The following is a 50,503-nucleotide window of genomic DNA, read 5'->3' as shown; positions in this document are numbered from 1 at the left end:
GTCAGTTAATTCGAAAGAATTAAATGTAGAAAAAAACATTGAATAACGTGAACTAGGAAACCCCATACAGCAAAAGTGGTTTGTAAGCACGTTTTCAAGCCCGTAGGATCAAGTCTAGGATAAAGTATCTCTCATTCAGACACCGTATATTCAGGCACGGTCCCCGCATCAGCTGCGGAGGGGCACATCCGAATTATACGGTAACCCCTAATGTCAGTCTCAATCACCCAACAGACGTCCGGTTCCTCATACACGTTGCTCAGCCCTCTCGACATTGACGGATATTTCCGTCTCCCTCCCAATTTAGCGCTGTGGCGATGCACGTTTCCCCGCAACGCATCCTGATCCACTTAACGATCGGCTCGAAAGATAAGGACCGCAGGCCGTATAATGAATGCACTGCGTGAAATACAGCAGTGAGCGATTGTGTGATAACGAACATTACACGGTCGCTAAAACAAGGTTACTCAGGAGCCGGTAGATGATGCACGGCGCGCGTGCATCAACGGGGCAGCGACGCTCTGCAACGCGGAACAAGCGGAGAATGAACCACGCCGATGGTTCATTGAACTCATTACGTCCATTAAGGAGATGCGCGCGTCATTCGGCCGCTGAGCTCGTCATCTTACTGCTGCCCGCGAGACCGTGGTGTCATTCTCGATTCGTTATTTTTGCGCGTGCGCTGTTGTTATCGGGTGGTATGGGCAGGCCGTTTATACAGCTGCCCGCTTCCGCATAATGAAGGCGTTGTTAACACGGGCCCCTCTTTGTCGTCCGGTCAGAGCCCTTCGTCGGCGGTAATTATAATCACTTTGTGAAGCGTTCCACGTTTTGCTGACGCTGAATGATCCTTCCTTGTTCCCCCGATCGTATACGTGGCACCCTTCATACGCGAGGGTTGGGCCCTCCTTTCGCGTGTATCAGCGTTGCATGGTGCGCCATCAGGAGACCTGTGTTATAGCGATACATGTAAGTATAATTAAGCGTAACGTGTTTCTGTTACGTAGAAGACGTTACAAAGTCTCTAGTCAACAATATTGACGGGATGATCAGGAAGGTGTGTACGTCGAGCCTGGCTTGAAGTGGTACCCAAGTAATTGATTGATATGTAAGGTTGAAACGCCCCAAAACCACCATATGAATAAATGGTACGTAAGTGCTGCTTCAGTTTTTAGTACCTATAAAGTAGGAATCTGCAACCTTTCGAGGTCGGGGGCAGAGATGTATGAAACCGACAGGGGAGGGGTAATAAAGGGAGCGGGGCGGACGCGGGCTAGAAACAAGTTAAATGTGGCTGCAGAACGCACAACTTAATGACAAGCTGTTGAAATGTAATTGGCGTGGCACTTTAGTCTGACCATTCTTTGCCAGGAGAAATATACCAGATAGCCCTCACGCTGCATGTCTTGCTGATATATGACTCCCGTCTGCTGATATATATCTCCCTGAAAGGCGTGCCTCATAGTTTCTACCGGTCCATAAGGGATACCCGAAACATCTATGGCTGAGAATCACTGAATTAAACGAACAAAACGCGAGCGCGTGACTACAAATTGCGCGACACCGGCCGAGGTGTTCTTGCTTTTTTTGTCTTTTTTTTTTCTGAAGATTGAGTGAGTCACCTGTACAGTTCCCGTTCCCTGTTGATAATGCTGAACATCCGGTGCACACTCTTTAGAAGTTAGAGGTTATTCTCGCACGTTTCTAAAACTGAAATTCGAAGCCTTTTCACTATAATTTGAGGATACATAGCCAGTGGCTTCACGATCTCTATATGCGTCAAGAGAGAAAGGGGCCCCACGATTGGTGAGAAGTTTCACCGCAGAGTATCGAGGCACTTGTGAAAGAGGCTTAATAATATTGTGCCGGAGGCGAGATATAGATTTCTTCACATCCATCAGCCAGACGATATGGCCGATGAGCACCGCGTGGAGGCGCTTCACATTTACTCGTCGTCTTCATCTTTTGCGACCACCGCACTGGTTTGTGTCCATGTTGTACTGTAACATCATGTGGCTTTTTACGTCCCAAAACCACGACGTGATTATGGGAGACGACGCTAGGGGAGGACTCCAGAAATGTTGACCGTCTGGCGTTCTTTAAAGGGCCACTGAAACGGTTTTTTTTTTTCACGTTCCGTTTTTCATTAGACCACTACTGGAGCAAATAATTGGCATCAGAGTTAAATCGAAACACCCATTATTAATGGAGCTAAGAGTACTGAAAAAGGTGCCCTCCTCCTCCGCTCCGCCTTTCACCCTCAACTGCCCTCAACTCTTCCTTCGAGCTCTCGGGGCTATAAGATACGCCTTCACGGCGCCTGCGTCACGATGTGTCGTGACAGCTCATACGCGTGAATCCCGCCGCCGATCCAATACCGGCAGTCAGTGCTGCGCGTTCCACAGCCAATCAGATCAGCTGGAAACGATGACGTCAGTGGGGCAGAGCGTGTCGCTTGTTGTATGGGCGGTAGAAAACGTGTTTGGTCGAGTCGCAGCGACCTGCAGCGATCTGGAGCGATTCACAGCTTTAAGGCGTTGTAATAAATTACACAGTTTACGCAGAGAGCTCAAATAAGTCTCTAAATTCCCCTTGGGACTTGGTCTACCGGCCCAATGGGTTTGTGATAAATTGCCAAGACCGTTTCAAGGTCCCTTTAACATGCACTGCCATCGCACAGTACACCGGCCTATATAGCATTTTACCTCCGTCTAAATGAGACCACCACGACCGGTATCGAACCTGTGACCTTTGGGTCAGCAACCGAGCACCAACGAGGTCGACTGTGAAAAAGGCTTCGCAGTGGAAAGGCGCCCCTGTGGGAAAGGGATGCACGGACAAGGTGTGCCATAAATTGTTGTGCTGCGCCCCATTTTGTTAGTGGTCATGATGCGCGCCTGAATCTTTGGTCACATACATCTCTGCCGTAAAAATGAAATCGTTTCGTGACATAAGTTTCACTTGAAAACGCAAGCGCCGTGACAGAACATTTCGCACTGTCTTGGTGGTGGCAGTGGTGATGATTTATGGTCCATACTTGTCAAAAAAAAAAGAACATAGTCGACATTACGGGAATGCCTATACCTCCACATAGGTGAGAGTTTTGTAACCGTCTCCGCGAACGGCGCGCGTGCAACGTTCTCTAACGGTGCAAGGTTCGCTGCAAGAGGGATCCGACGTTTTCTTCGACCCGCAAAGAATGCGAAATGACGCTGGTATGTGGACTTACACGATTGTGCCGCCCTTGCTCAAAGCTCGCCGCGCAGGAATCGAGCACTCTGGACATTCCTCACGCTCGACATAGCGTTCCCAGCGGTCGCGAACATGCTCAACTCTCCCGCAGTATCCAAGTCAAGAAAGGGAAAAGAGAGAGAGAAAGAAAATCGAGCAAGACAAAGAGCATGAGTAAAATGAAACAGAGAGAAAGACGGAATCTCGCTCGACATACCATTCACAGCAGTCGCGAACGTGCTCAACTCTCAGGCAGCATCCAAGTCAAGAAAGGGAAAAGAGAGAGAAAGAAAATCGAGCAAGACAAAGAGCACGAGAAAAGGGAAACCAAGAGAAAGAACGAAATGAAGGGATAAAGAAAGAAAGAGCCCCAGTATAGACAGACAGATGCGCCGTCGTCATGAACTAACTACCAAGTTTGGGCGTGCGTCGCACTTCTTGCCGAGGCAATTATACATCGGTCGCGTGACTTTGCTCTGCCGCCGCCCATAAGATGAGACAGAAAAGAACACAGCCAGAAATGGCGCGCGCAGAGACTTGTGCGGTGAAGACAGGTAGCGAACAACAAGCGGTGCCCCTATTCACAGACGGGAATGCGCCTCGGAGAATTCTTCTCGACGCATGCCGCAGAAGGAAGACAAGCAACTGGTGCTCTCGGACCGTGGCGGTGGAACTTCTGTGTTTTTACGTGCAGCGCCATGTAGAACGTCGCGACTATTGCAATCGTCTTGGCGGAACGCGGTATACGCGAGTACAATAGCGTGCATGGCTCTTGATGAATAGAAAGCGGTGTATATAGGAGGAAAGAAGCGAAAAATGTGATTTGTTTTGCTCATCCGCAAGAAGCCTGCAGCTCGCGCCTGCGTGATGTTGTTGTACCGAAGACTGCGGAACCAGGTTTGCTGTACACGCGATAACTGTGGAGCGAAATAAATCAACAAACGTCGCACGCTTTCAGTGTGTTGTCTTGTACGGCTTCTTGACTCGGAGCTTGCTGCGTCGCGTTTGTTGTCGCCGTGCCATGCATGCTGTGTGGTTCTGTGCTGGTTTCTGGAATTCACCACATCCCGCGTGAACAATCTATTTATTGTGCGTGATTGGGCGGCAAAGTTCTGCACCGTAAAGAGCAGATACGTTTGAAACTGTATGTGCGTTCGTGTTGTGTAAAATCGTAGCCTGCAGGACCCACTGTACGAAATGATGGACGACGAACGACAATTCGTTGTTGATTTATTCACAAGTGCTGGCACGAGGACCACCATAATCAAGACCTCCGTATAATGACCTACGATCACCTAATACGTTCTCACGTCCCATGCGTTCATGGTGAAAATGTGCTCGTAGGGCATGATAGCTTTAGCAGCGGTACATGCCTTTGAGAATGGAGCGGCGTCTGCGCCGTATCGTGCACTTACGAGGACGCGCCCTTCAGCGGCTTCTGTCGGAGCCTTGTCCTGAACCTGATACGGCGCTCTAGGTGAACAACGACGGAGCGCATATGTATTACGTTAGGAGGAGAAACAGCTACGTGAAAACTCAAGAGACAGACAGCGGCATCAGCCAATGCAGTAACCGGATACACGCTTTGTGCTGGAATATCAGGAAAAAGGTGAATAAAAGGTTCCAGACAAAGATACGATCAATGTGGACAAAAAAGAAAAAAAAAGTTCGGCAGATTCCACGTACCTGAGAATCGACGTCATGCGAAGCATGCGGAAGGAAGGTGACCATGTTGCAATATTTTTATTGAGCAACACGTCATGAAAAAACGATAAACATATGTACAAATGTTGCACACACAGAGATATATGTTGAAGAGTTGCAGAGGTTTATATAACCAGTTGTTTGCACTTGCGCAACGATGTCAACTGGAACATGCGTATTAGCAACACTAGAAGCTGATATGGAGCGCTGATGCTCGCGAAGATGCTGGCCCTGGACACTGGTACATAAAACAACTTCGGTGCATGGCATTTAACCACAATTGACGTTAACCCGACATGATGGCTGTATCGAAGGGGTACATATGCAATGTTTATAAAATTGGGTTTGCAGCACTGCAACCACTTTTGAAGTTACACGAAGATTAGCGTTTAATTATTTGAAGAGTAGTTCCGACACCTGGCATAGCTCTGTGGTAAAATGCTTCATTGCCACGCAGAATGCTTTGGTTCAATTCCAGCTGGGTACGTACTAAGTGTCAATCACCTGTGGCACATACCGGCATACCAGCGGCACATACCCGCCCGTGGGTATGTGCCACTGTCTGGTGGTGAGTATTTGACGACGTACGCGACGGGATTGTGACATTATGTCTTGATCAGCGCGTCATATTTGTCAAACCATCTTACCTCCCATGCTAAATTTGGTTCAAGCCAAGTTAAGGAGGTGACCACGAGAGTAGTAAGCGGCTAGAGAGATAGGTATACGCTCAAAGACACCGAAGTTCGCTAAGAAATGCTTCGAATTTAAAAGGTGGAGTTTTCACTAACTTATGCAAGGCTTGACGTTATGAAAGTGCTCAATTATGAAGTCAAATCTGGTTGCTTATGCGCTACTGCGAGGCTATTGCTAGATCATGATAGGATGTTCCTATTGTTTGTTTCTAGATTGTTAGCTATAGAGAATGCTAAGCGGTTGCTTCTCGGCGCAGAAAGTTTCGAGTCAAATCGCAGTCACAAAGGCGACACAAATGTACAAACTTCAGAGCATAAACAGGCACTGAAACTGGTACAATAATTGTAACACAAGCAAAAACGTTTAGGTCAGGTTCAAAGCCAACCTGTTGATGCACAGCAGGAGCAACGCTAGGCGTTTCGCTTAACAAAAAAAGACACCACTGGCTGGGACTGCACCGGTAAACGTGTGCTTGCTCATCAGCCAAACAGAAGCGCTTACAGCTTGTCAGACTATATATATCAAGCTCCAGCGGTGCTGCCGAGATGGTATACGACAGCGACGACCAGCCTTCGGAATCCGCAAGTTTGCGGATCGGAAGGTACGCCATAGAGGGGTGCTAGGGAACAAACAGAGGGACGAAAGCAACCACAGAGGTAGCAAAGCAGACGGCACAAAGGCTAAGACTACTGAAAGCCAAAAAGCGAAACCGAAAAAAGACAAACCAGGGCGAGACAAGTACGAATGACGCCGCCGACGACAGCGCAAGTTTTCGCCTCGCCGTGCCAGAACAAATGCGTGCGCAGATTGAGGCCAGCCGGAGGCGTTTCTTGCACGCTTGTCTTTCACTTGGGGAGGAGCTTTTTTTTTTTCTCTCTTCGCGTTCGCGTGTGTCTAAAGCCAACGCCGAAAGAGGAGCGTTCGATTCTTTTTCGCCAATGTTGACACGCGCCCGAGACTGCGGAATGGCGACGACTCGGCGCATCCATCGCCGGGAGCGGTGACAGTTTTCTGTTCGGGCACGTCGCCATTCCAGTTCCAATGGAACAAAAGCCCTCGACCGCCTATATACTTTGGTGTAGCACAGAACCAAGTCTCATAGTCGCTCGAACTTCGTGGGAAATTTCTTTTTGCTCGCGGTATGCCTCACAGCGAGCGTACAGGCTGCTCTACCACCGTGGACGCCGGCCTCAAGGAACACGCTGCAATCGATGTGTTCGTTCCTCCGTGGTTCGCGAGTTAAAAAAATAAACGTGACCCCTCCCATTCCCCTTCCTTTTTTTCTTAGTCTTGCAGTAGAAACACGTACTTTTGCGTGGTTGTCTGCGGAGCGCAGGCATGCGCACGTCTGTACGCACAACACGAGTGTGTGTGTATGCGCGTGGCCCGTCGGGTTGGCGTGATATTTCGGCACCGAGGAACCCAACTATGCTCGCAGCGTGTGCCGAGCGAACGCGGAACCAACTCTTAAAAATAGATCGTTTCGTTGCCCCCCGTGCGATATAACAGAAGGGCGTTGTTGCTTATTTTTAAGAGTATCCCAAGCGTCCAATGCGGGGCTGTATAAGACAGCAAACTTTAATTTAAAGACTGTAGAGACGAGTGGTAGCAGGTGTCGCTTCGCGAAATGTGGTGGTCCTGTGGCGAAAGAATGTGCGCAGGTTGATATTGCAGACCCTAGCTCTGGTTAAAGGGTTAGCTGAAATAACTTTTACGTTGAAATAATTCGGTGCTGTGGGGATTGTAATATCTGTGTCTAAGTCGACTAGAGAGGTGAAGTCACGAACGGGAGGTGCATGATACGAAAATCAGCAGACGTAATGCTTGGTGTGATACAATTTATAACACTTATAAGAGCAGGGGTGCGTGAAAACTTATCGATGAGTCGTCCTAAGAAACTGTCCCTATCTATCTATCTATCTATCTATCTATCTATCTATCTATCTATCTATCTATCTATCTATCTATCTATCTATCTATCTATCTATCTATCTATCTATCTATCTATCTATCTATCTATCTATCTATCTATCTATCTATCTATCTATCTATCTATCTATCTATCTATCTATCTATCTATCTATCTATCTATCTATCTATCTATCTATCTATCTATCTATCTATCTATCTATCTATCTATCTATCTATCTATCTATCTATCTATCTATCTATCTATCTATCTATCTATCTATCTATCTATCTATCTATCTATCTATCTATCTATCTATGTCAACTTAAATCCAGTGTCAATATTTAACATTGTTATTCTTAGCAATGACCATTAAACCTTTTTCTTTTTTTATGGTTGTCATATAAAACTTGATTTTGAAACATAGAATAATATAATATTCATATCTACTTTGTATACCCCTGCGCCACGGTACTGAAACAAATTTATAATAGTGTAATCATTCCTTATGAGTCATGACTCGCTTGTTGCTAGGCCGGTTGATTTATTATTAAGAGCGAAATAATGTGCCTCCTGCTTCCTTCACTGTTTACTTTGCGTTGTATCTAGCCTTCCCTTTGTTTCCTTGTAGAAGGTTGCAGACGTGACGTTCAAAAATAGGAAAAATAATTTCGTGTTCTATCCGGTCTTGTTTGTCCTGAAAACAACGTCGTTATTATTCCATCAGAGACCGCCTCTGCGTACCAGGTATTTGCATTTTTGTGAACAGAGTGCCTTGGATGCACGGATGAACTTTCATTTTCAATAACTCCTTTGAAATTTTTTTTATCTCCCTGCCAACATATGTATGAGCCCCGAGAGCTGCCAGGCATACGGGCATGCAGACCTGTTCGTGGGAGCAAACTGAAATAAATGACACGTTCTTGAGCAGCTGTGCGGCAACACAGGAGGATGTAATATCTGGCGCCGTATGTACGCCGTAGCAGGGCCTGGTGAATTATGGCCTTCACCGGCAAAACGGCCATTTTCTGGGTTTAAACTTCCATTTTAACTCGGAGCTCCATCGCTCTTCTCTCACATCAGCATACGGGCTCTATATCCTTGGCCACGCGAGTTCTTTTAGTAAAAAAAAAGGAAAAATAAATATTATGAATTGAAAAAAAACTGAACGACGTAGCCGGAGTTAAGTGTATGGTCTAGGACCTGTTTGAATTGTGGAGGGGCTTGCAAGTTTCAGGAAATATTTACTGCGATGATGTAGGAGGATGACCTGCTTGGGACATGCGAGCGTGATTACAGGAGCTGCCTGTGAAAGCCTAGTTAGTACCAGCATTATTAGCAATATGTTTTTTATCTACTCAAGCTTTAGAGACATAAACGCTGAACATTTTTTCTAATTTTCTGTTGCGAAAAGACTTTACAGCACATTCTGTATTGGCTACACCTGGTGCCGCGGTCTATGTGTATGGTACTCGACGGCTGGAATCCCGGCCATGGCGACCGCATTTCTGATGGAATCAAACATGGTTGAGGCCCGTGTGATTGGATTCAGGTGCCCGTTAAAAAAACCCAGGTGATCGAAATTTCAGGCGCCCTACAATACGGAGTTTCTCATAATCATATATGGTGGTCTCGGGTCGTTAAACCCGAAGAACTATTATTTATCTAGCCATAATGTACAGAGACAATCGCGTGTCATTACACCAGCTCGCTTTAATCGAAGAACGATTTCAGAGGACAAAAATAGCCTCGAAATGTCAATCTCACACTCCTAAGTCATTGTAGACAGGCCTGCCGCGGGGGGGGAGGGGGCTGAAGTTTGAGCCCTTCTCAAAATTTGGATGGAGGTTTGTGTTTTACCGAGAACATAAACAAAAATAGGTGCTTTTCAAGGCCTTCAACAGGTGCCCTCCCTCCTCCACACACACACATACGCACACAAACAGTTTTCTGGCTACGCTCCTGCAGGGAGGGCTTAAGAAGGCACTGTTACAAAAACAGGCCTTTGTGTGTATGTGCATGCGAAGGAACTACATGTATGTTTGACATACCCTATCATGCACTGCAGCAACTATATGACGCGGATAAAAATGATTCCCATTGCCATAATGTCCGGTATAGGTTTGTTGTGTTGTTATAAATTTACAAGAAATACACAATTAGCAAGAAAGCAAGTGAAAAGCTCTGAGGTGCGCCAGGAAAGGTTAATATTGAATCTGCCACGCGGTCGCTTCCGAGCAAATCCGTGTGGAGAAAATGCCTTTCAAGAGATTCGTTGGTTGGTAGCGTCATGCTAGTGTAGTTATCTTCAACTTACTGTATTAAGTTTGCTTCTCTTCTGTTTCTAGATTCGTGTTCGAGGCCAGCTTGCGCAGTAGTGTGGGTCATCTCTAAACGATTACTTAATGATATTTATTTCCTCGTATCAACGGTTCACTTGTGCCACTGAAAGAACTTTCCACTGTTTTTTACTGAACGGATGATGTAAGAACCACTGATAACTAGAATTCTGAAAACACACGTTCCTCCTTAAGAACTTCATGTGGCAAATCTCCTCCTCAATTCTTAATGGACTGCAGTTCTTTATATAGGGGCGGCATGTTCCATAGCGCTTGACAGCGCAAGCGTTCCACTATATCCACTACTTTTTTTTTTATCTTTTTCTTTATGGCACCTTCCTCGTATACTACGATGATTAGACTGCCTTGTCCGTCAGTTCGAACCCTCAATCCAATGCGTGAATAGCAGAATGAGTCGCGTCCGAATCATGGCAACAGGGCGTTTATAGAGCCGCGCTATACAGGGTGGCACTTTATTTACAAAGACGCACCGGCTCTCTGGCACGCTGGCATTGGCCGCGTCTTTCCCTCTTAAGATTCTATCTCGCTTAGGCACCCATGAATTGTGGCTTCTTGAAGTGCGCCGACGCCGTCGATGGGTGGGCCTGATACGGGGTTAAATACGGCCTGCCCCTCCCCCTCGTCTCCCTCCTACGTCGAGCGCAGTTTTCGCGGTCGCCCGCGGCGAATGAACCCTCTTGCGTACAGTGCGGGAGTTCACAGCACTGGCTTTCGCGCAGCGCGAGACGCACGCACTCTAGCGGCGAGGTCGCGAAGCTACCGGTCGTTCGACGCGCCGGCGCGACGGTGCATGTTGCCGCTGGCGGTCTAGACTACGGCGAGATAAACTGTTTCGGGGACGAGTTTTCGGGGATTGGGTTGCGGAATGGCAGACATTAAGCAACAACGGCAGGCCCTTGTGTCAGATACTACGTGGAATGCCATTCCTGGCGTGACTTTGTGCATGTATGTTTGTGAGATTTCGGTGAGCGAAACAAGAGATATGACGAAGACAGCATACGAATGTGTTTAGTAGCGCGGGCAGATGCGTTCCGAAATTAACACCCGGTGTCATTACACGCTCTGATGACGGTGGTTTCTAAGTGTACTAAAGCTAAAGTTTTCAATTAAGCCATGAGCGGAAGTTCCATTCGGGTGCCATGCGTGCAAGGCCTCGTCTGTGGTAGCAGTAGTATTATATATAGGATAGCGGTACTATGATACTCGAAGCTATTATTCAGGTTTTGGTAATAGTAAAGTAGTACTCTCCTGATCTATGTCAATCTATGTCAATCTTTGATCGCGGTTGATATGCCCCTAATAAAATCAAGCGCAGATATTTGCGTATCCTTTCCGTTTTATACACTATTACCTTCTTGATGACGATGATGCTTCTTCATTATCGCTTTTTACTCATTTTGGCGGATCGGCCAAGAAATCAATATCTGAACATTTCGATGCCACTTTAAAGAAAACGTAACAATAAAGCAAGAAAATAAGAGGAAATACATCACAATAAATTGCACAACCAGATCAGATAGCTTTATAGGTAACCTTAGCAGAACAACCTATAATAAAGATACAAGCGCTTAACACTTCTATTACAATTTACTCTCAGAATTTGTCCTTCTTTTATGCTACCTTGTTTTATTTTTTAAATTGGGATCAACATTTTTATTCCTGCTTCACCTTTAATTTCGCCTAAGTAGGCGCGAAATGCAACTCACGCGCCCATAAAATATCTATCTACGGTTCTCAACAGATAAGTTAGCTTTCTGCTGTCCGGCGAGCTGGTTGTTCTGAGAATCGCTGGATTTCTTTATTGTGGACACACAGACAAACTAAGGTTAATTGGTCAGCCTTTAAGAAAATTTTATATCTTCTTATTCCACTCGCAATGCTGCGTGACCGTTATATTTTTCTGCTCGTAAGCGGGTGTGCACAATGTATTTTAAAGTAGTTGTTGCTCACCTATTGATCGTGGCGCATACCCACTATGGGGGTAATCATCGTCGTCATTAACATGCGCGGCGCGTGAGGTCACAAGCACCGCGTGACCTCGTGATACCTACTCGCGATAACCGCAGAGCGTTAGGCCTATCGCAACTGTATCTTCCGACGAATGTGGTTCGCGCCAGGAACTGATAGTTGCCTAGCTTGTCCGAGTGTTTTACCTGCGTGCATTCAGCTTTTCAGCCGAGGCGAATGGACAAGATCGTCAGGTGGGTCATATCTCATGTTTTTATTGCGAAGTGGTTTTAGTGCCAGACTTCACAGCCTCATGATACACGCTGTGTACACTTGTCAGCAAATTTAACGCGAACGCTCCGCAGCGTGTCCCAAAGCAGTGAGATCTACGCTAGTGCCGCGTAGCTTTGGGCTTGGTTGCCGAGATGTTACTCGTGCATGCCAACATACAATCGAAGTTGTCCGAGCATATCGAGCGGGATCAAATCCCGGCATCGGCGGTTGCTTTGCCAATGGAGGCGGAAATGTTGTATAGCCCGTGTGCTCAGATTTGGGTGCACGTTAAAGAACCCCCGGTGGTCGAAATTTCCGGCGCCCTCCACTACGGCGTCTCTCATAATCATATGGTGGTTTTGGGACGTTAAACCTCGCATATCAATCAATCACCCAAGCATATACAGATAATAGACAGATTTAGTTGCGCGTCCGCAGCAGCAGTATGGAAGCAACCTCTCATTGCGAATGCCTGGCAGGCTGCCTCCGTACGACTGGTGCGGACGCGCAACTAAATCGGCCTATTATCTCGACAACAGATCCCAGCGCTGCATGGCTGGCATCACTCATAGTAGTCTAGTTTACGTGTCGGAGCATTCGTGTTAAGCTTGCTGACGACAGTACAGTATAGCCCATATCAAAGGTGAACAGTTTATTAGTGTAACAGAATAATTCACACTCAGCGTTGCCGCCGTAGTCAACTGCATCTTCACTGTTCCGTGGCTTAGGAAGCGCCCGGCCTTCGTACCATCTACACACGAGCGACGATTCGCACCCTGATTTGTGTAGTTTAACGTCCCGAAACCACCATACGATTATGAGAGACGCCGTAGTGGAGGGCTCCAGAAATTTCGACCACCTGGGGTTCTCTAACGTGCACCCAAACCTGAGTACACGGGCCTACAACAATTCCGCCTCCATCGGAAATGCAGCCGCCACAGCCGAGATTTGATCCCGCGACCTGCGGGTCAGCAGCCTAGTACCTTAGCCACTAGACCACCGTGGCGGGGCACGATTCACACCCTGATTTGATTGATTGATTGATTGATTGATATGTGGGGTTTAACGTCCCAAAACCACTATATGATTATGAGAGACGCCGTAGCGGAGGGCTCTGGAAATTTAGACCACCTGGGGTTCTTTAACGTGCACCCAAATCTGAGCACACGGGCCTACAACATTTCCGCCTCCATCGGAAATGCAGCCGCCGCAGCCGGGATTTGAACCCGCGCCCTGCGGGTCAGCAGCCGAGTACCTTAGCCACTAGACCACCGCAGCGGGGCACGATTCGCACCCTATATATGGCTATATGACTCCTCGGAATGTACCCTGCTTCTGACACCATGTAACAGAATAACGTGCATACACCTTTGCAACCGAAGGCAGACTGGTCGCTTATTGGGCGTGCGCCATAAGGGACTATTGCGAAGCGCAGTGCTGCCAGACCTATAGGTGCTATAGGTCTGCCAAACCAACTAGCCCGGCTCTCCCTTTTGCTCGCATGCTTGCTGTCAGAAAATGGCTCTGAAGTGTCATTTCAGTGATTAACCGAATTAGTGTTGTGAAGAAATATGACGTGACTAACTGTGCGGAATTCGAAAAATTACTGGGTTTATCGACCACACGATTAAACGTCTTGTAAGGGATGTTTTCCACGCGAGATGGTATAAACGTTCTAGGTTTAGTGGCTTGAATACCAATGATGGGGTCCTTTAGATGCGGCCGACACTGCGATATGCGCACACGCCCTTTACTCTTGCAATTACTGTGCACTGCTGGCAAAGCGAGCTATGGTAAATGGAGCATTGTTATCTATAGAGTTCTTATCTAATTCTTCTGGTTGAGGTAACGGACGATCACTTTCGTGACGCCAATACCGAGCTTAACGAGGCGCTCGGCGTGGAACGTTTTGGCGGGAATTCCGAAATATGTTTAAAATATAACATTTTGTGAACGCCAACCAAACTAGCCCAACTCTCCATTTCGCTGCAGTACTTGCCATCAAAAGATGGCTACAAGCTGGAATTTAAACGGGTAACCGAATTCGTTTTATGAAAAAAAAGCATGGCACGACTAACTGTACAGTAATTAAATGAATATTTACGCTGGAATCTTAAATGGTTGTTAAGGAATTCTCTAACTTTCTTTCGTCTTAATCTGCCGCCAAAACCGTAGCATCAAACTGCTACAAATTTCACGCATTTGTCGATGATCGAACGTAAAGCGTGTCGCAAAAGGACTGGCCTCTACGGGCGTTAGTGCTCGCGATTGTATACGAGAAGGACTTTCACGTGCAGGTTGGTGTTGCCGGCCTGCGTGCTTGGCTGCCTGGTGTTCGCCGTGACCAGATGCGAAGCCCAGTCGATCGACATCAAGCGTGAGGCTGCCGGCCGGCTGCAATCCATCACGAACACTACGGTGGAACTGATCGGGCCATGGATCTACATCGCCCGCTACCTCATCTACCTGATGGCTAAGGAGCCCGTCACACCGGGTAATTAAAAACGGCTGCTATATATTTGGTAGTTCTGAATAGACTTTGAACGAATTGTGCACATTGCACACCTTGCTTACGCATTTAACACTCTAGGTTCGGTAAGACAAGTTGGGCATCAGTGTAATATTTGTGAGAATTTAACGTCCCAAAATAGTTGTGTGATTATGAGAGACGCCGTAATGAAGGGCTTCAGAAATTTCGACCACCTGTGCTTCTTGAACCTGCACCTAAAATGATGCACACGGACCTCAAGCATTCTCGCTTTCATCAAAAATGCGGCCGCCACGGCCGGTATTTGATCCCACGACCTGCGGGTCAGCAGCCGAGTGCCTTTAGCCACTAGACCACTGTAGAGGGTATAAAGTCAGTGACCTTGCGTGTATGCTACAGTGTTTACTTGCACATTGCCAGTGCTATTGCTTATTATATTGGACATGACGAAAACTATTGGCTATAGCGTACGTTGGGGTAAAAGAGACATGGGGCGAAATGCCACATTTTGACTTCGCCGACCTCTGTAGCTAATACAAAAACTACTTTGCTTCGTTCCCCTTTCTCGCGATAAGTGCTGATACTTTTATACCTTTTCATGTGTAAATGTTGATGATTGCTCACTGTGCTCGCGCGGGAAAAATTACGCGGCCGGTGTCGGTGTGTTCGTCACCCGTCAAAAATGGGTTGAAGTTCTGCTCGGCCAAATTTTCGGATCCGTGCATGAAGCTACTCCTGCGTGAATACAGCAGCGTAAATATTTTCTTTGCTACTTTAGACTACGTGGTGGGCCAGGACTAAGCGGACTTTTTTTTTTTAATTCTGGCATATTAGACATCCATGGCATCCTTTGTTTTTTCCGTGGGTGTTCCCAAAGATGCTCTGAAGAGACGCATAAAAAAAGTGGAATCTCCAAGTCAAGTGATTCTCAAACATGTCTTGGGATTGAGTTTTAACTACGTTTCTTCAATACCGTGATTGAAAAAAGAACAAGCACTTGAAAAACTGAATCTGTACCATAGTTTTAAATTCACTGTCTCACTAAGCCCAGTGAACGAAATTAAAATCCATGCAACGCTTGAGCAGTTCTGCATCAAAACGGCAAATTGAAGTGCAGAAGATACGTCAAAACATATCTAGCCTCCGAGTGTTGTATAATACAATGAAGTGCAAGCGTTCTACAAAAGACAACATTAGCACAAAGAAAGACTGGCGGTATTTGTTCTGCAAGGAGTTTTGGAGCAACACAACACCGCGTTCTGTTCAATGCGTGGAGTTTAAAGACTGAGCTCTTTAGGACTGCGTAAAGGCCCATAGTGAATTGCAAGTCTTTCTACTGAAAAAAAAAAAAACTGAAGGATTTAACTTGTTTTCACACTGCCTCATTTTGCACCACGCCACGTCTCGTTTTGCCGTGTATGTTGGGGAAAAACAAAACATCTGGTGCATCATTTATTTTAAAAATGTTCTTTTGAACTGTAGCAGCATGGAAATATTTATGTAGCACGTACCTTGTACCCCCCCCCCCCACACACACACACAAAAAAAATGTTTCTGCATTGATGTTTAATTGTAAGGAGTGAGCTAAAAATAAATATTCACTATTTAAAAATTTTGGTCCCATATTCTCCCACCATACCCTACTCTTATATGATCTCGGCTAATGTTAGCTGTTGTTTGCGAATGCTAGTTACAAAAAGATGTCACAATTTCATTGCATTTACTGCTTGATCATCGTTCAGCTTTTCGAATGTAGGTCCGTCTAAACGTAATATCTGCAACTTTTCACCATAACCTGTTTCTGTTGCTGGCGACACACGTAACAAATTGCACCCGTTGTACCATTTTACACACGATGCAAGTGTAACTTCATACTCATATCTGTACTGTCATTAATTCGCAACAGTCGAAGAAAGTGAGGTTGTGAGCACTTATTTAGCGCAATGTATTTCTACAAGACGCGACATAGCCTGCGGGAAACTTCAGATATTACAACAGTGACAACTCTTTCAGGTAACGAAACACATGACTGATGTTCCATAAGCACCGATGCCGATTCATTTACTTCAAATGCAACATAAGCTGCCTGTTCAGCGACGAGTGAATATTTGTATTTCAGTGTACGTGCTAATAACTGTTGTGTACGCTGAGACAACTACTATATATTATCTATCTTCCTTTCGCAGATTTCTTCTATGACTTCCTCGAACAACGAACTCAGCCTACATTCAAGAACCTTATCAATCAGGTGAGATAAGATCGCACCGATGCCGCGTTAAGTCTGACTGCGTTGTATAAAATTAAGGGCCCGAGTTTGAAAACTCCTGTAGCGCTCGCATCTTTCGTAAAAATTTTTTCAGGCAGTCCTGACGCTTGACATATCATTAGTAAATGCGCCGGCTAACAGTACAAAATGTTTACCTGAGAAAAACTTTAGAAGCCTTTGCTTTTAGTTTAGCGTGGGCTTTTATAGTGCAATATGATAAATTCCAGCATATTTTTCTCTGCTGGCTTTTATATTGCTGAGCCGCTGTTGAGGTCACAAAAGAAGTATCGTCGTTCACAGCAGATTGTGTAGCTCAAAGAGTGTCGCATGCTCGGAACACGACAAGGTGAAGCGCTGACGAGCGTCGTCTCGTTCCGTCCACGAGTATTCTCTTTTCTTTACCGTTTTTTAATGCATTTGTTTACTGCCTCACCCAGCTCGCCTCTTTAATCAACTTCCTTACTCTGTTATCCATGGCACATGAGCGCAAAGGGGCATCTACCACGTTGAATATCACTCACTCACTCACTCACTCACTCATTGTACGAACACCACGGGCTCGATACCAGCCACGGCAGTCGCGTTTAGATGGACACGAAATGTCAGAGGCCTATGTACTATGTCAGTGCATGCTAAAGAACACCAGCAAAATTTCAGGAGCCCTCTTTTACGTAGTCTTATGATCATGTCGTGATTTTCGGAAGTTAAACACCGGAGTGGTTGATTGATTGATTGATTCATTCATTCATTCATTCACTCATTAAATTGTTAGTTCATTCATTGATTCATAAATAACCGCTAGTCGAAGTTTTTCTATGACATGAGATTGCGTAACGTTCACCCATGGCGCCACGTTAGTGCACCAGGTCGAGCGCCAAGTGTTCAATCCTGTTCATCGCTGGTCGCAGGTTCGCATCCACCAGCCACACATTTACCAGCTGTTCCAGGTGATCCTGGTGCTGACAAACATCACGGCAGTCGTGTCGATGTCGATTCTCGCACTCCGCTCTGTGGGTACCTGCGGAGCGTCCAGCTGCCAAGACGTGACCATAAACTACCGGCTCCTTTTCCACACGTACACGGCGTCGGCGCTGATCATCTGCGGATTCGTGATGTACGACACGGCTTGTTTACTCGGCGCCCCGCTGCGGTGGTCTAGTGGCTAAGGTACTCGGCTGCTGACCCGCAGGTCGCGGGTTCAAATCCCGGCTGCGGCGGCTGCATTTCCGATGGAGGCGGAAATGTTGTATAGGCCCGTGTACTCAGATTTGGGTGCACGTTAAAGAACCCCAGGTGGTCAAAATTTCCGGAGCCCTCCACAACGCCGTCTCTCATAATCATATGGTGGTTTTGGGACGGTAAACCCCACAAATCTAATCTAATCTGTTATAGATAGGCGATATCTCTTGCGATTTGATACGTAGGGTTTAACACCCCAAAACAACCAAGCTGTACTGGAAAGCTCCAGAAATTTGGACCACCTGGTGTTCTTTAACGTGAACCCACATCTGAGCACACCGGCCTACAGCATTTTCGCCTTCATCGAAAGTGCAGCCGCCGCAACCGGGAATTTATCCTGCGACCAGTAGGTCAACAGCCGAGTACCTTAGCCACTAGAACACCTTGGTGGGGCAGATCTCTTGCGTGTAGAAAGTACGCGAAATTATAAAAAAATAAACAGAAAAAGCCATATAAGTATAAAAAAACAGTAAGTGAACCTAATCCTTGACTTAAGTGTCTGGTATTGGCACTCTGAACTCGGCGTTCATGTTTCCTGGTGTATTGTTTGGGTTAGCCTTATGATCTGCGCACTGCCGAAGCTGATCTCGGAGTCCTCGTAGAAGGATGTTCGTGGTTGAAATCTTCACCGTCAGGGGCGGATCTAGAAATCTCTTGTATTAAATGAAAAGAAAAATAACATGACTTTTGTCTTCGAGTCGCCTTTTGCGAATGAGTTGGAGCCCCGGGAGTTTTTTTATCCGGGACCTCCTGAGAGGGGGCTCTGCTCAGCTCCTCATTCGAACAACAACTGTGGGCCGTCCAGCGAGCCGAGGAAGCCGCCCGAGCCCAAGGGCTCGTGGCCGACGCCTAGGCCCGCCCCAAATCAACTTCGCTGGACTTCATAAATAAAGTTATTCTTCTTCTTCTTCTTCCTTTTTTTTTATCCGGGACATCTGCGTGGTAAATGCATTCGCATGCTCACTCTTCCACTCACTCCTCGATCAAGGCGAGCGCTGGTTTTCTGTTTCGCATGAAGCGTAAAACATTTAGGTCAATTCACGTACAATCGCTATATTAGGCGCATTCTTATTTTTAAGCGTCGGTGGCGTCTTCGTCATCACCTGTGACTTCCGCATCAACACCGGCGTGGACCTCCTGGGCATTTTCGTGCACGGTTACAGGAAGACCCTCATGAAGTTCCTCGTCAGTGACGTCCTCAACGTGAGCACGAAATAGCGAATAGCGAAACGCGGTTGTCGTCGCGGGAACAACAGCAAAGACAACAACAATAAAATAATAATTCATGGAATTTAACGTCGCAAAAGGACGAGACGATCATACCAGACGCCACAGTGGAGGGCTCTGGCAGGTTGGATGACTTGGAGTTTTTTTTTTTTGTTTAGTGCACCTAAAAGTTAGTACAAGAGACTAGTACACTTCCGTATCCACCAGAAATCTGGTCATGGCGGTCGAGACTCGATTTCTCCTTAAATGGGAACTAAAATTGACTTAATTTGATTACAAATTTACATCCTGAACATTTGTTTTCTTGTGAACTACAACATGAGCTATTACCATTTCCTCAAAGAGCTAGAGCAATCTGTGCCTGTCAGTTAAGTTTACGCCACTAACATTATTTGTTCTAATATATCTAGGGACAACCGTTCTATCGTTAGGTACTTGTAACATTACTGTAATTGTTCATTGTAATTGTAACATTATTCGTTTTATTGTATTTTTTTCTGGTGGCAGACTTCTAAGATATCATTTGCGCGTATGGTCGACGGACTGGACAAGCATCGCGCCTCGCTGGTTTCGTCAGGTGGGCTATTTCTCCATGTGTGTGCGTGCGTGCGTACGTGTGTGTGCGTGTGTGTGTGTGTGTGTGTGTGTGTGTGTGTGTGTGCGGGCGCGCGCGTGCGGGCGCGCGCGTGCGTGCGTGTTCTGGCTAATAACACGTGCAGCATCAAAATTGACGGAAACGTCATATAACGCACCGATTCAGCGTAAGAACTATTCATGTATGCCGACCCGAACTGAAGACGTGAATTCACTAATAGTTTCATGCTCGGAAGTCAGAAGGGCACTTCTACTAATAGAACTTCGTGAAACGTAAAGTGGCAAGCGTATTAAAAATAAAGGAGAGAATTCCCCTCTTCTGCTTTGTTATAGCTCCAACTTCGCTGCACACGTTCACATTTTATAATCACGATTGTATATTATAACAAATGGTAGGTGTACTGCTACTTTTATGCTTTGTCAGAAATAAATTGATATCCGTTCTCGGTGCCTTTCTTGAGATCTCCAGCACCCTTACCCCTTTTTAGCACAATATTATTGAGAACTAACAGACAATGATGCCGAAGAAAGTATAGGCGATGTCATTAGTAGTAATTTTAATCTGAATAGTAAGAAACGTAAATGAATAGATAGTTTGCTGCTGGCAGGGAACGAACGTGCTACTTTCGGGTAACGCGTCCGATGCTCTACCAAAGGAACCAAAATGGTGGCCATCACCCCACCCCTCTAATCTTTATGGTATGCAGGGTGCCCCAGCTATCTCTTTAAGTACGCTGGCACACTCTATGGTGACGCGACGAAACGCTGGTTGCTGACTGTTGTCTAGAATGAGAGTACTTTTGTGCTCTAATCAATTGCTCAATTAGAACACTTTAATTACCTTATTTAAGAAGGTTTCGCGCACGAGACGTGCACAGAAGGGAGACACGATTATACAAGCACGAAGCGCGAACTTGTAATATTTTTATTTCAAGAATGGCGCAAACGTTTACACACATGCCATCAACACAACCCACATGTCCCGAGGTTTCGCATTACACATGTGTACTATACCACTTAAAAACACTTTCTGTTCGACGAACAATGCAATGAACGGCGTGCTGAGGAATCTATCTTGTGATTGAAAGATGCTTCAGCTTTTACTATAAATTGCGTACTGCTGTTTAGTACCTTTGGTTCTTGTATCTTCTTAATTAACTAATGGGTTCTAACTCTGACCGTTTATCCACATTCCAGAATCAAATGTGACACCAAGGGGCTATGGCTTCACGGCCAGCAAGGACGTCATGATGAAGATACGACTTTGGAACGGCGGTGGATCCACTCTCTTCAACATGACTAGCTTCGAAAGCAGTGAGTTTTTTGACGTAAGCAAAAATGCTGTTGGCCTGTGTGCTCAGATATGGGTGCACAATAAAGAACCCCAGGTGGTCGAAATTTTTGGAGCTCTCCCCCTCTTATAATCGTATGGTTGTGTTGGAACAATAAACCCCACATATCAATAAATCAAGATCAGTGAGCACGCGATTCCTTTAGATGACGTTCTCTTTTGATCTCCTTCACCCAGCACATGAGACCGAACCGGCTTAATAACTAATATTCCTGTCTTCCCTTCTATTTATTTTTTCGTTTCTTCTTCTCCTAATCTTCCGAAGCACAAAGTCGCATTGAAAAGAAGTCGATTTTTTAAATCTGTTACGAGTGTCTTATGTTGAGAACGAAAGACGAGAAGATCTGCTATGCTCGAGGCCACGGGTTCAATTCCTAGTCACAATAACCGCATTTCTATCGGAACCAAATTTAAGGCTTTGCGCTTAGATTTAGGTACTCGTTAAAGAACCACTTGTGGCCCAAATTTATCCACATTCGTCTCTCCATCATGCCTCACAATCGTATCCTGTCTTGGTTTTCACTAGGGTATGCGAGTAATTTTTAATAGATGGTGAAGACAACAGGATCTCCGAAAATTTGTTGGCTTGGTTCGAGCTTCCGACGCAATGATGAAAGCGCAACGGCGAGTAGTAGCCTGATTCTGCACCTTGAACCTTCGAACCAACTCGTTGTATTCGAAATGAGTTCGATGAGTGCATTCTGCAGTCATGTGCTGCCCGTATAGGGTATCGGGTAGCCGCAGATAACGAAGCCATCAGACAGTGTACTCTGTATAAAACGTATTGAACTGACTTTGTTCAAAGCATATATTGTCACATGCATGTTGCCAGCCTCTTGAACTATGCGCGTGTGCGCTGAGCGATGAGGAGGATCATCTCTCTTCGCACGATCTCTGGGCTCAACCTGTCAGCGTTGCAACCGCCGCTACTGTAGATATACCGAGCAAATAGTCTACAGATTACAGTATGTCGACACAGAGCAGAGCTAACAGGAAATCATGACTGCGTCTTGAGAAATCGCTCACGCAGCATGGCTGCCGCTTCTCATGGGTGCAGTCGGCACGAAAAGTTTAGAAACCACGACGTATGAGAAGTTATTTCTCAGCAATCGCTGACCGCATTCTGTCGTACTGCACGGCATATGCTGTTAGTGCGTTTTATAACAGGACCGATATCTAAATACAAGGCTTCCTGATGTCTCAGTGTGGTTGTTCAGCTTATTCTAGTGTCCCGTGGTTTCAGAACCTCTGACACAGACTGTACAAGAGGAAAATTTTCTCCCTTGTTCAATACAGGAGCCTTTTACGGTTGTGAAACTCTCGGTTATGCACTTATGCTGCGCTGCTATGGGACGAAAATAATATGTAGCCGCAATGATATGTATAAATAAAGATTCGAGTATTTAACTTGATTCCTTTGCCTATTTTCTTCTTCAGTGCTCAACGACATCGTTCATAATCAACAGGTAAAATATCTTCTGTTACATTGTTTTCTGGTTTGCGCGGGTGAACCAAGCATAATTTTTTATAGATCAATTAATGATAAAACACTTAAGTATGTGAATTTTAATGGTCTTTTTCAACGAACTCACGCAGTGCAGTCAGTGGAGATCGAGGATAACATTTGGCGTTTATTCATGGTTGTCATTGAATGTGCATGTGCGATCATGGGCGATAAACTTTAGTAATCATTGCGCTTTGGGGTCTTCCGTGAACAGTATGCTCCAGCGGTGCACAAGACAATTCCTGGAACTCGGCTTCTCGCTGCACAGCTGGACAATGGGGTAAGTTGACTTCACGACCTGATATTACACCTTGCCATTATTATGCCAATGTCACGTTTATAGTCAAGTAACACTCTGAAGAACACTATTAGCCGTCATTATTCTATAACGTATCCTCAAACCTTCCTTATGTAACTCCAATTGCTCCAAATGTTTCCCTAAGGGTCTTACGGAAGTATAGGGCAAATATATCTGAAATGTACGGGCTCTACATGGATTCCTTGAAAAAATGTTTCCACCCATGTTTTTGTCACTTTTTTGTTTTCCGGATTTAGCCCACAAAGCCTGTCAGGGATGCTCTTCGCACACGGAGCCTCATTGTTGGAGAAGGTTAATGATCATGGTGATCGTTCTGTTAAGATTGCGCGCAAGACGCGAACACTCGAAACTATTTCAAAACTTGCGTGACGACCCGTCATAAAGTTGGAATATTCGACGCACTTGAATAAATTCCGACGAACTTCGCCGCTTGTCAGTTGATCGACGGCCGACGTTCTGTTAGCCGCTAACAGTGCCAGTACATTGCTGCAATCTGAATTCTCATTTTTGCGGCCACTAGTTCGGTCGAATAAAGAGTTTCATCGTAACATCGAGTCGGCTCTCTTTGTCCACGTCACTAGCCCATGACAATATGGTGTTATTGGAACGACATACAAAACCTTATGAAGTCTGGGTAGCTCGACGCTCCACCTCTGTTTTCAAAGTATGAGTCTCGCATCTCTTCTAAATGAGGATGATCTTCGAGATCGAGGGAAACGCTTGCCGACTAATCTTGGAGGTCATGCTATGTGCGTAATCTCCAACAAAAAGGGATTAGAGGGCTGAGGCTGATGCTCAGCGATGGTGTGGGTTAGCGTATATGAACCCGTCAACTATTGGAGCGTTTCACTTGAAATATTTCTGTGAGGTTGTTTGTTACACTGCATATTTTAAGCCCTCTTAGCTTTGGATCACCTACGAGTAAGCTGGCCTACTCACTCATGACTATAGTTATAGCGCGAGAACAAAACGACGACACAGAGACAAGAAGGACACGAAGGACACGAAGGAGACCTTCTTGTCTCTGTGTCGTCATTTTGTTTTCGCGCTATAACTATAGTCATGCCATACTAACTAGCCCAAGCTGCCACACTTCTACTCATTCAATTCGTTTGTTGCCATATTCGCTTTTTCGGCTCGCCTAATAAACCTCTTTACAGTATATACGATTGTGTCAATGGACGTTGAGCGAGCAGCCTGGCTTGGCGACAGTTCTCAGAATGTTCTGCATCAGTTCTGTGATCGTGGGCGTTTGTTTTTCTTTCTGTATGCATTATATTTATAGTGCTTACAGAAGGATGAACTCGAACTGGCAGTCGCGTAATTCTTGTGGAGCATTGTTGCTGGTGCCTCAGTGTCGTGGCGCTAACAAAGGCAGCATTTGGCGCGTAACAAAACTCGGAATACAGTAAGCAATGCACGCTGTACACTGGTATAGGTGATTAATGTTGGCTGTCGATAATGTGATCCCCAACAAGGCACGCGGGCATTTATACGTGTGGCATGGGACGTTGGAGCGTTATCGCTGGTGGCTGCGTTTGTTCAGGAATATACTCGGCTGTTCGCTTTTGAGCGCCCAAGCGTAACACATGGACCTAGAGTAATCCGGAATGCTCCCATACATTCTTTCGCAGTTTTCGCAAAGCAGTATCTACACCATATCGCGAGGCAGTGTAATGAGCCTGCAACATAAAAGGTAGAAAGAAAATGAGTCGATGTGGAACTATATGTGCATGAAGGTTGCGCATGCGCGTTACTTACTAGATAAGTTACGTTCAATATTTTACGAGCAGACGTGGGCAGTATATGCAATTGCTATATTGTGCAAGTCCATCTCGTTGGCAATGGCCATAGAGCGGAACGTTATGAAAATTTGTGCTTTGGCGGAATATGCATGCGCCTATTTATTTAAAAAGTCTGCTTCTCTTTGTTTGACAGTCCTGGGATATGAAGCTTGGCGTGATACATGCCCTCGAAGATTCAACGCTATTTCAACGTACAGGTTAGTGAATTGTGCACTGTCCTGCTCATTATGCGAGGTTTGGCACAATTACTAATGAAGGTTATGATCGTCACTTATTGAACATCTTGAAAGTAGCGCATGACACGACGTGCGGTGTATAGGATGTCGAAGAACAAACCTCAGTGCTGAACTTGCACTTTTTTGTTTTTGTAGCGCAAGATCACTTATACGCTGACAGCTTGCCACCCATGTGACCACTTGACTTATGACGTCAGATGGCAACCATTCCGAATAAGTCGTGCTTGGCAAACTTGGTCGCGAGGTCACCGCTGAGGCGTGTCCTTTAACATTCTCTGGTCCACACCGTATTTTTCGCTGATCAAGATATGTTATAGAACTATGACCAGCTAGCCCAGCGGTCAATTGTTGTACAGCATATTACGATTATCACTCATGACGCTTGCCTTTTCTTGTTGAATTTCATAAAAGTCTTCAGGACAGCACATTGCGTAAAGTGTTTATCACTGGACACCAGTTGATACCCAGCGCTAGCAATACCAGTCGCAGACTATAGCAGCTCATCCAACTTTTAACACGATGATTGATTGATATGTGGGGTTTAACGTCCCAAAACCACTATATGATTATGAGAGACGCCATAGTGGAGGGCTCCGGAAATTTAGACCACCTGGGGTTCTTTAACGTGCACCCAAATCTGAGCACACGGGCCTACAACATTTCCGCATCCATCGGAAATGCAGCCGCCGCAGCCCGGATTCAAGCCCGCGCCCTGCGGGTCAGCAGCCGAGTACCTTAGCCACTAGACCACCACGGCGGGGCAAAACTTTTAACACGATAGCGTTAAAGGGCTCATTTCGCAGAAATTTTGGCGTAGGCGTTGGCGTCGTTGGTTGTGAGCGAACAATCATTTTTGCGTGACCGAAAGTCGAGAAAGATGCAAATAAAGAAATTCTGGGTGCCAGTAGGGATCAAAACCCAGATCGTTTGGGTCTGGGTGGGTATCAAACCAGGGTCGTTTCCGTTCAAAGTCATGACTCTGCTTAAATACGGGGAAAATAACTTCCTCTGCTTGTAAGTGCAGTGAAAGTAACTTTCATGCTTTACAAACACACGTGTCCTGTATACATGCTTCCCAATACAACATTAAATATCGCCGTACTAACGCGTTGTACCAGCGTATACATTGCCATCAGAACATGGGTATATCATAGTGACTTCATGGTTTAAAGCCAATAACCCACTGTAAAAGGCACAAACGCTACTGCACCATCAAGGTGTCGCACCATCATAGTGCGTGCGTAGCAAGTTTGAAAAAAAATCATACACTAAGTGTTCGAAGTGCGCATTAGGAACAACTCTTCAATAAGAAGCTTGAGGGTATACAATTTTTTTTCAACTTTTTTATACTTCATTCACAGCGTTAATGTTGGACATCACCGATCTTATCAACAAGGTCAGAGGGCAGCTTTATATTTTCACGCACGAGGTTGAGAAGGTAAGTACATGCCCATTGTCGTTTACAACCGTAGAATAAATGTATGCTTCGCCCACAGCTATGGCTGTCTCACCCAGAGGGAACTTGCATAATGCCCCAGCTAATTCAAACAGCTTAATTATTTGGCGTCAAGCCCCTCTCGTGTATTATAGGCGGCTTTCCCACACATTCTCACACGTGTCATTATTTTCGCTATAAAACTTCAACTTCCTGGAAAATTTAAACAAAATATTCCAGCTCAGCCAAACGTAACTATTTGACATTCGACGACGGAACTTTTCATAATTAGTATAGTTACATTAACAGCGAAAAACTATTCGTGACTTGAATAGCAACTATACCAAGCGTGACCCTTACATAGATAGATCGATGACAGATGCACCGCAGTGCGGGGAGCACAGATTGCCTTTATTCTTAGTAAGTGACTGACTGCCTTTATTCCTAGTAAGTGACTGACTGCCTTTATTCCTAGTAAGTGACTCACTATACTATCCCTCTCACTAAGTGGAAACCGTTTGCTGTCGTTTAGAACTGAAAAACCTCTGCAGTGAGCCAAGTATTTTCACAACCACGCACAATTCAAAGCGACGCTGCTCCGTTGGTCTGCAGTGTGCATGAAAGGTGAAGATTGCGTACCGACAAGGAAACATTTTCTATTCGTTAAATTAATTTCTTCTGTTCGTACTTCAGGCACGCTTCACGTTCCATCCGGTGCATTTTACGAGGTTATTGTCAATGTTGCTTCCATTATTCTTTTAAAGGCCGTGTCTTCATAAGCCACCACCACCCACAGTTTTTAGCTGGCTTGTATAAGCTGCCTTCGATTGAACAGAACGAAAAAAAAAGCCGAAATAGTTGCACAGAAAAAAATCAAAAGCTTTCTTTCTGATTTCCGCGTTTCTGGTATGCCACTCGATTCTGCTGCCTAGTCCTGGTCTCTCAACGAAAGTTCAATTCCAATTTCCGGTTTCTGAATCGACTTTCAATCCCATCTGAGACACTTTATAAGCAAATTCGATGCTACTATCAAATCGTTTCTATGAGATTGTTTTCGCTCAGTTTCAATCTAAAAATTGAATCTAACTTCGCGAGTCTTTATATACTTGTGCGCACGTTGTCGGCGAGAATATTGGTCATAGATATCGGCCATACCGTTCATAGCTAAAGTGAATCTTTGGGTGCCTTAGTATGGCATGCTTATTTGTGTAATAATAAAAATAAATAATTATTATAGAAGCGTATCGGATGTAGTGGATTGCAAAAAGATATAGCGAAAAAAATACACAAATAAGGGCAATCATAAAATCGTTGTTTGCATTCTGTTTTACTGCTGCTCCGTTTTTTGTGCTGTTTTATTTGCACCGTGAAAACCTAAATATTTGAGAACGGTTGACTCAATCTCACTGATCCATATTCTTTTTGATCTGGCAGATCAAGGTTGGCGTAGAAAACATGACCAGTATATTACTCACCCCTGGAAAGAACCTGCTGTACATTCCGAGCATACAAAAAGTCGTGTAAGTAACTGCCATCCTTTAGACGTTCTCGTTTTCGTACTTCTTGCGCCTATGCTCGATGAACCCGGCTGCAGATTTTTTGCCCAATAGTTTTTAGAATGAAATGTGAAACCGCCGTCCAGCAGCCACTTTCTGCGTGGCGTAAGGGCGCGTTCACACTTAGCCTCGAAGAGAGCGAAACCGGCGGAACTATCCGGAAACTGGCTCGTTTCGCCGCCCAAACGGACGAAAAACCACGCCTCTTGGCCAGCGTGCAAGAATGGGTCAGAGGCTGATTTTCCCGCCGCACGAAACCAGATCAGGTTTCCGTTTCGCAGCCTTGGCTGCGCTATAGATCAAACCACGTGACCTAACCAGCCGGCTGCAGATTCAACATAGCAGCACAGGCGTCGGCGGTGGCTCGCATCGGCTCAAATCGCGAACTATACCCGTGCAGCACGACGAAGCTTGATGGTTTCAACGAGAACGCGTTCATCGAGAGCCTGATTCGGATTACGATCGCCGAGAACTCTGGAAGTAGACGGGGCAGCGGCAGCGAGTCGGCATGCCCTAACATGTCTCGCGTTTGTGTACAGCTGGTTGAAACTGCGCCACCACTGCCGTGCGTTCGCTCGTGTCGTTTATGCTGGTGTATCTCCCGAAACAACTTTGAAAAAGTGCGAGCTGTTTCTTTTCACTACTTTGTGTCAATAACTAGAATACGAACTTTAGTTTTCAGAAAGCAGGCAAAATCAAATTGTCAAGGTAGCGACAGTGGGATGGGGCAGAACGAATATGAACAACATCGACGCACGCGATCGTGGTTTTCCGGCTGCTCTGGCATTTTCGTTTTCTCTTCACTTCCCAAGTGTGAACGCGGCCGAAGACTCTGCGCAGGCTACGCGTGAATTTGGGAATAAAAACGAGGTCTACCACCTTTGTTTTGCGCAAAGCGGCAGCAAGTGACAAAGCCACATCTAGCAACACGGAGCCGAAAGATATAAAACTTAAGCAAATTCATGTACTATGCATCATTCTTGTGCGACGCGAAACGTCATGCGCTGCAGCTCCCATAGACACTAGCGCCATATTTCCCGTGGTGTACTATTATGTAATCTCTAATTTGTTTAATAGCTTAACAGGAGTTGAATGGCCTTAGATACGCTGTCTGTCTCCCAACTTTGCTCAGCACGTGGTCCATCACGATCTTCGTGGTGTTCCTGTGCCTGAGCATGGGTGGCATGATGACTGGCTTCATCCTTGGCTACGCCAACCATGATGACCACGCCTCTCCGCTAGACCGCAACAAGCTCTCCAACATCGGTGGATATTTTCTCGTGCTGTACGTATATACTCTTGGCGAGCCTGTTTTATGTCGGTGTTGTACGCGGGCCCGTCGAGACAGGAATGGGCAATGTCTAGCTTCCAACTACCATATGCACGTACTTCTCGTTAGTACGTAGCGTAACGCAGACGTTCAGGGGAAGAGAAAAGCTTGAAAGGACGAAAAAGTATTGAACATTGGCGGAGCCAATGTTTCTTTAAGTGGTATTGTCTTCCTGGACGCAGTGACTGGATGTGCCTAGCGCGTGGTGTGCTTCGTATGCTCTCCTCTCCCCCCCCCCTCCCGAAATTCAGGTTTTAAAGAAAATATAATCAGAAAAGCAGCAGTGACCATAGCAATGACGAAACTACATAGAAAGAGCTGTGAACGCGAGCTTACCCTAACGGCAGTTTTTCTTTTTAACTTTCATTGGCAAGAATCTGGCACACCCTGGCACAGATCCTACAATTTCACCCGCGTAAGCACGTAACATAGCATGTAAGTTGTCTGGTTGTTAAACCAGAGGGCGCTGGTTCATTTCCAGGTAGATGCGACCGAGTTTTGGTCAATGGAGACAAAATGCAAAAAAAAAAAAACAGCTGTATGCTTACGTCGTGGCCTTGGTGATTGGCTCTGGCAATGAGCAAAGCTGCGTTGCTGGAAGCTTGGACGCCACGCATAGATTTAAGTAGTTGGGCTAAGCCCATGGGTAATAGTGTTTGGCCAGGCTCAACGTAGAAATGGGATGCTTGAAGTTTATTTTTTATTAGTTAAGGGCCTCCAGGCTGAAAAGTTACACGAGTACACTGTTCTGAATGAGACTTTGCACTGTTGGAAAGGGACAAGCAGCAGTCTATCGCCAACGAGTGTTTTCGCGATTGGATGGCCCGCAGCACGAGCTATTGCATGCTGTTTGGAGTGACGGGCATGCTGTTCTTCTCGGGCGTGTTCATGCTCCTGGGCAGCATCGGAGACCTGTACCTGTGCCGGGCTACGCGCGGCTACGAGCGTTCCAATGTGGCCCAGCTCAAGGATCTGGTATGTCGCGATCACGCGTGAGGCAAATCCACCGTTTGACAGCCCATTATATTTCTTTACTTCTCTCTTTGTTTCCTTTTTTTGCGTGTGTGAGGCCCGAGTGACGAGTCAATCTTGTGGTGGTGCTGCAGTCCCGTGTGCTCTGATTTGGATGCACGGTAAAGAACCCCAGGTGGTTGAAATTTCCGGAGATTCTCCTATGGCGTCTCTCATAATCATAAGATGGTTTTGGGATGTTAAACCTCACATATCAATCATCTATCTTCTGGTGGTTTAGCTTCATTTTAAGAGGCTTATAAGATCCATTTCTGCACTGCAATGAAACACGAAGTTAACTAAAAAAATTACACCAGAGAGCACGAACACCACGGTACGAGTGCTTCTACTAGACAAGTTTATGGATGAGGGTTGCTTTCATTTTGCATTTTTCATAATGTATATTGAGGATTTCACCTCTGCTGATGCTCTTGCACCCCTTTTTAACCAAACTACCGCTGCTGTTCGCATACTGCAAGCATACAGTGCCTAGAATATATTCTAGGCACTGTAACCAGCACAAGGTGATGCAGATGAGCGCTGGTTAAATTGAGTCCTAACTAAATTAAGGCTAACGTCGGCTTGTACTGCATGACGTGGACAAACTGTCGGCTTATATGTCGCCTAATGTTGAACGTGGACTACTGCTGTCTATCCGCGGTTATGACAGCAACATTGCCTTCAGTGACAATGCAATGACTGTGTCATATCTGCATTTTTCTCGAAGAGCGGCGGAAGATCGAATTCAACTTTGAAGAATAATCACACAGGCTGAACACTACGTATTGGGTGTGCACATTGCAAAACGGCATGAAAAATTCTGCCTGAATGTATGTCAACTTGGCTTTTTGACTGGCTATTGAACGTCATCATTATACCACTGTTCACTAAGAATGCAATGCATTGCGGCATGAACGCTCGTTTTCTTTCTTTTTTTTTTCGTATTCAGGCTGTTTCGCTGGTGATGAACGCAACCGTAAACCGCTACAACGTCCTCAAGCTGCTAAGATACAGCTCAATAGAAAAGTGAGTCCATCTACTCGTCTTATCTGTATAGGCGCCAGCCGTAGTGTTCTAGCGGACACTATAGACAGCTGACCCGGAGGTCTCGGGATCGAATTCCTGCAGTGGCGGCATGCATTAAACGGAAATGTTACAGGCCCGGTACTTAAAAAAAAAAAAAAAAAACCTTGGTGGTCGAGAGCTCCGGAGCCCTCCACAAAGCGTCCCTCACAATGTAATCGTAATTTTCAGACGTAAAGCCACAATTTATTTATTATATTATACATTGTTCCACTTTTAGCGCTTTAAAATTTTGCAGTCTGATAACACGAGAATCTGAAAAATTTGGGTTTCCAACCCAAGCAACGTTCATGTTATATACTTTTTGTTTCCCGTACGTGTCCTTGTTCCCAGTACAGTAAAGACTCGTTAATTCGAACTTGAAAATTGTTATATAATTGCTTACATTAAGTGGAGTTTGAATTAACGGAAAGGTGCTAGACCGAGCGGATATCTCGTCACACTGCGGAAAAATAGCCTAGGCAGCCACCACTGGATTCGTTATCGCGACCTTGGGGCTACTTTGTTTGTGGCAGGTGATATCGTGCATTACGTTTATGGAGCTCTAACAGTGGACATAAATTAACTGATCAGACACCGACACGCAAAAAAGCGCCCCACCGTGGTGGTCTAGTGGCTAAGGTACTCGGCTGCTGATCTGCAGGTCGCGGGATCGAATTCACTGACGTTATATGCTGATGACTTTATATTGCTGACGTTATATGTTGTCACGTTATTGAGAATATTAGAGGAAATGGTGTTTATTTTTCTTTTACTTCTGAGAGGGGGTATTTCATTGCAAACGAAAGCCTTAAGAGTATTTTGACAGTTTTGTTTTTCTTTTTTTTTTACTTACGGAGGTATCTACATGTATAGTGGACGAGCTAGCCAAACTGAATGCGACGAAAATATTGATTGGCCGATTTCTGCCGTTAGTGGGATTTTCTTGTTTGTTTACTCAGTGGCATCGACAAAATACGTTGCTTCGCCACGTTATACAAGGGGAAGCGTTAACTTGTGGGCATTCTGTTTTTTATACTATGTATTTTCATACTGTCTATCTATCTATCTATCTATCTATCTATCTATCTATCTATCTATCTATCTATCTATCTATCTATCTATCTATCTATCTATCTATCTATCTATCTATCTATCTATCTATCTATCTATCTATCTATCTATCTATCTATCTATCTATCTATCTATCTATCTGTCTGTCTGTCTGTCTGTCTGTCTGTCTGTCTGTCTGTCTGTCTGTCTGTCTGTCTGTCTGTCTGTCTGTCTGTCTGTCTGTCTGTCTGTCTGTCTGTCTGTCTGTCTGTCTGTCTGTCTGTCTGTCTGTCTGTCTGTCTGTCTGTCTGTCTGTCTGTCTGTCTGTCTGTCTGTCTGTCTGTCTGTCTGTCTGTCTGTCTGTCTGTCTGTCTGTCTGTCTGTCTGTCTGTCTGTCTGTCTGTCTGTCTGTCTGTCTGTCTGTCTGTCTGTCTGTCTGTCTGTCTGTCTGTCTGTCTGTCTGTCTGTCTGTCTGTCTGTCTGTCTGTCTGTCTGTCTGTCTGTCTGTCTGTCTGTCTGTCTGTCTGTCTGTCTGTCTGTCTGTCTGTCTGTCTGTCTGTCTGTCTGTCTGTCTCGCGGTGCGTTGGCACGTTTTTTTTAAAGGAATAATTTATTATACTTGCAGCCAGTGCGTAGAACACGCTGGAATAGCCGGTCTGGCAGGCATTCACACGTCAGCTATGCAGACTGCCTTTGACGTAAGTTGAACCATTTCCTCCTTGCCCATGGGTGCGAACACTGGGTTAATAAAACTCGTGTCATTGCTCTTGACCTGTAAGTCGCACCAATCGCTAGGCATAGCGAGGATTACATTATTTAGCAGCGGTCATGTCGCAACGGGTGTGTGGGATTTTTCGACAGCATGCCTTGTAAAGACATCCCCTTGTTTGCGCTATTCGTATTTTACTTAGTTCGTTTATGGCGTGTGTGCGCACGTGCGTGTATGTATGTGTGTGTGAGTCGGTGCGTGCGCACGCATTCATGCATATGCCTCGAGAACAAATGTCTCCCACCCCTCCTAAGGGAATCTTGAAGAAATGATAAAGTGTTTCTTGCGCCGAGAATACACGGCGTAGTAATTTTAATAGCGTAAAAAATGACGAGAGCAGGATTGGTAACGTAACCCTTCATTTACACATTCATCAGCCAGCGACTGGTCGAGAGTGAACCGCGCGCTTTACTCAATTTATATATACGTACGAGCGAGCGGACGGGAGAGTGGGGCGCAGAGAGAAGAGAGAGTGAACGGTGAGGAAAGGAGCGGCGAAGCACTGCCTTTACCCTCTGCTACACTGCTTCCACTCCCGTGGGAGCTCCGACGAGTTCCAGCGATGTGAGCGCCTTCACATGCCAGAGCACGCTCCTCCTTTCCGCTCACTCCACTACTCCGCCCGCACCGCCAGCTCCGGTTGCTAGGGGTGAGGATAAACGCACGCTCCCGCAGTTGTTGCTATGAGAGAGGGAGTGAGAGCGGAGAGAGAACTGCCGGCGCACGGACACCGCTGGACGCCTGACATAGCCGACTAAAAATACATTCGCATTCGAAAAAGCATTCGAGTTTCAGTTGGAAAAACTTGCACATGAAATAAAATCCAACACTGCTGCCACATAATTTCCGATGTGAGACACATAAGTTCAATAAAAAACAGAGACCTGAAATTGGATTCCTGACCCAACATAGGCATTTTACAATAACACGCTTTCGCATTAAGCGAATTCGGGCTTGGTTAGAGGACACGATTTATTAAAAGACATTCTGAAAAATATTCAATTTTGTAGAGATGATAGTTTCAGTAGATAGTCCTCAATCGGTGAAGCCACACACATTTATAAAGAGCTTCCTCCTCACCGTAATAACGACGCGTAACGCGTTTTCATTTATCCTTGTGTCAGAAGTAGTCACACATGTCTCTCAGGTAGTCACACGTGACGCCTGAACTTGGATTTCTCGATCCCGAATGACCTTGGTTAGATTTGTTTGTCGGCATGTTACGAATTTGCGACAACTTCTATATACAGATGATGTCAAGTCCCTATTGGGAAACACTTAAGTGACCTCAGAGAAAGCCTATGCCCACCCAAAAAATAAAATTTGGCCTACGCCTCTGACTTGTGTGTAGTGATAAGGCCCGACTATATTTGATTATGTCAGCATGACCATTTTTTACGTATCAGTATGAAGCCGGCTAGTATCCTCCGGCTACGGGTCCGAATAGTTTTGGAAACTGTTAATTATTTTACGCCTACAAGATTATTCATAGCTGAACTGCACGGAAAGAATGTTGACCACGCATTTTGTTTGCCTTTTTTGTATTCTAGAACATTGTGCTCACCCAGTATGACCTGGCGAACCATTTCTCGATAAATATTGATAAGCTGATAGAAGGAATAAAAAACCGTGTGACAGAACTGCAAAGATTCAATGCGTCCACGAATGACTTCAAATTGGTAAGCCAATATATAAACCGTAAATGACAATTATGATTACGTTCTCTAAACCACTCATCGTAACACGTTCTTGCCTGGCATCCATTATAACTGGTGATAGATTCATTTGGTTTACTCATTATCGTCATTGCGCTACAGTGTAGACGCATATAGAAACAAAAGTGCTTTTCGAATGTTTGAAAGCAACCGGAAATATATTTCCTTTTCAAATCATAATCAAATAAATTTATTTGCGAACATCGGTAAATTACTTCACTTCATTGTAGTTACTATCAAAGTGTTTATATTGCCATGTATATGTTGTTTGCTTCTATATTGATTTTTTTTTAATTTCACGGTAGCCCACTCAAACGGTGATTAAACCTCGGACCAGCTCTTGTATATATACAAATTTACGTGTGTATTTTACGTTTCAAGAGATAAATTTTAATCCTAATTTAAATATAAGAAACAAATTTCAACGAAAAAAAAATGTAGCATGAGTTTTCTAGAGTGTCTGTCCCGCATAACAATAAATTCAAGCACGTTCAGTACACGTCGCAAAGAAACCTAGTACGTCCCGCATTGCCAACAAATTGTGGAAAACAATGCCGCATCACGTCTTACCATCTTTAGTTAACCCTCTTCATTAATCGCCTTACTTACTCTCTCGAAGGAAGTAGATGTACCGATTTTAAAGTACACGTCGACGTCTTTTTTAACTTTTGTATATTCATTAGTGAATATTTATTATGCTCGTATGTTTATTATGCATATGTATTTATTATGTTTAGTGTGTGTAGCGACGCATTTCATACTTTGTATATGGATCAGTTTCATGTTTCAGATACAAGTGTTTTTTTTTAATATCTCCATTTTAATGCTTTTTTCCTGAAGGCAGCAGAAACATGTTTCTTTGGATTTATGTCTATCCATGTCTTTTAAGCTCATAGTTCTTTTTTTTCTGTACATGAACCGTTTTATGCATCGTACCTTTGGTTTTGCCCGCCCACAGTGCACGTGTGCTGCCAAAAAAAAAAAAGAGCACAGAGACCTCGCCAAGTCGTTATGTAGCTTTTTTTCTGTGTTACTGTTATCTGTACTACGCATAGATGCAAAATAAAGTACGAGTTCAATATTATAGGCCGTATTCTTGGGAAATCGTGTTAGTAATTCTTCGTACTGTTTTTCAACCGAGTTCAATAACAAGCAGACCATGCATTTGTACCAGAGTAACAAGTTCGATATAAGTCCACCGTGGTGCTGTTGCGACTACGGTGCTCGGCTGCAGACCCAAAGGTCGCGGGTTCGATTCAAACAGAGGCGATCGCATTTATATAGAGGCGAAATCGCAGAGGCCCATGTACTGTGCGATGAAAGTGCACATTAAAGAATACCAGACGGTCGAAATTTTCGGCATTCTCCACCGCAGTGTACCTCTCAATTACATCGTGATGTTGGGACGTTAAATGCCAGATTCATTCATTAACGATTTCGATCCAAGGGCAATACAAGTTCGCACAAGTTTAAGAATTTAGACAGGCATACGTGCCAACTCTTAACGCATTTACTCCTTGGCATAGTTATTCACCGCTATATCATTTTAGTTTGGATTAAAGAAAACTAATAAGCTAACGGAAAATACTTTAAATTTGCTGATTTGGCCCCCCAAAATGGGTTGATGAACCATGTAACAAACAACGCTGGTGATTCTGACCCAGTTACTATTTAGTACCACATGCGCAGTAAAATTTATTCCAAATTTTTGCACGATGTCAAATTAAACATTGAATCAGTTTTCCCGTGGAAATTTCAGGTGGACAATCATCCTCAGTTTGAAAAGCTAAAGGTGTGTATTTTTTTATCTTGTCGCGTTTCTTGTCGACCATTGTCACTGTTCACACGAGAATCGCGCTGTGTTAAAAAGCTCAAAGCAGTCGCACGTTCACTATGGTAGTTACGGTGCTAAAACCCGCAATCCCGAAGGTATGCGGGACTGATACCTGTCACAACAGCCGTATTTACACGGAAATGAAAGGCTATAGGCCCGAGTACTCTTCGATGAGTACACGTTATAAAATAACACAGTACGGCGATTCCCGAACCTTCTACTGCGGCGCCCCTCAATCATATGGCGGTTTCGGAACACAAAACCCTCAAGATATTATTAGTAAGGCGATTCAGTTTCGCACAAATGTTTGGTAAATCCTAAACTCAATGTAGAAATGAGGTGATGTCTTGTAACGATTCGTTCCATCTTGACAAATTTTACTAAGCGGATTGACTAAGCGTGTAATTCAATGTTCGCTTATAAGAAGTCTTCCTCGTGCATTCGTAAAGTGCCAATTCAACTTCACGGGGGAAAAATGAATACATGTATCTGTTAGCAATGTCGCAGATTATCGCAAACTTGTGTAGGCTACTATATGGTATTTCAGACAAACGTTTTCACTTTTCATTATGCTTACAGTTAGCCATCAAGGAAGAAATTGATTTTGGAACGAAGGTAGGCGGTGATACGGAGGGTTTCAACAAAGTAGTTCATAAGGTAAGTTCTGCTATTGACTACTTCAAGTAAAAGGAAAGAAATTTTGCTGGTGAGCCAAGTATGTAAAACTGAATTCTCATGTCATCTTCAAGTGTGCTTCGCATCCTCCCATGTTCACTTCTTTCAGGCCTTTCAAGATTATTCGTTGATAAAGTGCGATGCTATCAAGAACGATCTGCTTAGTTACATAGACATGGTAAGAAGAATACGCATGTGATACATTGCTCTCTTGAGGCTCGTGTGAGAAGTGCTAGTGGTAACAAGGAACACCGTTTTCTTTCTTTCAGTTTGACAATATAGGCAATTGCCGAAAGATTTTGAGCGTGTTCGAAGAATCATTTCGAATCCTTTGCAATGGAATGCTCGACTACGTCGTAAGTTATAGCACATCGATTTTTTGTACCGCTTTTGATTGCGATATTACAGGGACGTTAGTTTCACGTGGGTACGCCGTTCAGAAATCACAGGGGATGCAGAAAAAAAAGTATCTCGCAAAGCGAAAGTCCAGCAACAAGTGCGCGCTGTGCACGTACATATCTATTAGAAGAAAGTTAAGCGTAGAGCTCAGGTGGATTGGGTTGGGCTTCACTGTTAATTACCGTGAACTACAGTACTTTTAAAGGCCTGCCATTCTTGAAAGGTCTGGCTACGATTGAAAATCGCGAATGTGATTTAGTGGGCTGGTTGATATTACAGCACATATAAACGTTTTTTTTTTCATGGGCACCGCAATTTTGTTAGCGGGCGGCCCTTTTCTGGTTTGGCAACTAATCTGGCATGCGGGAAGGTCGCTGTTTGCATGAAAGTAAACGTGCGGCTTCAGTTTTATTGTTCTTTTTTAATTTTTACGCGGTGAATTTCCACTGAAGTTCTCTATAAAATGGGTCCATGAGACGTTCTGAAGAGGTTCAAGTCGTTAAGGGTCAATTGTTTCATTATACAGCGCCACGAAGGAGTCCACTTCTGTTGATGCAGTATTTTCACAGCACCGACATACTACTCGAAAATGTGCAGTATTTTCTGGTCTTTATTTTCCAGAATGAGCAACAAATTTTCGAAAGCATAGTGAATATCTTTCTTGAGCTGTAGCCATACGCTTTCCTAACAAGATTTCTTTACGCCACGCCGTCGCATCGGCTACCGCTCTTGCACGAAGCCGAGGGTTGGATTGTAGTCGTTCGTCTTTATTTCAGGTGACTGACGATTTTTGTTAGCTGCACACTAACTGTTGTCTAAATTGTTTCTCCACTCTGAAAGAGTGACCGTATCTTACTCGCTCATTTGTTTTTGCAGGTGTGCTTTTGAATACTGCTCTTACATCACTGAGCGAGGCCGACGTGCCTGCGCGTCCTATTTTTGTCTACTTTTTTTTAAATCAAAACATTTGAGTTACTTTCGGTGCCGCGGTAGTTTGACCTGCGATAGAAAGAAATGTTACTTGGAACAGTTTATTGGGGAAATAATATCGTTGGAACAGCTGGAGGCTGCGTACCTTCCATTTATAGCCGAGGTTGAGCATTGGTGCCGAAGTTTAAGTTTGGAAGCTATAGAAGCCGCTGCTCCTCGTCAACAAGAAAACGATGCAACTTGAAGAGTCCACAGCCACATGAACTCCGCGTCTGGTGATGCACATGACATATTTCTTCCGACAGCAGTTTCCTTTTACTGTAGTTCTTACTGCACCCCAAAACAGCGCAGTGGTTCCCAGATAACCAATTCTTGGCCGTCATAGCAACGAATGAAAACGAAATCCGCAGGTTGCTTAATGCATGGCAAATTGCTCGATAGCGCCACATATATCTGCATCAACCATGGAAGAAGTTTTTCCTTCTGCCATGGCATCAACACACACACACACGCACACTCCAAGCCATTGCCCGCATGCCAGAGAGGAAAAATGCGTTGGTTTCCAGACCGGACCTCCTCGCCCGATGCAAAGGTCTATAGACATGAATAAACAGAAGCGGGTCTTGTTTCTTCACTTCGCTCTCGACTGCTTGTTCTGAAACCTTTCCAAGACCACCACGAAATGTAATATCGTTGCTTTCTCAATGTTTTTAGATGCGGAAGCATCTTATACTCGCGCCTTGTAGTGCGCCGTCCGCACCGCTTCTCGAACATTCGACAGCTGACGCGCGCGCATGCGCCGTCGTGCCGTCGCCCACTCTTCCACCATCTGTGCATCCCTTCCTCCTCTACACACCGCGCGCGCTTCACTCCTCCACCATCTGTGCACCCTTCCTCCTCTACACACCGCGTTCGACATCTACAATTCTCCTGATTCTCCAGTGGACGCGCATGTGGCGTCGCGCTTCGAGAACATTCAACAGCTGACAGTGCATGCGCCGTCGCGCTGTATATATACTCAAGGTCCGCGCTCGCTCGCTCAGTTGCCGCTCGTCGGTTGGTTTGTACGGCACGTCGACGTCCAAGGTCGCGTGAAATGAATTCCAACGAATCCACAAACACAATGATCGACGTCCCTTCGACCAGCGCCGCCCTTTCGCATACGTGTGTACGTGTTCACTCATTTAACACCCCATCTTACAACCACGTTAACCAATTTAGCCATCGACCCAAGTAAGTCGCAATTTAACACCCCATTTCACAACCACGTTAACCAATTTAGCCATCGACCCAAGTAAGTCGCACTTTAACACCCCGTTAACCAATTATATGCTCCGCATCCTCCTCAGTGTTCCCCCGAGGGAAGCTGCGGGCAATTTTTTTCTTTTCTGTGTGTGTTAATGTTTCTTGCAATTCTAGTGTCCGAGACATATTGTAATATTTTTCTTCATCATCATCAAACACTGACACCCAGATGAAGAAGGGGGGGGGGGGGGGGAGGTTTAGATTTTGTTTTGTGGATATTTAGCTGCTCACTGTAAAGCTAACTTCTTGAAATAAAAATCGGTATGCGCAGATTCGGCGAACTCTGTCCTTGAGTACACTTCGCGCATGCCAGTTTTCCTTTCAACCATACAACTCGCTCAGCAACTAGTTTGATCAAACCACACGCTAAATTCCACTGAGTTGTCCTCTATCTTTTCTGTTCGTAATCTATCTACTGGGACACTTCTGCGTGCTCTGCTTTCCAGAACGGTTTCTGGCTGGCCATGCTCATTTTAGTTGGAGTGTTCGACTACGCAATCTACAATTCCCTGGTCGCCTCCAAATACCTGTTCTCTATGACCACCTACACGTACGAGGGCGAGCCTGTCTCTCCAGGGTAAGACAATCTTATGTAAAAGAGGCATTGAGCCACTTTTCAAATGATCATGAAATGTCCTCACGAATCAATGAATATAGAATCTCGAATCCACCAAGAACTAGCGGAGTTGCGGGGATCTGCCACAGGCCTTAAGCGTTCTCTCATGTCTCGTAACGATCTGCGCACTGACTAAGAGCCGCACAGGAAGGGATGACCAGGAGAAAATAAGCTCCGTCAGCTCGGGTTACCTTGAGCGCGAGTCATGAAGCACTGTCGCTCTTTTCCGCAGCGATTTCTTGACGCTCCAGTGTGGCTGTGTAATATTGAACTAGAGCGCGGCGTCGGTGCGTGGCGGTACACTTTGGCAAGGATCGCTTCTGATCCAAACGCCAATCTTGATTTATGTTGGTCGTTGGCCAATAGCATGCTATCTGCTTTTAGGGGCGAAGCTCGTTAAGCGTGGGTCTGTCCATCCTCCGTCGTTGTCGTACGTAGCCACCGGGATGCGAGGTGGGAGATGGCGGTACTTGGAGTGTTCGCTAGATGGACGCATAGACAGACGCAAGGACGGACGGACAGACAGGCTAGCAGACGGACGGACGGATGGATGGACGCGCGGAGCGGGTATGTGCCACATGAGATGCGAGATGGTGGTACTTGGAGCGTTCACTAGATGGACGCACGGGCGGACGTACAGACAGACTAGAAGACGGACGGACAGATGGACGGATGTACAGATGAATGGACGCACGGACAGACGGATGGACGCATGGATGGAAGAACGGATGGTCGCGCGGACGTACGGAAGCTAGAAAGGACGAATGGAAGCACGGATGGGCTGCCGGACGCTTCGCCTCACTCATCACCATTCACCCCGTAGATTTGCTGTGATTTTTTTTTATTTCGAACACCAGGCGCTGCGAGTTCCGAAGATAGTGATCGCAGGTAGCTGTATGAAAATGGCAGTGCCGTGCGCTGCTTCTGAACTCTCCTCACCCCGTACGACAGCAAGATTTTGCTGAGGTGCTCGCAGCAGTGTTTGCTTTCAAAAGGATGTGTTCGGCACCAAGCACCGGGGGTATTTCATGGCCCAATTAAACTGTTCATATATGCGACGTATCTATCGTTCAGTCCACTACTCTCACTTTGCATGCTTTTTCATTGGTCCGAGTGGCTTTTCATTTATGCATTAATGTAAAAAAAACGAATTGTTGGTTAAAAATCAGTAATATAATGCAAGGGGCTATAGTCATTGAGAAATTTAGGACTTCGGGTATTACGTCGCTGACCATTCGTATCCTTTAAGGTTCACTGTATAACTTAATTGGAAACTCGTCGGCTTGTGTCATACCACAGAACAAACTTCGAGGATCTGTAAGTACACCATTAATAATACAAGCGAGGAAAGTCAACGATGCATTGCCTACACAAAACATCTTTCTTTTTTTTTCAGCCTAACGCATCGGAAGCAGAAACCGAGGAGGAGGTAAAATTTAATTTTTATCTATAATTTAACAAGAAACCATTCTGCGTACTCTTAACATCAATTAAGTAACGCTAATTTTCAGAAAACAAACCGAGCAGTAAGTAGTAACATATTTTTTATCGTGCTCTCTCTCTCTCTCTCTCTCTCTCTCTATATATATATATATATATATATATATATATATATATATATATATATATATATATATATATATATATATATATATATGTGTATATATATATATACAAAAACCATGAAATCAAATCAACTCACAGTTATGCCACGGAAGCTAGTATACAGGACAGTAATGTAACTGCAGAATGATTATGACTCTGATTCAAGAACAGAGAGGGCCATGACATGGCCACCCACCAAACTGCGGCTTACCGCGAGAAATTGAAACATGTCTATTATGGCTGTATACATATATGAAAAATTGAGTGCGAAAATATTACATTGAGAAATTTGCCCTGGAAGTCGCTGGCTATAAACTCGGCCCACCACTATAAACCCCGCCCATTTCACCATCGTGTGTGTAAGATCACGTTCTTCATTGAAGGGAGCAATCATCTTTTGCTGAAATTTCGTCCACAGCAAATAACTCACTTTTGAATGCCGAACTTCATTGTATACGCACAGCTGGTCACGAAACGAAATCGTTTGCGGGAGTGCATGCACTCGCAAAGTTAATGCCGTTCCACGCGCTTCCCGCACAGCCACAACGCACGTACCGGGACCCCTACCTCATGCAAGCGGGGGACAAATAAGCCAATTAGCGACGCTGCGGAGGGTGAAAGAGCGTCGCCAACTGGCTTATTTTCACCCGCTTGCGTGCGGTAGGGGTCCTGTCACGTGCATTGCGGCTGTGCGGGAAGCGCGTGGAACGGCCCTTACGCCAGACCTCGCTAGTGAGCCAGTGTTGGCAGACTCTCGGGTCGCTCGCGTGTTCATAAATATGCTCGTTATAGCCGACGAAATGCGTTGACATATCGCCGGCTTGTTGACCAATGTTCAGTTATTAATCCGCATACCACAGATTATGGGCGAAAAGAGTGTGTCATGGCCCCTTTAAAGTAGACATTAAAGACCATTTCTGTTCGGATGAGTTTTTTCTGCTCAAAATCCTGTTCATAAGAGTCATTCCTCACTTTTTCAGAGCGGGGACTGTGACAGCCGACCAGAGGCTGAGACAGGAAGCGGCTGAGTAAGTTATATATTTCGTAATATGACATCGATTGAACATGTCACATGGCTATTGCTATATTAGGTCTTTCTTGGGATACCACAACGCAAATGTTTTGGTATGTCTCTGTGTGTGTCTGTCGTTCAACTTGTCTGTCTGTCAACCGATAAGATTCTGCAGCCAGGCTAAAATTTAACCACTTCCTCAGCGCCCACTAATTTGGTCTGGCTTCTGAGTTCATACTTGTGCGACATCTAGATTTTTAAAAAAATCAAACATTTCGCTTATCATAAGCACAATATCAACATGTCAGTATTCTGCAGTGTTTCTTTATATCAAAAAAAGCATACATAAGCAATTCTAAGGAACATAGCGTTTATTACGCTGTGCTGACAATTCGACGCTATGCACGAAAAGGAGGGTGATTCCTACACTTGGATAAGACGACGCGGTGGTGTCACTTTAACGAGGCCTTGCATTCTACACATTATGGACTCCGAGATGAATCGCGTACGCCACGCGCTCGCTATATCCGAGGCCACCCTTTCGTTTTCCAAGATTACTGGCAGGTGGTGCAGAATCCCATTTACCGATTTTATCGCACAAGGCATCAAATAAACGTTCTATTCGCTCTCTCCAGACAGAAGATCATCGTCTTTCGACAAAATTTGGATTGAAATATGCAGATACGAGGTCATTTTTAAAAGAGCGGAGCAGTTTAACCATCACCGCCACGGTAGTATAGTGGCTAAGGTACTCGGCTGCTGACCCGCAGGTAGCGGGATCAAATCACGGCTGCGGCAGCTGCATTTCCGATGAAGGCGGAAATAGTGTAGGCCCGTGTGCTCAGATTTGGGTGCACGTTAAAGAACCCCAGGTGGTCGAAATTTCCGGAGCCCTCCACTACGGCGTCTCTTATAATCGTATGGTGGTTTTGGGACGTTAAACCCCACATATCCATCAATCGAGCTGTTTACCCAGGCCGTAATATGTTCAACGTCAAAACAAACAAACAAAAAAGCTCTGCGCTACGAGGACGTCACCGCGCGTTGCCTAGCAATCTGTTGTAGTACATCTGTACGTCTGCTTCGCTGGGCCGTACAGCGTTTTTCCACCAACCCGCCTGCCTAGACACTGCGCGCAAGTGATTGGTCGCATGGGAAGCGATGTTGCGTCCAACTATGCGAACGTTCTTTCGTGCTATATAAATACGGTGTGTCGCGGTGATGCGTGGTGCCAGGCGCAGACATGGGAGAGAGAGAGAGAGTGAGAAATAACGTTTATTTACACCCGTCTAGGTTGACGGGGAGGAGGCTTCGGCCTCTGCCCCCGATCATCCCCCTAGGCATCGGCCGGAATCCCTTGGAACTCGTAAGCCCTACAAAAGTTCGCACTGCCGATTCAGAAGCCACCTACAGAGAATCGCAACGCGCTGCCACGCTAACTGCTGAACGTGAGGTGTTTAATATAGTCAACGACGCAGTATAGTCTAAACGACGAAAGAGAACTCATCTTCACTTGACTGGAACTTGGCATCACTTGGCATTACTTCGTACAACTTGGCGTCACTTCGTATAACTCTGCATTACTTCGTTAGGCCTGGACCAGCTGCGAACCGATCAGATCCGCTGTACCTTTCGCTGTACTCCACTAGTACAAACTATTGCCAGCTTCTTTATTATGAGCGAAGCTCTTTAGGTTTGCACTCCGCCGTCGCCGCCATTGCCCCTTGCGTCGAAGCTCCTGGCGATGGGCAAGTGCACCGAGCAAAACAGGTGCGTTTTCCCAGAAGTTCCCACAGATGGCTCGCGCTGTGCCATGTACGGCACACACTCACTCGCTGAGTCATTGCCGCCACCGAGGGCGCCACCCGCTCACCACCCAACTGCCTTCATGAAAGCCAGCAGGGAGATCAGGCGCTTATTCGCTGGCGTCTAATTCTAAGGAGCTTCGCTCATCGGTTGGATTCGTACGCGGAACTACGGCTAGTTTATCACACGATTTATTAGACGTTTGCATATCTTGACATCAAAAATTAAGGAAAAAAATACCTCAACCACGAGTTGGTCATAATATGGACTTATAAGTATGGCAGTCCCGATTTAATTGTCTGCTAAACCATGACTTTTATTTATCATGCCTCCACAGGAAATTCAGGATAATGCGCCTGTAAGTAACGATGTTTTAATTCTTTTTCTATTCGGATAGGAAGCGTAATCGATTGCAATATCTGTTTATCAGTACTACCAGGAAACATTTAGTTTTACTTGTACAGTTCGCAAACAAACATTGAGCTTTTTAAGCTTATGTCGATTAGTCGATAAATGTAACGCGATGTCTTCTTGCCTAAGCACCAGCTTTTGCACTGACGCGTTTTTTTTTTTTCGGAGAAACTGGGGTGACCCGACTTGAGCGAAACCTGTTGTGTGTGATTAAAAATGTTCAAACATACTTAGGATAGCAGAGTTCTGATCTACGGCTAACAGTTCTAGCAGAAAATTTGCCGGAAAGTTGATTGTACGAAAAAAATTATATTGAAGTACGAACATGAATCCGTAACTACGCACCTTTGTGCGGAAAGCATATATCGTAAGGCTCCGTTAACGAAATATGTTGAAGCATATGTGACAGACCAAGCTTACATAAAATATTGTTCGTTCACCGGCAATGCTACCATTAAGTTGCCGTCGTGTTGCAAAAGCCCCAGTAACTAAACGACATATTTCATATGAAGGCACATATGTATAATAATTATTTAGGACCTATACTAGGAATAAGTTTATTACCTCCAGATTATATCAATTAAATTACGGATAGCGTTCAAAGTCGATATTTGTCCACATTGCACTGCAGAGTTTGATATTTGTAAACTTGATCATTCAGGAGTGATTTGGTTTATACAAGTTGCTACGATGTGGCAAAGTTAAACAGCGCGAAACACGATGACGCAAGAAGCAGAAACTCGGCCCAGCACCCCTGTGTGTACATGTTTCTTTCGGCCTTGGTGACTCTCGAAGAACCTTCAGTCACTCCGTGCGACATCCTGGAGACACGCAGAAAATAAAGGCAATAATTCAGCCCACAACACCCCAAACTATGGATCGGCGCTGGTTACAAACTAACACGTACCACAATCTACTAATCCTCAACAAAATCCACCCAACGCAGTACCTGGATACATATCCGTGGTGTTGGGGAATGGCCACATCTCACCCACATAACGTGGACGTGCAGCCTCAGACCACCCGAAATTAATCCACCCTTGTTATGGAAGAACTGATTCAAAAGACAGTGGGAGGTCTGGCTTGCGGGCACAGATCGAAAGATCCAAGCTGCTCTTCTCGATCAGGCCCAGCGAGCCGCAAAGGCCAGTGGGGCCCTGGACTAGGGGATCCACTCTTTTAGATGCGGAGCATCTTATACTCGCGCCTTGTAGTGCGCCGTCCGCGTCGTCCGCGCCGTCCACACCGCTTCTCGAACATTCGACAGCTGACGCGCGCGCATGCGCCGTCGCGCCGTCGCCCACTCTTCCACCATCTGTGCATCCCTTCCTCCTCTACACACCGCGCGCGCTTCACTCCTCCACCATCTGTGCACCCTTCCTCCTCTACACACCGCGTTCGACATCTACAATTCTCCTGATTCTCCAGTGGACGCGCATGTGGCGTCACGCTTCGAGAACATTCAACAGCTGACAGTGCATGCGCCGTCGTGCTGTATATATACTCAAGGTCGGCGCTCGCTCGCTCAGTTGCCGCTCGTCGGTTGGTTTGTACGGCGCGTCGACGTCCAAGGTCGCGGTGAAATGAATTCCAACGAATCCACAAACACAATGATCGACGTCCCTTCGACCAGCGCCGCCCTTTCGCATACGTGTGTACGTGTTCACTCATTTGACACCCCCTCCTACAACCACGTTAACCAATTTAGCCATCGACCCAAGTAAGTCGCAATTTAACACCCCATTTCACAACCACGTTAACCAATTTAGCCATCGACCCAAGTAAGTCGCACTTTAACACCCCGTTAACCAATTATATGGTCCGCATCCTCCTCAGTGTTCCCCCGAGGGAAGCTGCGGGCAATTTTTTTTTAAGAGCGAAGCTTCTTAGAGCGGCACTCGTTCGTCCCTCGTAGCCGTTGTAGTGTGTAACAAGCATAACATTTTGATCTCAAAGGTGGTGCCAGTGAGAAATTTCAGTGCGTTGTTGAACAATAAAAAATAGTGCTCAATGTACATGCTAACGGCTGCTAATGGGGAATGAGGGACAGGAGCATTCGGCTTTTAGTTGATGCGCACGCTGCAATCCCCATTAGCAGCCATTTGCATGTACATTGAGCACTATCTGACAAGAAAGGGTTGCTACGTTATACTCGCTGGGTGTAACCTCCTTAGTTTTAGAAATGTTTACCGAGCGTTGAGCCGCAGTGCCGGGAATACAGTGAACTAGTATATACCATGAATGAACTTGAGGTAGTTAAAGGTGGGACGTAGATACGAAGCGCAAGCCGTAAGAGAGTAAAAGCCGTATTCTCCTGTCTCTCATTCCCCATTAGCAGCGATTGGCATGTACATTGAGCACTATCTGACAAGAAAGGGTTGCTACGTTATACTCGCTGGGCGTAACCTCCTTGGTTTTAGAAAGGTTTAGCGAGCATTGGGCCGCAGTGCCATGAATACAGTGAACTAGTATATACCATGAACTCGAGGTGGTTAAAGGTGGGAAGTAGACACGAAGCGCAAGCCGTAAAAAAGTGTGCGTGTGCCACCTCTCGTTTAGTCCTTGAAGTGTCCGCTGGATGGCGGTGCTTCTATATGGGGAATATATGATGAAAAGATGCGAGATGGTGGTACTTGGAGTGTTGAATAGATGGACGAACGGACACACAGACAGATGCATGAATGGACGCATGAACGGACGCAGGGGCGGATGCATGGACGAACGCAGGAACGGACGCACGAACAGACGCACGCACGGACGGGCGGGTGGACGCGTGGACGGTCACACAGACGGACGCATGGACGGATGGAAGCAAGAACGAATGGACGGACGAATGCTTCGCCCCACTCACCATCATTCACTCCGTGGATATGCTGCCAATTTTTTCTCCCTAATTACCTCTAGTGCAATAAAGTTTCTACTACTATACTCTCTTACACGCCTCACGACTTTGCGGATGATAAAAATCTTTTTTTGTTTTCTCCCAATTCTCATCAAACGTGTAATGAAGTAACTGCCCTAAACACAAATAAAGGCTGTGTTTCCTGCAATCACTTAAACAACTCTGAGAAAAGAAAATTGAAAAAAGTGTATTTAGATGGAGATTCACTTGATCATCTTGAAATTTAATAATCATAACCCATTATCTTATAATAAAATAATGTCCTTCGTGTTTCGTGTAAGTTACGTGTGAATTTCACCCTGCTGCCACTATATTGCTTTAACTCGCTTCGCACTCTGCCGCCTCATCAAGAAATAATAATAGATTTTCCTGTATTACAGGAAAAGAATGTCCAGGGAATCTGACGCTATTTTGAAAGAGTGAGTACCTATATAATACGGCATTACAGAAGGCCAAGTATATGGTTACAATACGCTTGTTCTGATAAACACATTTTCTTGTTGGTTTACATGCAAAAAGATGCACCATTGAGGTTATGGCTCAACTATGTTTGGTTAAAGTGCTCGCTTAAGTGATCTGGTCGCACACTTCAGGGTATTTCGCAGCGTTAAAAGAGTGAAATGAAAGAGAAACAAAAAAACGCAATCAAGCGCTCTCTTTTTTTTTCCCCCGATATCGTTTTTCTTTCGTTAATTGTGCGCTTAGTTCTTAACTGCCTGAGAAGTGTGCGAAACATACTCAAAACATACAAGTAAACAGTGAGCTTCTGGAGCAAACCTGAAAAATCTTAATGCGTCTTTTGCTTCTAAGAGCAGCATGTATGATACTCTGGTAAAGTAGTATCAAATTGTCCAAGTAATACTATACCAGCTGGGCAGCGGTTCTCAAGAAACAGCTTTGCGAAACACCGCTGTCATCGCTTTAAAAAAAAAATGAGAGAATCGAATATGAAAGAAAAAAAAAAGTTACATCTCAATGTTCCCTTAACGATTTCTACAAAATCGGCCCAATAATCATCCACAGGATGTTTGCTAGGTGGCACAACTGCCACTTAAAAGCGAGCTAACTTCAATTTCTAGGTTGTACTTTTGATGCAAAGCGGATGACATACAAGACGCGTAAACATCGATGCAGCTGCCACCTGTGTTGCATTTTCCATGCGTTCCTTTAGTAGGCAGCCTTGTCATAACGCGTCAGAATGTGTTAAAGGGTTCTCAGAACTTTGTTCAAGTGACCTTTCACTACATTTCTTTCTTTCTTTCTTTCTTTCTTTCTTTCTTTCTTTCTTTCTTTCTTTCTTTCTTCCTTTCTTTCTTTCTTTCTTTCTTTCTTTCTTTCTCTCGTTCTTTCTTTCTTCCTTTCTTTCATTCTTTCTTTCTTTCTTCCTTTCTCTCTCTTTCTCTCTTTCTTTCTTTCTTTCGCGCGTGCAGTATTAGCCCAGTCATGATTCAATCACCGGTGTCCATGACGAGCGAACAGCCGACAAGTGTTCAGCCGTCATCGGCAGACAAGAGCAGCTCCGTACAGGCCGGTTGGCAACCCTCACCAGCATACAATGCGGGATCGAAGCCGAGCCAAGCCAAGCCGGTGGCCGTGAAGCCACCTGAAATGCGCAGCGATGAACTGGCGCCTGAGTTCCGACGATAGACAAGTGTCAGTGGAACTTAAACGTGCGCGCGCTACTTTGGAATTACCTCCATGCCAAAGTTTCACTCGATTGATTACATTGTTTGTTTTCGATACCTAGCGTTAATTTTTTAGTTATATTCATTTAATCTACACTTTTATACAGCTTTTCAAAAGCACCTCCCTGGGCGCTGCCATAGTCCTCTTTGGGCTGCGCCAATTGACGTGAACTCTCAAATTTACACTGACAAGGCCGCGCCGTTGGTTTTTGTACTCCAACGCGCCCATCATGGCGGTGCTTTTTT

At 45.2% G+C, this 50,503-nt stretch overlaps 1 protein-coding gene across 1 annotated transcript; it reads left to right on the top strand.

Annotated features, from left to right (window-relative positions):
* Positions 1 to 12,081: 12,081 nt before the first annotated feature.
* On the top strand, positions 12,082 to 50,282 carry LOC119173469 (uncharacterized). Its single transcript, XM_075894475.1, has 28 exons — positions 12,082 to 12,098; positions 14,415 to 14,611; positions 16,792 to 16,853; positions 17,780 to 17,999; positions 19,171 to 19,313; positions 19,845 to 19,914; positions 21,129 to 21,245; positions 22,720 to 22,748; positions 23,001 to 23,066; positions 25,044 to 25,107; positions 26,508 to 26,584; positions 28,016 to 28,101; positions 29,270 to 29,422; positions 30,244 to 30,442; positions 31,428 to 31,504; positions 33,219 to 33,291; positions 34,913 to 35,041; positions 36,837 to 36,869; positions 37,491 to 37,568; positions 37,696 to 37,764; positions 37,856 to 37,942; positions 40,667 to 40,797; positions 42,136 to 42,153; positions 42,233 to 42,265; positions 43,422 to 43,469; positions 45,597 to 45,617; positions 48,953 to 48,991; positions 50,003 to 50,282. The coding sequence occupies exons 1-28, from the start codon at positions 12,082 to 12,084 to the stop codon at positions 50,217 to 50,219; spliced, it is 2,553 nt and encodes an 850-aa protein (XP_075750590.1). The 3' UTR covers positions 50,220 to 50,282.
* Positions 50,283 to 50,503: the final 221 nt, after the last annotated feature.

Source organism: Rhipicephalus microplus, chromosome 5, assembly GCF_043290135.1.
Source record: "Rhipicephalus microplus isolate Deutch F79 chromosome 5, USDA_Rmic, whole genome shotgun sequence".
Lineage (NCBI taxonomy): Eukaryota > Metazoa > Arthropoda > Arachnida > Ixodida > Ixodidae > Rhipicephalus > Rhipicephalus microplus.
The sequence above is the reverse complement of the archived record's forward strand: the minus strand, read 5'-3'. Positions and strand labels throughout refer to the sequence as shown.

Bases quoted from the DNA above. Each gene is read 5' to 3' on its own strand.
- LOC119173469 (XM_075894475.1), top strand. The intron at 18,000-19,170 runs GTTTACTCGGCG...TCGCTATATTAG, and splicing joins CGTGATGTACGACACGGCTT to GCGCATTCTTATTTTTAAGC. The intron at 28,102-29,269 runs GTAAGTAACTGC...AACTTTGCTCAG, and splicing joins CCGAGCATACAAAAAGTCGT to CACGTGGTCCATCACGATCT.